General features: G+C 33.7%; 8 protein-coding genes, 4 non-coding genes and 1 pseudogene across 12 annotated transcripts; 4 read left to right on the forward strand and 9 right to left on the reverse strand.

Moving 5' to 3' along the window:
• The first annotated feature begins 4,689 nt into the window (after nt 1-4,689).
• On the forward strand, nt 4,690-5,528 carry LOC146903480 (uncharacterized). The gene is made up of 2 exons (XM_085735824.1): nt 4,690-4,891; nt 5,115-5,528. Exons 1-2 carry the CDS (start codon nt 4,723-4,725, stop codon nt 5,522-5,524), a joined length of 579 nt encoding a protein of 192 aa, XP_085591950.1. The 5' UTR covers nt 4,690-4,722; the 3' UTR covers nt 5,525-5,528.
• Nucleotides 5,529-11,890: 6,362 nt separating this feature from the next.
• On the reverse strand, nt 11,891-14,528 carry HT1 (Protein kinase superfamily protein). The gene is made up of 3 exons (XM_085739446.1): nt 13,535-14,528; nt 12,416-12,871; nt 11,891-12,229 (listed from the first exon to the last, which is right to left on the reverse strand). Exons 1-3 carry the CDS (start codon nt 13,979-13,981, stop codon nt 11,981-11,983), a joined length of 1,152 nt encoding a protein of 383 aa, XP_085595572.1. The 5' UTR covers nt 13,982-14,528; the 3' UTR covers nt 11,891-11,980.
• Nucleotides 14,529-16,814: 2,286 nt separating this feature from the next.
• On the reverse strand, nt 16,815-19,091 carry IBR1 (indole-3-butyric acid response 1). The gene is made up of 6 exons (XM_085739447.1): nt 18,898-19,091; nt 18,600-18,716; nt 18,085-18,219; nt 17,738-17,863; nt 17,532-17,633; nt 16,815-17,251 (listed from the first exon to the last, which is right to left on the reverse strand). The coding sequence occupies exons 1-6, from the start codon at nt 19,024-19,026 to the stop codon at nt 17,102-17,104; spliced, it is 759 nt and encodes a 252-aa protein (XP_085595573.1). The 5' UTR covers nt 19,027-19,091; the 3' UTR covers nt 16,815-17,101.
• Nucleotides 19,092-20,743: 1,652 nt separating this feature from the next.
• On the reverse strand, nt 20,744-25,550 carry LOC146903483 (EH domain-containing protein 1-like). Its single transcript, XM_085731651.1, has 16 exons — nt 25,407-25,550; nt 25,228-25,307; nt 25,012-25,080; nt 24,849-24,906; nt 24,022-24,077; nt 23,874-23,916; nt 23,733-23,785; nt 23,230-23,343; nt 22,985-23,087; nt 22,815-22,864; nt 22,525-22,653; nt 22,189-22,440; nt 22,006-22,085; nt 21,542-21,668; nt 21,248-21,391; nt 20,744-21,167 (listed from the first exon to the last, which is right to left on the reverse strand). Exons 1-16 carry the CDS (start codon nt 25,489-25,491, stop codon nt 20,982-20,984), a joined length of 1,629 nt encoding a protein of 542 aa, XP_085587777.1. The 5' UTR covers nt 25,492-25,550; the 3' UTR covers nt 20,744-20,981.
• A 1,293-nt stretch (nt 25,551-26,843) lies between these two features.
• On the forward strand, nt 26,844-29,908 carry PFA-DSP4 (Phosphotyrosine protein phosphatases superfamily protein). Its single transcript, XM_085731652.1, has 5 exons — nt 26,844-27,344; nt 27,421-27,514; nt 28,957-29,014; nt 29,109-29,152; nt 29,240-29,908. The coding sequence occupies exons 1-5, from the start codon at nt 27,133-27,135 to the stop codon at nt 29,423-29,425; spliced, it is 594 nt and encodes a 197-aa protein (XP_085587778.1). The 5' UTR covers nt 26,844-27,132; the 3' UTR covers nt 29,426-29,908.
• Nucleotides 29,909-38,125: 8,217 nt separating this feature from the next.
• Nucleotides 38,126-38,218, reverse strand: LOC146903485 (small nucleolar RNA SNORD96 family). The gene has a single exon (XR_015024272.1). It is a non-coding gene; the product is annotated as a small nucleolar RNA SNORD96 family (small nucleolar RNA).
• A 504-nt stretch (nt 38,219-38,722) lies between these two features.
• LOC146903486 (small nucleolar RNA SNORD96 family) lies at nt 38,723-38,815 on the reverse strand. The gene has a single exon (XR_015024477.1). It is a non-coding gene; the product is annotated as a small nucleolar RNA SNORD96 family (small nucleolar RNA).
• A 423-nt stretch (nt 38,816-39,238) lies between these two features.
• LOC146903487 (small nucleolar RNA SNORD96 family) lies at nt 39,239-39,329 on the reverse strand. Its single transcript, XR_015024270.1, has one exon. It is a non-coding gene; the product is annotated as a small nucleolar RNA SNORD96 family (small nucleolar RNA).
• A 157-nt stretch (nt 39,330-39,486) lies between these two features.
• LOC146903488 (small nucleolar RNA snoR111) lies at nt 39,487-39,610 on the reverse strand. Its single transcript, XR_015024274.1, has one exon. It is a non-coding gene; the product is annotated as a small nucleolar RNA snoR111 (small nucleolar RNA).
• Nucleotides 39,611-45,154: 5,544 nt separating this feature from the next.
• Nucleotides 45,155-48,127, forward strand: PHOX2 (Octicosapeptide/Phox/Bem1p (PB1) domain-containing protein / tetratricopeptide repeat (TPR)-containing protein). Its single transcript, XM_085731389.1, has one exon. The coding sequence runs from the start codon at nt 45,446-45,448 to the stop codon at nt 47,765-47,767; it is 2,322 nt and encodes a 773-aa protein (XP_085587515.1). The 5' UTR covers nt 45,155-45,445; the 3' UTR covers nt 47,768-48,127.
• A 5,143-nt stretch (nt 48,128-53,270) lies between these two features.
• LOC146903490 (1-aminocyclopropane-1-carboxylate oxidase-like) lies at nt 53,271-55,191 on the reverse strand. Its single transcript, XM_085739383.1, has 4 exons — nt 55,018-55,191; nt 54,437-54,663; nt 53,897-54,230; nt 53,271-53,725 (listed from the first exon to the last, which is right to left on the reverse strand). The coding sequence occupies exons 1-4, from the start codon at nt 55,120-55,122 to the stop codon at nt 53,444-53,446; spliced, it is 948 nt and encodes a 315-aa protein (XP_085595509.1). The 5' UTR covers nt 55,123-55,191; the 3' UTR covers nt 53,271-53,443.
• A 6,296-nt stretch (nt 55,192-61,487) lies between these two features.
• On the reverse strand, nt 61,488-64,738 carry LOC146903491 (importin subunit alpha-2-like). Its single transcript, XM_085739384.1, has 9 exons — nt 64,590-64,738; nt 64,266-64,451; nt 64,047-64,178; nt 63,762-63,947; nt 63,512-63,678; nt 63,339-63,417; nt 62,817-62,945; nt 62,271-62,398; nt 61,488-62,160 (listed from the first exon to the last, which is right to left on the reverse strand). Exons 1-9 carry the CDS (start codon nt 64,602-64,604, stop codon nt 61,704-61,706), a joined length of 1,479 nt encoding a protein of 492 aa, XP_085595510.1. The 5' UTR covers nt 64,605-64,738; the 3' UTR covers nt 61,488-61,703.
• Nucleotides 64,739-64,989: 251 nt separating this feature from the next.
• Nucleotides 64,990-65,108, forward strand: LOC146903492 (5S ribosomal RNA; annotated as a pseudogene).
• Nucleotides 65,109-70,024: the final 4,916 nt, after the last annotated feature.

A 70,024-nucleotide genomic window follows, 5' to 3' on the forward strand; every position in this document is an offset into this window, starting at 1 on the left:
ATTTATATATAATAGGTGAGTAAGCATCCATAACCTGATTTTCACTTCTCTCACACCCTTCCTTCTATAGAACTAAATTAAAAAAAATCCTACTTTTAAGTATTAAAAAAAATCCTACTTTTAAGTATATTATTGGTTTCACGTTATATTTTTTTTTTGGTAGTGGCCAGGGTTTGAACCCCGGACCTTGCATATTTTATGCATTCTCCCAACCAGCTGAGCTATGCTCACGAGGACAAGGTTTCACGTTATATTGATTGTATCTTAATTGACTTTGCCTGTTATAAACGTGATTTTACTGAAACTTCAATTTAATAGTGACAAAAATAAATATTTTTGCACTGTTGAAAAATTTACACTACCTTTTACATCGAACTTGTTTTTAAATCATGTAAACATAAAAATTAGTTACTTCCAAATCACATGTACCAAATATTTACTCAAACACAGACGTTGTTGTCCATAATGAGTTTTTGTTACTCCCTCTGTTCCTTTATATGTGTCGCTTTTGCACATTTTGCTACAACCAAGGCATAGCATAATTAGCTCTCTTTTTCCTTTTCTACCCTTATATCTTTAGTTGAACTTTTCCTTGGTACTCCAAATGCATGGCTCACGTTCACTACATACAGGAAATGCATGGCTCACTTTTTTGACAAGAGCATTGGAAGCCCAAAAGCCAAATCCCAAATGAGTAATCACGTACTCCAATTGTTTTTTTCCAATTTTTCTTCTTCTTTTGTTTTTGAATTTTTAAAAGGAGTAACAAATAAACCTTGCCTCCAACTTAATTTTTTGGTTTGAACTTATAAAATTTCATTATTTTTATGTAGCTATAGTACTTATAAAATTTCATTATTTTTAAGATTGTGTGTTACATTAATTTATATTTTTGTATCTCACCATTTTATTTTCAATGCAAGGAGCGATTCAAGAAAATATTGAAGTCACATACCATGATTTGGACAATGGTATAGATATGAATTTGGAAGACAATTTTGAAGTCAAAAACAATGATTTGGATAATGGTAAGTTATTTTTCTTTAGCTCATTCATTAAAAAAAAAAATCTTAAGATTGTGTGTTTCATTAATTTATATGCATTTAGCGTGTATGAGTACTGTGACAAATTCTTTAGCTAAAGATATGCATTTAGCTCATTCATTAAAAAAAATTCTTAAGATATGCATTTGGCTCATTCATTAAAAAAAAATCTTAAGATATGCATGTAGCTTTGTCACCTTTGTTACACTACTAAAGTTTTCTTATTCTTCATTTTTCTTTATCGTGCATACTGTGACAAATTCTTTAGTCATGACTTCTTCCAACTTATTTGTTCATTTATTGTCCTTCTTATTGTTAATTTTAGGATCAATTCAAGAAAATATTGAAGAAGCTGAACCAAATAGTGAAAGAAATAGACTAAGAGTTTTAAGCAATGAAGAGCGCAAATCTATTTATCATGAGCTACTGCAAAAAAGTGTTGAACAATGAAGAGTGGGTTTATTGCATTTATTAGCAGAAAGCTTTTTTGTGGCCTCGGTGAAAATGTTTATGATGGAGTAGAGGAATTGGATTAGGCTCAAATAATAATGCAATTAATGTGGCAAATTTAGTACTCCCTCCGGTCCTAAATATAAGCAAATTTAACTTTTTAGATTCATTCAATTAATGATGTATGTGGTCCATAATATGAACTACATACATCATTAATTGAATGAACTTAAAAAGTTAAATTTGCTTATATTTAGAACCAGAGGGAGTAATTGAGAGGTTAAGGGTATAATTGACATATTACACTCTTAAACTCTAAAAGTGACACTTATTTAGGAACAAATTTTTTTAGCAAATGTGACAGTTAAAAAGGAACGGAGGGAGTATCTTCTTTGACATGCCATCTTCTCTTTGGTTTCGAGCAACGCTAATTGAGTTTCATGGATTATAGCCACTGGCCAATTGTATGTTTTTTTTGTGGGGGGGACGGATGCATGTTGGAGCTATATGGGACTATAGCTCCACATGCTTTTCCCTATTTTTTTTATTTTTAATATATAAAACACATATAACACACACGCACGGTAGCAACTGCAAGTGTAAAACGTGTTTTTTTTTAGCTATGAAAGTTGTGAAGAGTAACCTATGTAATAAAATGTGTAATTAGAGATGTTCTATTAACAATGATGTAATTTTATCTCATTTTCAACAAATGGATAAGAGATGATTTTCGTTGTAATATATTGTATCAAACAATAAGGTAATAATATTTGTCGATTAAAAAAAAAGTTTGTATTACTCCCTCCGTCCCAGATTAACTGAGCCAAAAGCTCATTTCACATGTACTCCCTCCGGTCCTAAATATAAGCAAATTTAACTTTTTAGGTTCATTCAATTAATGATGTATGTGGTCCATATTATGAACCACATACATCATTATGGACCACATACATCATTAATTGAATGAACCTAAAAAGTCAAATTTGCTTATATTTAGGACCGGATGGAGTATTAAGAAAAATGTATAAATGAAGGAGAGAGAAAAATAGTTTTAAGTGCACTTGTTAAGTATTGGTGTATTTTCCACTATCATAAATGTAAAGTGGAATATATTGAATTAGAATGATGAAAGTAGTATTAATTAGAGTTATAAAGGGAAAAAAGTAATTAATATTGTATTGAAAAATGAAATGGCTCAGTTATATTGGGACACTTTTTTTTGCAAATGGTTCAGTTATTATGGGACGGAGGGAGTATTATTTATTTGAAATTTTAGCTCCACATGTACCTAAAGTCTGGATCCATCCCTGGGGGGCTCACTTTTGGGATATGAAGACAGATAAAGTACCTCACATGTACCAATTGACGCAATGATGTTACAACTTACAAGCATCCTATGACCATTTTGCTCCTAGGATTTACATTAAATTTGAGTAAACTCTTATTCTTACCACAACTTTGGCAAGATTTATTTTTTAGTGGAAAAATATGGTGGCGGGAATTTATGATTCTGGCTGAGAGGGCAATTTATAATGATCAACATCGTCCCCCTCTCCATGATAATGGTGACACATTTCAAATTCTTTTGACAGTGTTCGGGTATGCAGGATTATTAGGAGAAATCTTTTTAATTGGATTTTATGATCATTATCATGTGATTTTTTTTAATGATTATTACCCATTAGTAAGAGAAAGCTAATCTTACTTTATGTTTGAATAGTTGAGATAAGTCTGATGGAATCACGGTGTGTCATAATAATTTTAACAAAATCTAAATCTTATAGTTTCAATAAAATTTTAATGGCATCGTGATTTCATCAAATTCAATGATATTTCAAAAATTACTACTATTGAATATAATGAGAGTGATTTTCATAGTCACGTGAATTTGGATTTGGAAGTAAAAAAACTGTTGTAACTTTAAGATAAAAAATACTACCTCCGTCCCTAATTATAAGACCCTTTTGAGAATTTTTTTGTCCCTTTTTATAAGACCCCTTTGCTATTTCCAACTACATTAATTATTTCTTTACATACATGCCCCTATTTATTATACATCTTTTTCTTCAATGAGCAATAAATAACATGTTGAAAACATAAACCAACCCTCTCTCTTGAAGGATAAAATTGTAAAACCAATAGTAATTACAAACATATTTAATACAAATATCCACTATCTTAATTCCCGTTATTTTTTCAAAAGGGTCCTATAATTAGGGACAGAGGTAGTACCTACTTTTGATTAGCAAATTGGTAGAATCAAGTTGTAAGAGAGTTAATTAATCATAATCATAATGATTATAAAGCTACTAAATTAAATATAATAATTAAAAAAAATTACTACAATATAACCTGACCAAAAAAGAAAATTACTACAATATAATTTAATGGGAACTTCTACGATACACCTCACAAATTAAGGTGTACCGGTACTCTTGCTCTATAAATTTATAAATTAACGATCATTTTATGAAATAAAAAGCTATTTGTCAATATTTATATTTTAGAAAACATCATTTTATAAGAAAAAAAACATCATTTCATTGTTTATAAGAATCATATTAAATTTTTAACATTTTCTCATAAAAAATAATTGATATTCTTTATTATGAGTAATAAAAATTCAAAAAAAGTAAATTTTATTTCGTAGAAGTTTTTGGTAAATAAGATTTAATTATTATAATTATCAATGATAGAAAATAATTCTTTTTCTTCAAAAAACAACTCATTAAATTATTAATTTAACGATTTGGTGTACGTACACTCAAATTTTTTGGTGTACCATAGAATTTGCAAAATTTAATTTCATCCAACAAAACTCAACAATAAAACATGTATCAAAGTAGTTAACAATGTAATTAACCCTAATAACCAAAGTATTGATTGATGATGACAACCTTAGCGTGCATCCCACGTAAACAAAACCCTAATCGAACCGGGGTAGTCGCAGCCGTTATAGTAAGAGCGAGTGTGGTGCGGCGCGTTGATGTGAGTCCGCGTGAAACATGTGTTTGTAACCCCACAAAAACGACAGTGTGGGACCCACCCATCACTGCACAAATCACAAGTTGAGTATAGAGTTGCAGAAACTCACCAAGACCCGCACCGCAGACTAACATCCCCCAAAACCTAATAATCAACCCAACTCAACCTTCTCTTCTTATTTTCTCTCTTCTTCTTCTTCAAAACTCTGAACTGAAAAACCGAAACAAAGAAAAGAAAGAAAAAAATGAAAAAACTGTACCGAAAGGGAACGGTGCATCCATCGCCACCAACGGTATCAGACAAACTATCCTTTCTTTCAGCAACAATCCTCACTCTCACCGTTGCTCTCTCACTGGAGGACAAAGAAGTCCTAGCTTACCTCATTTCATGCTCCTCCTCCTCCTCCTCCTCCTCCTCCTCCTCCTCCTCCTCCTCCTCCTCCTCCTCCTCCTCCTCCTCCTCCTCCTCCTCCTCTTCTTCTTCTTCTTCTTCTTCTTCTTCTTCTTCTTCTTCTTCTTCTTCTTCTTCTTCTTCTTCTTCTTCTTCTTCTTCTTCTTCTTCTTCTTCTTCTTCTTCTTCTTCTTCTTCTTCTTCTTCTTCTTCTTCTTCTTCTTCTTCTTCTTCTTTCTTCTGTTAACGGAAACTCTCGCCGGAAAACTAAGAGTTTCATCGACGGTGAACATCTTCCTCTCTTCCATTGCAACTGTTTCCGTTGCTATATGAGTTACTGGGTTCGTTGGAACACTTCACCCAATCACCAACTCATTCACAGAATCATCGATGATTTTGAAGATTTTCTCTCTCAAAATGCTAATAAAAGGAAGGAGAAGAAAACTAAGAAAGGTTCTTCTAACAACAGCTACAGAGCTTCCGAGTCAAATGGCTCCGAGTTGGAATCGGTAACAGAGAGTGGTGGTGTTATCAATGTTAGTGAAGGAAGTGAATTCATTAATTCAATCGAAGTCGAAGAAGTTGAAAATGAAGAGAAATTAGGGTCAGTGAGAAAGATTTTGAGTTTCATTGGAGAAAGGATTTGGGGACGGTGAATCAATTTCCAAGTTCCAACACAAAAAAATTATTTTTGCTTTACCTTTTTCCATTTATGATTCCTTTATTATTTTTTGTTGCTTTTGTGCATTAATCACTTTCATGTGATGTACTAAAAGGAAATTGTAGTTTGGTTTCTGTGTCTTGTTATATCAAATCAGATATGCATCAGTAACTCGTTTGTTTTTATTACTATAGCTTGATGAATATCTTAGTTTTAGTGTTACAGACTGATAAGTCTGCGAATTTTATGGCTTCAACTCATTTCTTTTACTGACTGGGTTTTTATACGGTTGCTGAGGCTTTCATTTACTACGGTTATGGACTCTCTTATGAGTTTCAAGTTTCAAATAACAAGAAAGGAGTGTTAAGAAAAGTGTTAGAATTAGGTTGTTACTAACATTTCTTTTCACAGCAATGTCTTGAATTTTTTTTAGCTTAAAGAGTGAGTGTTCCCTTTCCACAAGTATTTTACACACTGTTGGACCAAGTCTAGAGGCATTCAATCTCTTAGATTTCATCAAGGCATTCAATCTCTTAGATTTCATCAACACCCCAACGACCAGCAAGTATCCTTCAGTCTCCTAACACCCCAATGACATGTAATAGACATGAGCTCGATATTAATGGTGCGTCATCTGTAACATCCTCTAATCAATTGTTCCACAACTTCATAGTCCACATCTATGCCTATAAAAGGCACCCTTCATCACAAGACAAAATACACAATTTGTTTCCTTTCAATATCTCTTACTCTGTTAGATCATGTCCAATGGCAAAAAATATTCAATAACCTTCAACACCCATTTTTTCAATTCCCAACACTCCACATCATTTTCTCTCTCTTAATTTAACACCCATTCAATTTTTACCACTCCAATAGTTTTCATTCAACACCCTACCCCACCACTTTTTATTTCTTATTCTTATTTAATTTTTGTTTTTATAATTGCATAAAATTATAATTATCGATTATAATTAAATTAAAATAATACAAATAATTTTTTTAAAAAAACAATATTTTTTTAAATAATTTATTTTTATTTTCTTAACTTAAAATGCAATACAACAAACTAAGCACGCGACACACGATTAGCTTAAAATGCAAGACAACAAACAAGCACACAACACACACGTAATTTATTTAGTACGATACAAATGATCTTCAAACTCGAAACATTCCAAACTTTGTCCATATGTGCTTCACTAGATCTGCCTGCAATGCGTGGTGAACATTTGGATCACGCAACTTGGATCTAGCACGCACATGATTTGCAAAAGTGGGTAACACCTCGGTCGAGTATGGTTGCGGTGTACTAGATCCACTTCCCTCAGATTGCTCAAAATCGCTCCAACGTTGAGCATATGATTTGAGGCATAACCAAAATTAGGAATATTTTGAGGATTTTGGTTGGGAAATTGATTTGGGTTTTGAGGATGTTGGTTGGGAAATTGATTTGGGTGTTGATAATTGTTGGGATTTTGGTAGCTAAATGGGTAATTAGAAGAATTTTGGGTGTTGAATTGATTGTTATTGTGATCCATTTTACTAATCAAAGACTAAAACTTCAAAAGAAATGCTAATAATAAGATTAAGAGAGTGAAAAACTTGATTTTTTTTTCTGTGTCCAAATCAAATGATCCAAGTCTCTATTTATAGAGAAAAAAAATCACGAATTTTGGTAAAAAAAAAATAAAAAAATTATTTGCAATGAAATAATTGAGTCCAAATTATTAAGAAGATAAAAATCCAGGCAGCCAACCAGATAACACAACGTGTCACAGCTTTATTCAAAAGCTTCTTCTCTCTCCGCGTTTGCAGCGTCCCACGCGCCCTGTCGGTGCGTGTGTTACACACGCTTGCCTGGACCAACAGAAACGTGCCGCGTGGCAATCCGGTGCAGGCTTCAACTTATTGAATGGCTTCATCACTTCCCTCCTCCATCTCATCTTCAATACCCTCTTCTCCAATCTTTCAACAACTCTAAATACCCTTTCAATACCCCCATTGGACTTGGTCTTAGGAGGTTTTTTATTGAGTTGTTTTGGTGGTACTCTTTTTCCTCCTTTGCGGGTTTTGCGCTTCTTGTGCTAGTCTAGCCTAATAAATTTTTGCTGATTCAAAAAAAAAAAATCTCTCACCCTCTTGCTCACTTGAGGGTCGAAGTAATTGCAGACAACTCACTTTGCATCTCGAATGATGATTTTTTTTTTCTGCCCCTATGACAAAAAAAAATGATATGTCTGCCCCTAGTTGAAAATTATTGTTGTAAATGCCCTTGTTCTTCTGCGAGCATCTCATTTTTTCAACCATCCTCTGCAAGCTTGCAGGCTTTCTCTGTACAACTCTGTGTGTTCCTAATTTAAGTTGGCGAGCATGAATTATTTAAGGTTTTTTCTTGTTCTTTCTTTGAAATGGCGAGCACATTAATTTTTTTTTCCATGTTCCATATCTAAAATGGCGAGCATGGGTGATACAACATTCTTTTAAGTTTTTTACCATGGTTGTTAATTCAATTGGCGAGCATGCTACATATATAAATAAAAAGCAGGATTATGTTTAATATATAAAATGGCGCCATTTTAGTTTAATTTTGTTTTTTCAAGGAAATTTAATTTTGTTTTTTTACCATGATGATGATGAGGACGAGGAGGAGGAGCCACAACTACAAATAGCGCCACCCGGTCGACCTCAACGAAAAATCAAACCTGTTGGATGTGGTACTCATGGGCACAAAATTAGGAGAAGATAAATGTAATAGATGTTTAGGTTTGTAACAATGTTTTATTTTAATGTATTTTTGTTTAATGTTTAATAAAAAAAATCATTTTAGGTTGTTTTTTAAAATTCAAGAAATATGGTATTTTTAATAAAAAATTGTAAAAAAAAATTAAAACCGCAAAAAAATATTACAAAGGCATGTTCGCCATTTCAAAGGACTAGCAAGAAAAAATACTTAAAAATATGTATGAGCCGCCACCTTTAAATAAGGAAAAAATATTTAAAAAAAAAAGAAGTAATGCTCGCCATTCCAAAATAAGAACATGAAAAAAAACTTAAAAAAAATAATGCTCGCCATCTTGTTTGAAGAATTGGCAGAATGTTCAAAGAAAAGCCTGCGCACTTGCAGAGATTGCCGGAAAAATAGCTATGCTCGCCAATTTAACTGAAGAACAAGGGCATTTTGATAATTGTTTTCAAGTAGGGGCAGACATATCATTTTTTTTTGTGATAGGGGCAGAAAAAAAAATTCCTCGAATGATTGCTGCTCTACAAAACCAACCTTTATGATTACCTCATATCAAACTCAAATATGTATTCTTACAATTTTTTAAATTTCTTTTATCAAAACTTAATTTATAGTTTATTTATACCCATGCATCAAATTGAATAACAAACCGTAAATATATATTATATGTACGTAAATCAGTAAATGTATGTATTTATACACGTGAGAAATAACTCTTATTACACGCTGCTTTGTTTCATAAAACATCTCTTATTATACGTTTCTTCATTCCTAGATTATATGTCATTTTAGAAATTTTACATAAATTATGAAATGTAGTTAATGTTATATATAAAAGAGTAATTATGAGTTGTTTTACATTTCTAAAAAAAAAAAATATAGCATCAAAAAAAAAATTAAAAGAATTGGGAAAATATAAAATAATATATAGTTAAGAGCATAATAGAAAATTAAGTATTAATAATTCTTTGATATTGTAAAATGATATATAGATTTGGACATAGAAATTTTGCTAAAATGTCGTATAATTTAAGACGGATGGACTAAAGATTAGGCCGGATGTGAGCAAAAGTGAAATGGAATGAAGAAATGTGTCAAAATGAAATGAATAAACACATTGGTGCAGAAAATTGTTAGAAGTCAAAATTTAGCGGCATTTGTATTGTCGTTTCGTGGAGATTCCCCCTTAAAAGAAGACAAAATCCAGTTCAATTTTCTTAATATTTTGCAAGTAACATTTGAGCTCACTTTCTTCGAATTTTTAATCTCTTATCCTACGTGCTCCCAAGGTATGCTTGTGAATATGATTATGACTCGATGTAAGTAAGCTTTCCCCAGCCGAATCGTTTTCCATATTTGACTTGGATTTTCATAGTCCCCCTTTCCATTCAACCTACTTTAACTTGTTATACTCTATCGACTTTCAAATACGAGTAACCCATTTGTATTGGTTGAATGACGTTGACTTTGAATCTTAAATATACTTCTTTTAGATATTCACTTTCGATTATCTCTGAAACTAAATTTGGTTGAATGACATTGAATTTGAATCTTAAATATACTTCTCTTAGATATTCACGTTTGATTATCTCCGAAACTAAATTTGATAGGTTAGTTTGTATTAGAAAGAGAAAAAAATCAAATACAAGTAAAAAATTACTTCATCAATGCTCCAACCAATAACTATTTTTTTTTTCAGTTGTTTTCATATCATTAATGAATAACGATTTTGTAAAAACTTTATAATTTCTCTTTTCAAGACAAAATTGATTAGATTTATCACTTCGTTTGAAATGGATAAATTGACTTATAAACAAATTCAATTATTTCAATTGTATTAATGATGTCATTTTTAAAATATTCTTTTTTCTTTACTAAAAACACAATATTCATTCAAATTGATAGTGGTCGGAAAAAATTAACACAAATTCAAAATTGTTAAAAAAAAAAAAAGAATATGGGAACAACATTAAAGTGGTCGAAAAATTCATGTCTTCATATCTGCAATGTTAACATCAAGGTCATTGATTGAATCTATTATTGATCAAAATTTATCTTTATGGAAAATCAAACAATGTTGGACCAAGATGATTTATAAAACAACGTCATAGTCAGACCATATCACACAAATAACACGGAAGAAAAACTTGATCTATATGAAAAATTTATCCATTATTTGATTATTTATGTGAAGAAAATCATTTTTGAGATCTGACTTTGCCACTTTAGAGGCTTGGTGAAGTCTGAAAGCCTATTTAAAATCTAATTTTACACTAAGATCTAACAACACATATATGCCTACTATTAAATAGGTCAAATTTTATGAATGTCTAAGCACACCAACAAATCTGCTACTAAATAACCAAATCTTATTCCTCAAAAAAAAAAATCTTATGAAGGTCTGTTCATACTAATAGGTCTTCTATTAAATAATCAAATCACACGAAGGTTTGAATTTATATAAAAAAAATCCAATAACAACAATAATGGAAGAAATGTTATATATAAATAGGTCGACATAAGATACCTAAAAGGCTTTTTGGTAAGTTTTAGTTTGGTCTACAACAACAACAACCAATTCTTATCACACTAAGTGGGGTTGACTACGTTGATCAAATTATGCCATAATGTTTATCATAAAAATGTTTGAATCCAACTTTTTAACCTCTAAATCTTTCATAATAGTTTATTTATAGCTTTTTCTAGGTCTTCTTCTACCTCTTTAATTTTATCCCGTTTTATCTTACCACTCGTCCAACACAACATCCTCATATCTGCTACACTTACTTGATTCTTGTGTAGTGTTGGTTCTTAACCGCCCAACACTTCATACCATACAACATTAAGAGAGAATTAGAGACAATAAAATTACGAAACAATAAAAATCATCCAAAATTAATATTGTTATGAAACCTCTTCACAGGAATAGAATTAGAGACCAAAGAGAGAGAAAGAGAAGCGTCGTTACATGAGAGTCTTATTTATAGGAAAATACCGATGAGTTTTATTTTTTAAAAAAATACATATGAGTTAATGATATGACTCAATAACTAATGGGTTCACTTACAATATTCATAACATTTTTTTTTAATGTTAATCGAGGATATGACTCATTAAAACTTTATTAGAGAAAAAAATCGTTGGAAAAAAAAATCCTAGTGAAAGAAATTATGATATGTCCTCAACTGATTTTAGTTTATCTTCATAAGCTCTCCAGGATAGTAGTTTATAAAAACCGTTTTATAGTTGATATAAAAACAATTTGACTTTATTTTATGGTTTGTTTAGAAATAGCTTATATACAAGCTCTTATGCTATAAGCGCCTAACTAAGCTGCTTATGTAAACAAGTTCATATTCAAAGTGAAAATTAAACTTCTAAGAAAAGGAGAATGTTGTTTTAAAATTAAGTCAGGGTGGATGGAATGTAACGGCTTATTCAGCACTTTGCACCGATCATGTTGTTTGGTGGATGAATGCTGTTGCAGGATTTGGTTACCTTCTGATGGTTGGTTTGCATCCACAACATGGTAATACAAAAAAGAGAAGGAAAAAAAAAAGGTTGACATTTTTATAGGTACAAATAGGTAATACAATTGAAAGAACATGAAGCATGTGTAAGTAAACTATGTTATATTCAAGTTATATGAAGTTTTAATGAAGACAACAATAATTAATACCTTATAGGACAGGGGAATGAATTCAATTATGCATTTACAGGTATGGAGGAATTCATGGAGACACATCCTTTTAAGCGTTCGATAATGAAGTTTTTGCTGACTAGTCCTGAATGATGAGTTAGAGGAAGACCTTCCTTCACACATTCATCATACCTCTCAAGAGTAGAGACTATATAACTGAAATCTGGCCTTTTTGAAGGATTTGCTGACCAACAACGCTTTATTAGGTGTGCAAGTGCTGGCTGACAACTTGCAGGCAGTGGAGGCCTTTCATTCTGTTCAAGCAGTGACATAAAGGTTTGTAAGTTTAGGAGAGATTCAAATTTCATGTCAATTATTCTAAGTTATATGTAGATTACAAGATGTTTTGATATCTCATTTTTATAAAACACTGACACAGACCGGAACCGACACGGGTAATTTGAGATGGCAGTGGCTTAAATTTTGATATAGGATCTAACCTTCTCAGAAACAGCAAAAGCAGCTTGCACTGGAGTCATTCCTTGGAAAGGAAGCAGAGCAGTTGTGAGTTCCCAAAGCACAATTCCAAAACTATAAACATCAACTTTACGAGTATACGGTTTTTCCTTAATCATCTCAGGTGCCATCCAACGATAAGTTCCCATATTTCCTTTGGTCTCTCGGCATCGTGTTTCAAGACACGATGTCCCGAAATCTGCTACCTTTACCCTCATCTCATCATTGAGAAGCAAGTTATTTGATTTGAGGTCTCTATGAATAACACCTTGAGAATGAAGGTATTCCATACCCCTTGATATGTCAAGTGCTAACCTTAGTACAGTTTCTATTGAAAGTGAGTAAGGCTCTTTTTTGTTCAGATACATCCTCAGAGTTCCTTGTGACATGTATTCTGTTATTATACAGTACACAGGTGGTTTTTTACATGCTGCAATAAACTGTAAATTAAAAATCACAATTAAGTCCCTTACACACAGTAAATTAAAGTAAATAATCTCAACTGTCAAACAGAGAAAATTAATCCTTGATATATAAAAAGTCATATGTTAACTCGCTCGTAATTTATTATGCATGTAGATGCAGTATCTTGTGTTGAAATTACCTACTCTACTCTAAAGCCTAAGGAAAATTAGATTCATGAATATGATCAAATATAGACATAAGTTAGTGATGTAACATAATACTGCCACACATGTTGCATCCGTAAAAACATGACACAAAAGTAAAGAAATTTGACATCAAGTTGGTATTAAATTTCCCCCCACTAAAGTGGTAAGTGGTTGTGAGTCTTTTAAAATAATAAAATAAGAGTTGGCAATATCTAAAATAATAAAGATGTAGTAGTATATGTTTATCTCTATCTCTTTCTTACTTTTTATCTCTTACAACTTACATGAATTTCAAAAATACACATAAAAAAAAAACCAAAAGATGTCGTATTTGGTGTCAAAATATCATTTCTTTAAAATAAGAAACCTCGTGATTTCCTTTGAAATCCAAACCAACACAAGAAAATAAAACAAAAAAGACTATTAGGACAAGTAGTGGACACAAGAATTAATTAATTAAATCTTTCTGAGATTAAATAGTTAATTAATTACCTGCACTATGTTAGGATGAAAGAGACGTGAGAGTAAAGCAACTTCAGATTTGAATTGCTGTTCTAGCAATGTTCTTCTCTCCTCATTCTGAGTAGGAATCCTCACCATTTTAACAGCAACAGCTCTCTGCTTGTAAATTCCACGGTAAATTCGACTGTGAGCACCGGACGCAAACTTGTTACCTATGAAAAGCTGAGAAAGATCAGCAGTCCATTCTTCCTGATCTTCCTTTGAAGCTTCCCACGTTTCGACATTTTCAGAGTCCAATATCATGGACCATGATTCTAAACTATCAAATCTTTTTCTTTCCATGTTGTCTGCATCAGGATTCAACCGTGTCTTAGAAGATGAAGGAGAAGGCTCTGGTAAAGGTTTATTACTCTTAGACTTTCGCAGGCGAAGTTTGGTGAAACATGAACCTGCCATTGAAACTCTAGCAAAATTCATGCCTTTGGAATATGGTTTATTGTGTTGTATGTTATGCTTATATGATCAAAAGTACAGACTGTCAAAAGGAATTTTTCTTCTGAATGTGTGAATTGACTTCAGGAAGTGCATAAACCGATTTCGAAACATAGGCTCCAACGATGAATATTGAAAAGCATGTATCAAAATGATTCATTTATGAATTCAAACAAGACCCTTTTGGTTATTATGGAACCATGTCATGCAATTTATGACACTTGGTTCATCATAGTTGTGAAAGATAAAAACTGTTACAGCTCATAACAACTAGAGAGACAGAAATGAACGTAAAAGGGTGATGAAATTTCATTGTATAAAGAAAATAGAAACAAAATGAAGGGAAGTTTCATGAAAATATGGGGAAGAGGAAGAAGAAAAAGAAGAAGAAAGAGTTTTCACGGTTTTTTGTAATAAGATGGATGAGAAGGATTAGGTTGTGTTAGCAGCATAAAGATGAATTGAAAGGAAAAAGTTTCAGGGGTGACTCGTGAGTGCTTTGGTTCAAAAGTAAACTTATCATATTAGCCATAGAGAGAAAAAGGTGTTTTTGGTGTATTTAATTGAGCTACCTTCCTTGCTTCTGTTCTGTTTAGGTTTCTTTTCTTGCATGCATCATAATCAATCAATGTTAAGTAGTGGCCACAGTGCAAAGCTTTGTAGATTTGAGCTTTGCATTCAGCTCCTCCAACAATTTGCACTTTTCTACATATTTGGGATATGTACCATATCCCATCTATTCACTGTAGCAAGAACCACATCGTTGGGACCAAAAAAGTCCTAGAATTCATGTGGTATGTAACGCAATTAAAAGATAAGAGTAAATAGTCATAAATCTATGAGGTCCTCGCACTATAGTTTCTAACTATATTCAAATTACAAACACATCTATAAGCGTCTTTTTTTATTAATTAATAAATAATTTTATGGACCAAACTAAACACACGTTTAAGTATTTATATACTTTTTTCAATTTTGATTCATTCAAAAACTATCGTGGCAGTGTCTCGCACATTTAAGGATTACTGTTTATTTGATAAAGAAATTACAAGATAAGTGTCATATCAATATGACAGTTTGATTCAAGTGCCAGTTATTGTCTTTCTTTCATTCTGCTGAAAAAATCTAGCTTCTCTTTGGTGAGGTACTGACAGGTACATAAGGTGAGGACAGATATAGTATTGGCAGACATTTTTTGTGAGGTTACTTTATTCGATCTATTGATGAAAAATTGAGCACTAACTAAGATAACATACAATTTGATCGAGGCAATTTAAGTTCTATAAGAACATAGAACTTTTTGTTTCGGCAAATGTTCTTTAAGCACTTCAGTTGCGGATCATATAATTATACTCCAATTTAAGCATTGAGTTGAAATTTTGCAAAGAAGAAATTCCAAGCTTGGAATCACACCTTTGAATAATAAAAATAAAAGGTTTGGAATCTGATTAATGGCTATTTTTTGATAAATGATTAGAAGAAGTGTGGAACACTATATGTCAACAACAAAAAAGTGTGGAACACTAAACGTATAAAGATATTTTTTTTTTGGTCAAAAACTAAACATATAAAGATAAAAAATGAAGGGAACATAGTACCCGTACCATACCCTATCTTTCAGCATCCAAATGATCCATTGCAATCAGATTGTTCCCATCACCTCTAGGGATGGGCCTGCTCAAGTTGAAGTTAAAAATTATTTAATAATTATATTTTCTTATCTATTTTATGTTATGTTATTTCTGTAAAATAAATATACATGGTGTACATACACATATACATGTCACAAAGTTCTAGCTCAAATGACAATACCGATATTGTTGGGTTGTACATCTTCACCTGAAATCTTGCAGTTGTGTTTGTGAGTTTCAGTTGGAAAAAAGTTATATATATGCACACACATATACATGGTAGACTGTTTCAATGCTTTTTTTTTTTTTTTTTTTTATCAATAATTTGTAATGCTAACACTTATTGTCCGATATGTTTACAATACACACACATATAGCATTGAAACCAAAAGTTGCATGTGTGATTCTAGTTTTCTGTTCACATAGTATGTAGTAATGAACTTGTCATCTTTTTGTAGTGGCCCTCGCCCACTTTGCATAAAAGAGAGTAAATATTCAATTTTATATATGAAATTGTATAACTGTATTAACTACTTTATGAATATCATAACATAGTTCCTTATATTGAAAAATGTTAATCAGATTCATCCTTCAGTTAGTATTGGCAGAAAGGATACATTTGAAACTAAGTGAATAATGTCATAAATACATTTGATAATGGATCCAGACAGAGGGACAACAAGCCTGATTAACATTTTGCAATTCTGTGAATCATTTTGAAATATTAATAATGTGAGGACTAGGTTGATACCATCCTACAATTTCAATGACCAAATTGAATATTTACTGGCATAAAACAAATGCCATCTTTCCAGAGTATCATAAATTCACAGACACAACAAAAGAAGATTGAATCTAAACCACGCAACACAACCATTTGTATTACTCTGGCTGGAGGTAGGGTGTAATGGATAAAACAGGAAAGAAAGGGATAAAATTTCAAGAATACTCTTAGATTTTGAGTATAACTTCAACAAGATAGAATTGCAAGGTGAAGATTACAATCTAAGTATCTAACTCAATTCCATAAAACATCTTATAAGATAATGACTGTGCAAACTTCATAAACTCTAACTAGGCTTTATCTCTAGTCAATGCAGGACATAGAATTTTCAACTATAGAAGTAGGAACTGTGGAAAAAGTATAATGGATAAATGCAACACAGAAAAACATGACCAACTGAAAATAAACAAAGTCATAACAGAATCAATATATTTTAACACGAAACTTGTGTATGTTTTTCAGATTATTCATTCATTATTTAAAGTAAATGAAAGTAAAACATTTGACAATTATTCTTTCCCCCCCTTAAAAAGCAAAATCCCCTATCATTTCATAACTACAGCGAAAGCCAGCTCAATGCTATTATTCTTACAGTATTAAAAGAAATGAAAAGCATGCTAAATATACCAATTTCGCCATTACATTTTGGACTAGACCCAACGGAAGCATACTAGAAGATGAAAATGGAAGCTACAGTCTCGATGGCATTCCGCCGGAAACTACTATAGTTTCTCCTGTTATATATGACGCATCATCAGATGCCAAAAAAGCTGTAGCAGCACCCATGTCTTCGGTTGTACCAAGTCTTCCAAGTAATGTCTTTGCTTCAAGCTCTTCTCTCTACAATAATATAGCCACAAAATCCATTCAGACACAAATGATATATGAAGCACTGATACTGGACACAATATTGACACCAACACGTAGACAAAGATAATGATTTGAAAAAATAAAAGTGAGTGTATGCAATCATATATGTGTCTGTCTCGAACATTGACATGTATCAGACACTCAAACACGCTTTCAATCTAAAGTGTCAGTGGTGTTATATAGCAAATGATACACAACACAGGAGATTCGAGGAAAGAGGAAAAACCTATTTGGTTAAAAAGATACTCACCATAGCAGAATTACTGGTGATGAATGAAGCAAAATTAGTTGGTACAAAACCAGGAGCAACACAGTTTACACGAGTTTTAGGGGCCATCTCAGCAGCCAGGGCCTACACATTATATTTACATAATAATTATCAGATATAACAAAAAAAAAAAAACAGTAACAATTCATATGGCATATTGAAGGAACAATTGGAAGGCAAGTACCGACTTTGGTAAGGCCAAGAAGGGCTGTTTTGGTTACTCCATACATAGCCATACTAGCTGGTGGGTGATAACCAGCGATCGATGAAATGATAACAACAGAAGAACCCTTCGGCAAGTATGGAGCTGCATCCTGTGTATAATTATCAGACACCATTTTACTACATCAACACACTACACAAAGATGGAAGAAAGGGAAAACACTGAAACATATATATATATATATATATATATATATATATATATATATATATATATATATATATATATATATATATATATATATATATATATATATATATTGGATTATTTCTTTTCTTTTATTTGTTAAAGCCATTTTCACAGCTTAATTACCTTCAGAAGAAGTATAGTGGCTTTGACATTTATCTCCCATAACTTGTCAAGGACCGAATCTTGGGTTTGCAGAATGGAATCAACAGAAGGATTTGCAGCAGCATTGGACACAACAACATCTATCTTTCCATACTTCTGTAACAAGCCAAAAAAATTCAAACACATATTAGAACTCCATTCAAATAGTGAGAAAGACAGACTATAATATGAAAGATTATTAAACTACACTGAAAAAACCAAAGCCAAAATCATAATGACAAAACATATCGTCCGCCAATTCTATTTAAACTTGTACAAAATATGAATGATGGGTGTTAAGATTCCAATAACATACATACTGTCCAGCTGGTAAGAACTGGACTTGGTAACCTGGATAAGACATCAAATCTCATATAGGATAGTTGTAAAATGGTCATTAGTGTTACTGCTAGGAACTGAATGCAAAGATAAAATCGACACAAGTCTTGTATTGAAATTGGACAAGATCACATTCACAAGAGAAGATGAATTCACACCTGGACAGTTTTGTCAATCAAATCCTTCCTTTGTAGAGCATTTGAGACATGGCAAACAACTGCAAATACATCAATTCCTTTGGCCCTCAGTTTTTCAGCAGCTACATCAACATTTTTCTGCAGCGATTCAACCAAATTAAAAAAATAATATGGATTAATCAATTATGATATTAATACATGATAAATCACTTGTTTGAACAATTAACTTTTCTCTAACCAATTCTCATACAATAATTTACATACTTTCTGAGAGAAATATGAATGAATGAATGAATCAAATAAGAAAAAGGAAGAAAACCTGTCTGCGAGAAGAGATAACAACAGAAGCACCTTCCAAACCAAGTCTCTCAGCAATGGTAAAACCAATTCCCTGTGTTGAAGCAGTCACGATCGCAACCTTTCCTTTGAATCTCTTTGGAATTTCCATTTTCTACCTTCGAATCCGACACAGCCACACGCTTAGGTTCGGTTGTCTCTGAAACTGAGAAAAACAAGGAACTAGATTAAACTTGTGCTTTTTATAAAGACACACACAATCAATCATCTTACACACTCATTAAATAATTATTTTTAGACATATCATTATGGAGTATTAATCATTACATCATGATGACACATGCCGTTGAAACATATGTTAAGGACCATAATACAAATATACTAGTAAATATTAAATATTAATTTAAAAAAAATAATTTTGATTTTTTGAGAAATAAATTCTATATAAAATTGATTTCTCTTAAGATTAAAGTATATGTTAGCATTTTCCTTGATCATTTTCTAAATAAAAAAATATACTCGTATAATTCTTGATCCAAAAAAGGTAATTAATCATATGTAATAATTTTTGTACTATTTATTCTTTTTTCTTTTTTTTTGGTACAAAAATTTACTGTTTTTCTATTTCAGATTGAAAGTTAATTATATAATAATAATTATTGTACTATTTACTGTTTTTTATCGAAAAAATTCATTCCTAAAAAAATTTGGGTCCACCGTCATTCTATTTCAGATAAATCTGTTAAGAAAAATTTCTTTAGCATAAAGACAAGGAGAAAATCTCCATGAGCTTGGTCAACCCAAATGAATTTTTTTTTTTTTTTTGAAGGACCAAATGAAAAATATTTGGAAGCACGTACAAAAGTAAAAATAAATAAATGATGAAAAATCATTTGATTAAATTTTCTCTCTCTTTTTTTTTTTTTTTTTGTATCTAAATATTTTTCATTTGTGGTTACTAGATGTGACCAAATACGATTTTTTTTTTTTTTTGGCTTTCGCACCGGTTTCCGATACATCAAAGGTGGACGACTAATCCGGCTCATGCATAGAGGCATGCGCACTGGCCAAGCGTTGTTCCCCCTGGGAATCGAACCCGGTATTCCCCGAATACGTCCTTGGAAGGAGCTCCATGCCACTGGAGCCCAAGCAACTTGGTTGACCAAATACGATTTTAGGCCATTAGGATCTACACCACACATAGGTCTCGGTTCTTATTTTTTAAATTTTTTTTTTTTTTGCCGGAAACTAGTAAAGAAAGGAACATGCAAATCACTCTTTCATTTTCACATTAATCTGTCTACCAGTCCCATATGTAAGTTACATGTTGATATAGGAAGTTACTTGCATTCCATTCTATTGATGCAAAAAGTCCTCCTAGTTCTAAATTTGTAATAGGACCCTATAAACAATGTCGTTCAAAACAGAGCTTGAAGACTTGATTGCACCAAAACTCAAAGACAGCAGAAAACTGAACTTGAAGACTTGATATAGACAATGCAGGGAACCAAAACGTGAATGAATGTCTTCACATCAGAACATCACAAAAGCTATGACTCAAACGCTTGTAATAAAACAAAAATGATGCAGCCAATAAACAAAATATGCTACATATAAATGTGTCTTGTCTAGATATACTGTAAAGTAAGTATACAACGGCACCTATATCGTCCCACTCCCGCACACGAGGGCTATAGAAATGGTAAATGGGGGATAGTGAGCACCTTCATATATAAGTAAGGCAAACAAAATAAATAGGGCGGTAATTGTCTAAACCAGACACTGTCTATAATATTATTTTTTGAACAAGGACATTGTCTATAATATTATGTCATGAACTGGACTGTAAAGGTTGTAGACATCAGACATTCAAGACACAAAATATTTTCATTATTTCGGAAAACTGAACATCAAAATCTCAGTCAGAAACACTCATGACAAAATCAACAACAAACTTGAGCGTTTCGAGCTTAATCATAAGAATTTCTAAATTTCTTTAACGGCTCGGGTATTTCATAACCAACCATGTCATCTACAGCTTGAATCATTTTAGGCTTCACATGGTGCACCTTCAATTTATCAACAACAGTCTCAAATGTTTTCATCCTAATCATAAGGATTTCTAAATTTCTTTAAGAGCTCTGGTATTTCATAACCAAGCATGTCATCTACAGCTTGAATCATTTTAGGCTTCAATTTATCAAACTTGTCGATGCTATAACTACTCAAAACCTCTCTGAAGTGATCAATATTAGGAAAATCACCAGCTGGCAGATGAAACTCCCTTTGAACCTGTTTTGCAAGATGATAGTAAATAATATGTAACGAAGAAACTAAGGCAAAATAAGGAAACAAAAATGGAAGTAGGATACCTTTTTAAATTCATCTTCAAGATTATCTATAAGCCTTTGTTGCACCTTAGCTTTGCCCATCATTGCAGGCATCTCCATCTTAAGACGACTAATTATATAAGCATGAATTTTAGCAGATCTAGCACGTTTAACAAATTCATTGATCTGCCTCATTCCAATGACATCATATTTTAGAACCGGAAAATGAAAATACAAACAAATAAAGGAGTATAAGCTTGCAGCAATCTACTATGTTCATATATTATTACTCATTCGTATGACCAGGTCTAAAAATAATATAAAAATAGACTGTACCCGACCGTCACACGCCTTTCTTGGAATATCTACCAAATCTGAAAGGAGATCATTTTGTTCCTTTTCAAAAAGTTCCTGTCCTAATGGGCCAACAAAGCCTTCATTTATAGGCCTATCGTTGAATGAGCTGAAAAGTCAAGGAAAGTAGTACAAACTATCAGCTGAAGAATGTCAAATTAACTGGAGAACGATTCCATTAACGTAATGCGAAAACAATGTGAAGCACAGGCAGACACTGCACATTTAAACGTGAATTCACCTGCAAAAATGCTAAGAAAGAGAAGATAACAAAGATGATAACTCTTTTCACCAAAACTACAACAACAACCAAGCCTTTTCACCAAAATTATGAAAGCATAAAGATCTTATGATGTTCAATTGCAACAGGACAGCATAAGCTTAAATAAGTAGTGAACAACAAAATTAATGAATCATTATATGTATTTCAAAGACAACTAACTTACCCAATATATACACGTACAACTTCTGGAGTATTCAGAACTTTTCCCAAAGACCACATCAGTGCTCCATAAACTCTCATGAGCTGCAGTATTACAGTACAGGGCACATAAGTAAGCCAAAATTAGAAAAACAAGTTGTCGGAAATATTTAGGTCGGTATAAATTAAGTTGTTGATACTGTCTTACTTGTTGAGTATCAATTTGGTCTGCCTTATTCAACACAACGCGTATTTTGTCATCATGACCGCGTAGAGAGTAAATCACTCGTTTAAATTCATCATTGATGTCGAGTTTGTGAGGATCAAATAGGAGAAGAATCAAATCACACTTTGCAGCAAACCACGATATAACACCAGTGAAATCATAACTTCGTTGAGTCCTTTGTTTTTCTCCAGAGAGGACACCAGGGGTGTCCACAAATGTTATTTCATCTAGCAGCTGAAAGAAAATATTGTTTCAAGTTCAAGAATGAAATTGCCAACAGAGCAGAAGTGGAATTGGAAAGATATAAAAAAAACTCACTGGATGTGGCATTTGAGAGCATTGAAACTTTGACAAAAACGAACTACCAAAAGTTGTCAGGCCACTAAAAGGCATGCTAGCATCGACAGCTACAGTATTTCCAGGAATGCTCCTCTCATCAGTTCCAGACTACAAATAAAAAAAGATATTGAGCTTTGAACCTTAGTGAACACTGTGGAACAAATTCACAATTACAGAATGATCTCTAATGCCCCAAAAGGAACAGTTTTGTTTAGATTTGATTAACATCTAACGGAAATACAAGGAAAAAGAAAAGAAGATTATAGTACCATGACAGCAACAAATCTGTCGGTCGTGGGCTCTGGTCCAATATGTGCCCCTGTGTCAAGAGTAAGGTAATACAAGATTAATAAAGGAATTGATACCCCTCTATCATCAAGATATACACATGAAGGAGATTATATAATGCAGTTGCTAAAACAACCACAACATAACTAACCTGGATATTCACATCTTAGCAAATGTTTTATAAATGTTGTTTTGCCTGTGGAATATTGACCAAGAAGCATGATCATTGGTTTAGCATCAAAATCACTGTCGGTCTGAAAGGGACAAATCAGAGGCAACCTAACTTGTTAGTCATAATGACAAATATGCCATGAATCATGATACTACCTTGTTCACATATGAAGTGTACAGAAATTAGCATATTTTATTTATATATTGAATGCAAACATCACTTACCAATAATGGAGATACAAAATCATTGAATCGATAAGTGACCTCCAATGGTTTTAACCGCTCCACATACAATTTCTTCAACCCATCTATTATTGATGTCACTGCACTGAGAGGTAACTAAGAAAAAGAAACTACAGTATTAGAATATACAATACAGAATATTGAAATAAAGTAAAGACATACATAGTAGTGCTTGAAAACTAACAACATAACAAATGCACATTCCAAAATGTTTATGCATAGTAATTACATTGCTTCAATATTGCCTTGCGTACATCATCTGATTCATGATGCAATGAATGTTAGCAAGAAAGCCAAGGCCTTTCATTCCAGCATCGGAAAATTAGATATCATTAGTCCATTAGAAATACAAACTGGTACGCATTTTTACAGATTGGTTGCTCGACTATAAAAGCAAGGCGGCATTTCTTTAATTTAAATTTTTTATTTGCTTTCATAGGAAAAACTTCATTTTGTCAAAATGGGCACAAATTTGGAGAGCTCACCTTCTTTACAGATTTTGAAGCAACTGGTGGAAAAGGCCGAGGCTGACCAGTACCTAAGTAATATCAATTAAATAACTTAATCAATATTAATTTAATCAATACCATGTCATTAATAAAGAAATAAAAAATTACATGTCTTACCAAATACATCAGGTTGGGCATTTATTGTTGAACTCCCTGTATTCTAATTAAACAAACAGAAAACAAACCAATAAGAAAAGGAATCAACAAAAATAGTATGTACAGTTTAATTGATAAAGTACAGTGATATATATAAAGCACCACTTACAGCTACTAATGCGTCGATTCCTTCCATGACTGGAAGTTTGATCTTTTCGTTGTCAACTGAAATTAATAGAAATGGGACAATCAAATACATTAAAACGAATAAATAGCACAAATACGAAGAGCAATAGAAAATTGAAGTTAAACTGAAGGGAAATTCAGTCTCTTTCAATCCAACAGATAATACATTATATACATATAGCATCATTGTGCAAATTGAGACCAATACTCTCCCTCTTTAGGTGGTTCATGAAGTTTACTAGGTTACCCATTTCAACAATTATTTAAGACCAGATGATTTTCTTAGGTCTGTTTGCTGTTTCAGTATTCCTTAGGTCTGTTGGCTGTTTCAATATTCCTTGAAATATAGATGTATAACTTTAATATCAAAGAAATTAAACATTTATGAACTTTCTCTTGTTGGTATCCATTAATTAAGCCTAATAGCTACACAATGAGTACTCAGTACCATCCCAAATTATTTACATTCAGCAGATAAAGAGGTCAGTCATAACATGAGACCTCCCTTCATCATCCTTATCATGACGTGTTTGGTGTTCTTAATCCAAAACAATGTTGTCAATCGTGGCTAGCGGAAAATAGTGGATTGTTAAAATTCTGCAATGCAGCATTGCTATAGCGCCACTATAGCCGCTACTTGACAACATTTTGTACTAGATAATTTTTCATGGAACAATAGTGGTTTGTTCAAATTCCACTATGTCAAAGCAGTATATAGCACTGCTAAAGCTGCTGCTGCTAAACGATAATTTATGCAAACAAATACCGCCACAAGAGCATACTATAAAACGCGCTAATCAGTGAACTTACTTTCTGTTTTAAGGATATTTGAGTTGAGATCATACCCCGCCTGTCCCACAGAAATGAGCTGTATGTTACAACAAACATTCAATTTTAAAGTCAGATTTTAATATCAAATCATCCATCCATGTTAAAACTCAGCATACATTCAGCATTTCAAAATGTATATGACCTGCATTGCAGTAACAAACTCTTCAAAACCTAAAAAACCTTGTCTCTTAGTATCCGCAATAGCCCAAACCTATGATGAAGAAATAGGAAATTAATAGTGAAACAATGCAATTAAGCCAGCTTAATTGCGATTTGCAAGTAAATTAACATTTGATAACTTAATTGTAACTGAAATGAGGAACAGAAATTGAAGAGAGAAAAAAAAAATTGTATAAACCTGCTTGAGCTGGGGGCGAGACAAGTTGGAGAGAGCAAAGAACTTGATAGCATCATTTCCACTGATACGGCCATCTCCATCTACCATCAATCAATGAAAACGAAAAAGAAAAAGTGATAATTGGTTTTACAATGTGTGTGAAAGAAAGTGAAGAAGTGAAGAAGTGAAGTAGAAAAAACCTGAATCGGCTAAGATGAACCATTGCTGGTACGTTTCAATGTGCTCATTCGAAGAAGAATGGATCCAATCCGAAACTGTTTTCATCTTTTTGGAATGAATCTCAGTGACGCAAGAAACTCACTGTTAAATCTTGAGTTGAGTGTGTTTGTTTATTTGAGTTTCGTTCCTTTTTACGCAACCATGTGGCTCGAGTTTCTCTTTTTTATATCATGCTTTGCATCGTTTACTTCAATTGAAAATTCAGGTTTTACTAGTACTTTGATTTGATTTGTTTTCAGTGGGACTTTTAATTTAATGCAACACAAAATTACTGGATTTTTTTCACCTGATATACCTATAATCTAGATTACGGATTACACTTTTTTTTTTTTTTTTGCCATTTTTAACTTTTTAGTTTTTAACAATATTTGAAAAGAAAAAATGAACTTTTTAGTTGTTCAAAACGGCAAAGCCCAAGAGAAAAGAGGAAAACTACAAGAATACAATATCATTTTTAGAAGGGAAATACTAACAAGTATTTTGAGGCACTTGTTTAGAAGTTTAAATTGGGAATTGTACATTCAATCTTTTGACATGTTATCAAAGAGAGAATTTTGGAGTTTCATTTTAAGTCACATGTGTGTTTCAAAATCATTGTGTCATTGTAAGTTAGCAAGATACTGCATTTGTTGGGCCAAAATAAAAATGTTTTCGTTAAGCTTATATCTCTCGGTAACCGTATAAATTACAAGTTTGGAATAACTTTCAACTGTAATATGGGTAAAACTTTCTTCTCTAGCAATTTGCAATTCCATGTACATTCATCACGTTTTTTGCAAAAAAGGATGTCACAAGTCCCATAACATTCGTCGCAAATTTAAACATGCATTAAAAAAATAAGATTCATTTTGGTTCTTCATAATTTTCTTGTGAACCAATTTAGTCTTTGACAAAAAATAGTATATAAACTAGTCAGTTGCATTTTCATACTATAAACAAATTAGTTTCTTTCGTACTATGAGTAAGGAATTAATTTGTATATGCATAAAAATGTCAACCAATTTGATATTATTTTTATCTTTGATTAAATTGAGCCACGAAAATATTGTAAGGCATTATAATAGGTCTTGGCTCTTAAAAAATGGTTGGATTTCCTACTAGAGGTGGAAATTGATCAGATCGATTTACAGGGGGCCTACGACGTCACCTAGTCTACGATAAGTTAGGACATACCATTTTTTTTTCTTAAATGGAGAATGCTTAAACTTTTTTAGATGTTTATTTAGCTAAAAAAAATTGGGTCAAGAGCCATAAAATATGATTTTTTTTAAATAAAAAAATATGAAATATATTTTCTAACAAACTAATAAATCATATTAGTCTTTCAAAATACTACCTACGTCTATCCAAGTCATCAAAATCCGATTATTAAAGAAGATTCAAAGTAAAAGTTGGAAAAAAGAATCAACTTTACACATGAGTGGGGTGGGTTTGATACTTTGATTGATAAAAAACAAAGAAAGGGGTTTGGTTTGGGTTTTTCCAATTTCAGCATATTCTTTCTCTACACGTCTCAATTTCTATACTCTTCAAAGCATCTTATCAAAGATCCTTCAAACCTTTTTCTCTCTCACTGTTTCTTCTTCTATAACTATTACAGATCCTTCAAACCGAAGATCACATGAATCACTCTTCACCCTAACGCTTTCATCTTTCACTCTTCTCATTTTTGGCGCCAAATTCATCATGAAACTCGACAACTCCAACTCCAACTCCAACGGCCAGATGTCCTTACACGCCGCCGCCGACGTTTCACCGCCGCGTAACTCCGACGACTCCGATGAAGCATTTGTGCCACCGCTGAACTTTGCTATGGTCGATAACGGTATTTTCAGGTCCGGTTTTCCTGATTCTGCCAACTTCGGATTCATGAAATCGCTTCGTCTTCGTTCCGTAATGTGAGAATTCAATTTCCCCTTTCTATATTGTATTTTGTTTGGTGGAAGATATGTGTTCATGTTCGTTTTTGCGCAGATGTTTGTGTCCTGAACCCTATCCAGAAGCAACTGCGGAGTTTTTGAATGCTAACGGAATTAGGCTTTATCAATTCGGTATCGATGGCTGCAAGGTTTGTATCACAACTTCATGTTGTCTACCAGTTAAATAGAGTATAAGTGATTATCATTTAAGTGATTGTGTATGTGCTATTTCTATATCAAAAGATAAAATAAATTCAAACTGTTTTCAACTTTTCATGTAAGTTATAAACTGTTTTCATAAGCTATACTGAAAAGTTTTTGGAAATAAGCTGAAAACAACTTGTAGACATGTAATAAGTTGTGTATTTAAGATCTCTGAAACAGTCTCACAAGTGTTTATGCCGGTAGATTAGTTCAAATAAATATCAATTCAAACATGTGATGATGTATGTAATGTCGGAAGGACGTAAAGTTATTATGTGATAGACACTAGCATTTATTTAGATTGACGTACTTCTTTGGTTATTCAATTCAATTGAAACTGTTTGTAAAAGTTGAACTTATCTTGCTTTTTAAATAGAATAACATTTGATATTTTAGGTATAACATAATTTGAAATGGTGCTCAATGCTCCTACAAAATTATTGCTTGTTGTTACAGTCTTACAGATTAGTAGGGCTGTTGTATCTTCAGTTTCAACGGTTCTATACTCAATTCCATTTTGAATGTGAACACTTTGATTTTAAAACATCACACTAGACTAATTAATAATGAACTGAAGAAAATATTTGTATTAGTAAAGTTTGTTTTGGTTATTTGGATTCATAGGGGAAGTTCATTTACACTTTTACAACAAAAAAAAAAAAACCTTTGGAAAAACCATCCGGCTTTACTATTGGTTATGCGATCTACTCTCCCGAGTTCTCTCTATTCTCTGCCGTAGAGCTATTTTATAATGAGTTACATATTGTTCACTGCCTTCGGCAAAGTTTTGCCCTATATAAGATGTTCAGTACAGACTAATAACCCTCTTTACCTACATACTAACAGTAACGTCCATATTATATGTATAATAGACCTTCTACAAAACCCAAACACGGGAGCTTTAAGGGACAATACAGGGCTAGCTGGACATATATATATATATATATATATATATATATATATATATATATATATATATATATATATATATATATATATAGCCTTAAGTTGCTATGGTGTAAATGAATTTAAAAGCTGTCTACTGGCTTATATCATTCCCACTACAAGCAATTGACAGCAGGTGAAAAACTGTCTTTTTTAAGTGCTAGTAGACCAATCTTTAGCAAATGTATAATGGGGTCTCCTATGCTGAATTTGCTCTTAACTTACTGCAATCATCAGTGATTTTTTTACAGGCTTATATTCTTTATGTCCTGTAAACTCCCTCAACATTGAACGATAGCAACCCCCGTCCCCAAAGATTGCCTTCTTCCACCTGGATTGCCAGGCAAGGGAGGAGAAGCAAAAGACATAATAATAATATGATATTTTAACTGATATCTGAAAAATCATAGTTCTGCACACTGACTACACATAATGTGGGCAGGAACCCTTTGTCAACATCCCAAATGATAAGATTCGTGAAGCTTTGAAAGTAGTGCTCGGTATTACAAAATCTTGAACTTCACTACCTTAATAGCACATTTTGTTCATGACATATTAACCAAATTGGTGTCTTTTTTCTTTTTCTTTCTCAAGATGTTAGGAACCACCCCGTGCTGATTCATTGTAAACGAGGAAAGGTGTGCACTTTGTTCTTTGAATCTTTGTTTTTATTAGTACTTTTGAATCATTAATCTCTAATAGTTTGTTGATTTTACTATGAACAGCACCGCACTGGTTGTCTTGTGGGATGCATAAGAAGATTGCAGAGATGGTGTCTATCATCTATTTTTGATGAGTACCAAAGGTTTGCGGGTGCCAAAGCCAGAGTGTCGGACCAGAGGTTCATCGAATTGTTTGATATTTCCAGTTTGAAGCACAACCCACTGATATTTTCATGCTCAAGGAAATAGGAATTGAAATAATGGGTGCAATTTAGAAAGCTGGTGCTTCCTCCCATTGGATAAAGAGAAGTATAATGACCTAGTATTTAATCTTTTTTCACTGAAAATTAGTGCAGGATGAGTAGGATTTTTAATGATATTCTGCTTCGTAACTTATTATTTTATTTTTTTTGTATTTCGTTTTCTGGTTCAATGTTGGATGCCCAATATACTAATTTACTCCGACTTGGATTGAATAACGGTGACTGCTTTGTCTTGTATCCAATGAAAGCTGATAAAAAGCTCAGCAGCGCTACTTCTGCAGTTATTTCCTGGACAGTTACTATGTGGCAGCGTCTAAGGTGAAGTTTGCAATTAGTGTGTTCTTTTAGAAAAGTTTTGAGGATAGTTCACCAAATCTCATCAAATCCTATTGTGTCGTTTGTACTACTTATCTCTTGTACCCCCTTACATTCCTTTATATCTCGTTTAAGTTGGTGCTACTTTCAATAATCTTTCCCCAGAGGGCAGGTCTGTGTGTTGTGAAATGGGGCTCTAGCCCCCACAAAGGAAAAAGAACCTTTAAAAATGTCGTATAATTTTACTTTTCTCACGTAAAAAAAAAGGGCATTGCCTCCTTAAATAAATATTTTTTTAAAATAAAAGTATAAAGTTATTAGAAAGAAATTTGTATCACTCATTTAACACTAAGCACACAAAATGATATAAAATGCATTGTATATTATATTTTGAAATGTAAATACCATCTTTATCTATTTTTACACTTGTTTATAAAATGCTTTGTCCCTTAAGGCTATAAAAAGTTAAAATGCTTCATTTATGAATATATTATAGATTATTTTGTTGCCCCCACTACAAGAAAAAACTGAATCTACCACGCTCAAACGTCAAGTGTTAGGAAACATGGCATCCATGGAAAAATGAGAGAAAAGCTTAACCAACCTCTTTGTATTGATGAAAATGAATGTTACAATATGAGAAAGTTATCCCACTTATGGGGAGGTTACACCTATATATACTAATAGGATTAATACAACTTGTAACTAAACTATGTATCTCTAATAGTCCCCCTCAAGTTGGAAGGTGCTCAAAACACTTCCAACTTGAAATGAGAAAATACAAGGAAATACATCAAGCAAATGAAAATACAAGGAAAGATACCGGAAACACATCGGCTAAAAAACCAAAGTCATCAAACAAGTGCTTATCCAACAAGAAGCAACCACAACTCAAGGTTGAACCAATTGAAGGAAGAAGCATCAAAGCAACGCTTAACCACCATCCGGTAGAAGCCAATATCAACAAAGCCAATTAAGGCACAACGCTTAACCATCAAGAGTGTTCAATCACTCAAGATAGAAGCACAAGACAAGAAATACAAGGATATCCAAAAATCAATGATGATATCCAAAAAGAAGTGCAAGGAAGGGCCATAGTCTACAATGGAAGGAGGTCATATACAAGACCAAGGTTCCAAAGATAAAAAAATGATGCCCTCCAATGCCGAGTCGAGACAAGAAAAAAACCAAATGCAAGGAAGAGCCATAGTCAACAATGGAAGGATGTCATATGTTGAACAAACTTCACACCAAAAGTACCATGAAGCAACAAGACCAACCTTCCAAAGATAAAAGTGATGCCCTCCTATGCCGAGCCGAGACAAGAAAAGAGCCAAATGCAACCATTAAAGGACTGCCCAAAATTTTGCAGCCAAAGATGCACTACAATAGGTGCTACCAAAGATATCAACAAATACTGCAAAAACACAAATCCAGGGGTACAATTCTGCAATCCCAAGCAAATCCAATGCAACATTTTCAAAACAGAACATCTCCAAAATAAATCCAAAGAGCTAATAAAATTGTCTTCATACAAAACTGTGTCACAACCTCTCTGCTCAACTTGAGAAATGCCACATCCAAATGATATATGCAGCTGCACTAATTCTTCAAAAAGTAGGCTGCAACTTCTTCAATCATTTGCCACATATCAATTAACATCCAACGATCCACAATGAGATGCTCTAAAATAGCCAAATCAGAAGCCAAAACCAATGCGTCCAATTCAACAAACAGTCCTCTAAGCAATAACATGTATTTGTCTTCAACCCCGAATACACCAAACAAACTAAGCGTGCCAACCATATTGAGTAGCCCAAGCAATCCAAGAACAACATGCTAGAGCTCAACAAAGAAACCAATTTGTTGGAAACCAACGGCTTCAATCAACCAACATATATGGCTTCAATAGAATCAGCAAAAACAAAGTGGTGCACATAAGGCACAAAACATCTTGTATAGGGGATTGGAAAGAAGCCACAAACAGATGCTTCAAACCCAATAGAAAGCATCAAACAATGAAGAGGTTGGATGCACAAACACTTGAAATGCACAGTACCAACAATATTAAAAGAAATAGAACATAGCAATCAAGCAAAACCTTCACAAAGCATGATGAGAATATACCCAAACCTACCAAAAAAAATTACACAACTCTCCACACATCACCAAACATCAGCAATCAATTCTTCATAAAAGACCATATGTTGAAAAAGGCCACAAAAAAATCACGATCATGTGTTGGAAGAGTCTTTCTATGTATGATTTCATAGGATGCATCATGCATCAAACACTAATACACCACTAACCAAGAATAGAGTAATCAATATCTCACACTTGTAGAACCAATTCTGATCAGTCTCTCAACAATTTGGAATTCAAAACAAATTGAACTGTTACCAGCAACACTGTCAAATTGAGCACAATCATCAATATGTTTTCAATGAAGCATTTCAACAAACACCTTAAAGGCATGGAAATGGGAGAAGAAAATTGTGATGAAAACAGAATTTTGACAGTAAAAGCATAAACAGGCTCGAATCAGATGTGAAATTGATTCATAAAATGGATTCTGATCAAGTGAAAACGAATTCGGAAAGTGAAACAGAATCGCATAATGGAATGAAATGCGATAGAAGTCAAAATGATGAACCCTAGACTTTAGGATTTGGGAAAAGAAATCTCAAAATAAAATTGATTGGAACGTAAAAAAAAATCGAACTGAATCAGAAAGTTGATTCGAATCAAGGAATCGAAGAAAAACAAACAAGAATAACGAAACAGAATTGCGAAATCAAATCACACAAGAGAACCGAAACTCGCACATGAAGAAGGGGCTTCGGATTGGGAAAAACGGTTACAACGAACATGAAAAATCAAGAACAATCGAAAGTGAAATCGATCGATCTAGAATAACAGGAAAACGGTGGAAAAGGAATCAGAAACAAAAAGGAAAGAAGAGAAAACGAAGGAAAGTGAAGGTGAAAAAATTATATTTTCTCGAGAAAATGCAACGGAAAATCCTTCAAGGTGGATACCAATCTTGCTCTGATACCATGTTAGGAAACATGGCATCCATGGAAGAATGAGAGAAAAGTTTAACCAACTCTTTGTATTGATGAAAATGAATGTTACAATATGAGAAAGTTATCCCACTTATGTGGAGGTTACACCTATATATACTAATAGGATTAATACAACTTGTAACTAAACTATGTATCTCTAATACCAAGGGTCTAAAGGTAAAAAGATAAAGATGGGTTTTTTATCAGGAGGTTATGAGTTGAGTCGAGAGAGATAAGTGTATATACTGACGTCTTTCGTCTTTTAAACGGAGGCACCATCCTCTTACTCTAAAAAAAAATTATAAAAAATTAATTAATCTTTCTCCTCTATAATGCTAGTTTTCATCCTCCACAAATCGACCAACAATAATCTCCCTGTTTTCTCCCCTCCACAAAAGGAACCTTCGCAATCTAATATGCATTCATTTTCTCTATTAGTTTCCTATTTGGCGAATCTTTTGTCTTTGTATATTCTTTTCCCAAATTAACATCCTCATCCAAAACCTATTGCACAAGTTTCTAATGCTTAGCAGACCCCAACATCAAATCAAGCGACAACAAAATTACATACTTCATAAAATACCTTCCAATTTTGGTTGCGAACACCTTTTTTTTCACCAATTATTACGAAATTTATTTTTGAAATTCTAAGTGGTAAATTGACAACAACTGAAAGTAAATAAGTTTCTTTTTTTAATTCTATAGTTATATTCTTTGGATTAACCAATGATTTTTTCCGCTATGATGTTATTTATCTGGACCACCTTGCATCTTCAAAGCACCTACAATGATGGTGGTGGCGGCGGCCAAAAACAAGATTTGGTGTGTATGGTCGGTCATAATAGAATCTGATGGGACTTGTTAGATAGCAATGATATGAGATGGAGATCCTCCCTGGAGTAATAGTTGGATGGTTTCAACAATCAGGAGAGCTTCCCAAAGAAAATAAAATACCATGATAGAGGGACAACAGTATTAAGGAGGTTTTTTAAACTCCTTACTCAAATGTCTCGACAAAGAGGAATGCAAATATGTCCTCAATAGAATTCACCAAAGATTGGCTAAACAATATATGGGAGAAAAAGGCCTTGGCCAAGAAGACCCTTAACGGAGATATTTATGAATGCAATGAGCATGTGAAAAAATGTGGTGTGCCAAAAAGTTGTCAATCTCACTTTACCATGTCCATTAATGACACATATTCATCAATAGAGGTCGGCCAAGCATGAACAAAGCGAAACTAAAACCTTTTCAACAGCTGCCTCAGGAAAGGCAAAAACTGAATCACTAGAATGCGATGGAATAAAACTACCACACGGATTATTAACCAAACAATGGCTAACTTAGGAAATTAATTCTTCGCAAGAAGGAAGAGGTTAGTGTTAGTATGGAACTAACCTAGCTTAGGCTCGGGCTCGACCTTTGTTCCATCTAGATGTTGTGTCTTGGGTATAACTCTTGCTAGATCCCTTCCTTACCCTAAGTGTCTCTTTACGAGGGGACTTAATTCACATTGTCGGATAGCTCATTATTATTTATTGTTTTTTCGAGTTGTAACCTAGCTTGAAAATAAAACTACGAGCTCGAGAGATTCTTACTTTTGGTTTTCAATGGAAAGGATTGTAACCTTCCTTGTCTTTTGGTATGGGTTGACTCTAGAACTAACTACTCCATCTGTTTCAAAATATAAGCAAAATTCACTTTTTAGATTCATTCATTTAATGATGTAATATGGACCACATACATCATTAAATGAATGAACCTAAAAAGTGAATTTTGCTTATATTTTGAAACGGAGGGAGTATATTGATAGGCTAGCTTGCCTAGTAAACTTACGAAAGTTATTCATGATAACTCGTCGGATCGCACGGCCCTTGTGTTGGCGACACATCATTCTAAAAAAAAAGAGAATTACCCCCACCTTACAAAATATCCATGGATCAACATATCCGCTTGAAAACTAGAAAAGACATTAGGAATAGAAGAAGAGGGAGAAGCAATATTGCACTTGCTTTATAGGGACACTATCCTAAGCCAGCTTTCACACTATAAGCTTCAAAGAAAGAAAACTGGATGGAGGCTGCAAGATTACTTCTTACAGAATAAAGGCCAACAATACCATTTGATCCTTTGAAAGGAAAACTTAAAAAGATTAGTTGGCCTTAGTCCACAATTTTGGCCTTTGTCCACACCATTTTAGTATTTTGTTCTCTACAACTACAATTCTAACATGATTAAATAATAGACAAGTCTTTCACGTGGAATATATAATCATCTCCTATACATACATTTTAACATGGTCTAAATAGCCAATCCACATGGCAATCTACAATTTTCTATCAAAGCCAATGCCACATGTCATCATTTTTTGCAAACCATTGAAACAAAAATATCATTGACTTATACATAATAAATTCACATTAAATCTCCTATACATACATTTTTAAATCCACAAATAACTCTAAGATGAGTTATTCCATTGAATAATCAAATTATAAATAACAAATTTCACATGAGACAAATATTTCTTTCCGGTAAATATTAAAAAAATACGAGAAAACCTTTTGTTACCTATAACATAAATAAAATATGAAACAAATATTTATAGTGAAAATTATATAAAAAAAACACAAGACAAATATTTATAATCGATATAAACAAAAAAAACACGAAACAAATATTTTCCACCAATAAATATCAAAAGCACGGGACACAAATTTATCTTTGATACAAAAAAATATCATTCATGAATAACAAAACATGGGTCTAACATTCATCACCGATAAATGTAAAGAAAAACATGGGACATATACTTATATATATATATATATATATATATATATATATATATATATATATATTAGTAATTGATACATAAAAACCACAAGACAAATATTTATCACTGATATATACAAAAACATGATATAAATATTTGTCACCAATAAATATAAAAAAACTGAACAAATAATTGTTGTTAATGCATAAAAAAACAAGAGATAAATATTTGTCTCCGATAAATATAAAAATAATACAAGATAAATATTTGTTACAGCTACTTTAAAAAATACACGACAAATACTTATCACTGATAAATATTAAAAAAAACAAAATAAATATTTTTCTCTTATGTATAAAAAAACACGAGACATATATTTGTCATCAATAAATAAAAAAACACATGTGTAATATTTGCCCCTAAAACACAAACAAAATGTGAATCTATATATATATATATATATATATATATATATATATATATACATCTTTGAAAAAAAACACGAGACTATTATTTTTATTAATGCATAAAAAATACGGAACAAATATTTCTCGGTGAAAAATATTAAAAATAAATATGACAGAACAATTAATCAGTGAATCTTAAAAAACACGGGAAACATATTAGTTATTGATAAATATTTTTTTTTTAAAATGATGCTAGATGCATAACCCAAATTCATTAAGAAAAAAACATAAATACTAAGAAAGAAAAGGAAAACTAGGTCAACGCATTTTCAAAAAGACATAAATCTAAAGTTATGCAAGCCTAACTTATTTCTTATGTAATCTAGGTTAATGCTATTAAGAAGAGAGGGGAACTAACAAAAAAATAAAGGGTTAAACCAATGTTAACTAACATATATGTGCATGAGTTTCTTTCTTTATGAATTAATTGATAGATATTAAGAAAACACTAGACAAATATTGAAAAACATGGGGAAATACAAGACTGAGGAAGAAGGACCTGACGTAGTAAGCCACATAAGCAAAACCTAACATCAACCCTCTACAACCACTACTACGGAAAATCCAGCGAACCCACGTATGGGCGCGGAACCGAGTTGCAAAAAAATGCAGAATGGGTATTCTAAGCATTTAAATAGGTGTATGGATCGTTTGCCAACACAGAAACAACCCAAGTTCCAACAGCTCCCTTCAAAGTATTAGTAGGCCATAAACTCCCTTTCGAGCCACAACAACCAATTATGAATTGAATCCACGGAGTTGCAGTGGTCTTGAAACTTCAGTCCCAGTCCAGATCGAGGGATGAACAAACGACATAAATCTATCATTGTCCACCAACGACGCAAGAAGCAACCACAACAGATAAAATCTTTTAGGTATGATTGACGACTACTATTGTCAACACGAGGCATCTACACACCTAACCCTTTCGAGCATCTTCGAGATAAAACCAGACATGTTGAATCGAGATATGCATCCAACAGAACAACGCCATAACTAAAGAACACATATCTTTAATCCAAAAAACCAAAATCAAGATTTTCAGACCAAATCAAAGAGTCGAAACAAAGCCACCACCCATCTTCATCTCCACTGAACAAAACGAAAATAAACGCAAATAAACATAAATGGAAAAAACATAGCAAAAACCAGATCGAGACTAACTCATAATCGCATCGACGCTAGAGCTCTACAAGACAACGGCGACGTTGAACGAAACCAGTGACCACAACAGATTCAACACACGCCAAAACTGTGAAAGGACAGTTATGGCGATGATTCATCGGCGACGATCCGAAGCCTATATATATAATTTTCATTTATACATTAAAACACGAGACATATATTTATCACTAATGAACATAAAAAACATGTGACACATATTTGTCATCATTGCGGAAAAAAAATACTAACATATTTAAAAATTTACGCAATAAATAATTTTCATCGATAAATAAAAAAATAAAACAATATAAGATTGAAAAATAATAGCCTAACACCCGTGCATTGCACGGGTTAACACACTAGTTTCAAACATTTCTTTAATTTTGAGTGTTTTTATCTTACACTTATTATATCTTGGTGAATCAGAATTCCTTACTTCGTTGGACAAGCCATACACAAATGGTTATGGTATCAGTCGGCGAGAGCCTTATGCCTTTGGAACTTGATTTCAATTTTACTTTTTTCTTTTCTTCATTATTATTATTTTTAACTGATTTGAGTTTGATCAACTGTGACGGGGGATTTTAATCCAAATTTAATCTAAATCCCCAACTTGATTGGGAAAAACTGATTTTGTGTTTGTATGAGTCCAATTAAACGTCACCTATAAATCTTCACTGATGTTGACAGTTTTATCTCCACCATTGGTCAGCCGGGTATCATATTTGGCAAATAACACTCCATAAAACAAATCATTTGTGTTATTTTAAAGAAAACGCAGATGATTAGAATTATGCATAACATGTAAACTTTTCAGAGAGCATGCAGAATGAATCAATTCTCCGACACGCCGTGAATAAGTAACTGCAAAACAAAACAAAAATAGAAAAACATAGATAAAGCCTCAGAATTGCAGAATAGTATCCACAAGGCATAAAAGCCATTCAGTCCCGAAAGATGGTAATTGGTGTATCATATATCATCACTGGCAATATCTTTGTTTATATGAAGACATTTATATCAAACAAAACATGTGGAAAAAGAAACTCTAACAATATAATTAAAAAATGTGTGGCTCATGGCCGTCCAAAGAAGTAAAGGCAGCAACGCTGCTCTACAAGGAGATGGAATATGAGACAAGCACCAACGGAGGAACTCTCTCCGAGGAAAGAAGACCGTCAACGTCGATAAACATCAATATGCAACGTTTACTTGGAGTTATACAAAAAATGAATCAGTTTGCCCCCATTCAAGTTAGAGATTTGGATTAAAATCTCCCGTCACAAAAACTCTTAAATAAAATTAAACTTCTGTACATTGATTATTTAAATTGTGCAGTTTTATTTAAATTAGAGATTTAAATAAGTTAGAGATTTGGACTAAACATTGATTATTTAAATTGTGCAGTTTTATTTGCACGACATGTAAACTTCTGAGAGACTCTGAAACCCTGTTAATAAGAAACTGCAAAACGAAATTAAAGAAAAACATAGATAAAGCCTCAGAATTGCAGAAGAGTATCCACAAGGCATAAAAGCCATTCAGTCCCGAAAGATGGTGATTGGTGTATCATATATCATCACTGGCAATATCTATGTTTTTTTTTATGAAAACAAACATTTATATCAAACAAAACATGTGAAAAAACAAACTTAAAAAAAGAGAAACAATAATGAAAAATGTGAGTCTCATGGCCGTCCAAAGAGGTAAAGGCAACAACGCAGCTCCACAAGGAGATGGAATATGAGACAAGCACCAACGGAGGAACTCTCTCCGAGGAAAGAAGACCGTCAACGTCGATAAACATCAATATGCAACGTTTACTTGGAGTTATACAAAAAATGAATCAGTTTGCCCCCATTCAAAGATTTGGATTAAAATCTCCCGTCACAAAAACTTTACTAAAATTGAACTTTAAACAATATATAATATACATTCTGAAGTGATAAAAATCGAAAACCAATTAGAATCCTTATCAAAAAATTGCACAATAAAAACTATAGAACACACAAAAGCCTCAGAATTGCAGAATAGTATCAACAAGGCAAAAAAGCCATTCAGTCCCGAAAGATGGTATTTGGTGTATGATATCATCATTGGCAACATACAATTAGATTAAGCAAACTCAAAATCAAATTACAAGAAGCAAGAGTGCATCAGTGAATGAAGAGTGTCCGCAAGGATATGTATGTATATCCATTCGGTTCAAAGTGAAGAAATATTTATTTACACATCATATGCGCTTGTGAGAGAAAAATAAATGTAGACGAGAAACAATCGTATCGCCAACGAAACAAATGACGATCGAAACGATGACTCGGCGTTGTTATACCTCAATGTTAAAACGACGGCAGAGACAAATTAATGGTCTCTTCATCATTCTGTTTAAAACAATTGAGGCGTTTTATTTGATCTATTATTCAAAACAAGATCTAATCTAATCTAAGTGAAAACAAAACTAAGTTTGAAAACCTAAATATACTAAGCTTTGATTTACATCGCCTCTATGGAGATGGAGGCTGAAGTTGCATCTGAGCGATACGAGCAATTTATAGACCAATGCTAAACCTAACTTGGCAAACGAACTCAAATGGGTCGAGGCCAATGGGCCTGACTATTATCCAACATTGAACCATAAAAAGACAATATTTGCTTTTCTCACCCTCCACTTTTATCGAATTATTGAATCCAAAAAGTCATTTAAAACACGTAACACAAAAAAAATATGGCATTAAATCAAATTAATCTTCAACAAATACAACAATAGTAATAATTACAACAAAGTAATTAAACACAACAACATAACAGTATCAAGGATAAGCCAAACTAAATTATATTGGGTCCTTCAATGTGCACTATGATTTCTTCGTATGTTATGGGTCAAATTAAACTTTTCAGAATAACATGAATTCATATCAACAAGAAAGCATCTAGCTTAACGGGTCTCTTCGAACTATACTCGCAAAATATAGAGAACATAGTTCTCACATTGTTGTCGGTATGGATTTTCATCCGGGTGATCCAAAAGTGTCCATATTAGTGATCAATATAAAATAATACTCAATATTGTCCAATTTTTTTATCTCCATGATAGATAAAACTATTAATTTGAGTAAATTGGTCGTTAAAGAAGATATACAAAAAAACTGAGGTGTAGCAACGATAATATTTTTTAGCTTTATATAAAATTTGGTAACCAAGTGAGTCTCGTCTAAGAAAAATTTAGTTGGAATAACTCGAGTTTAATTCTTAAATTGGACGGTTGTTAGCCATATTTTACTCATCTTTCAGACAAACTCCGAATTACTAAAGCTTGCTCCTTAAAAAAATATCAAGGTTAGCACAAAAAACAAACGAGTTGTTAGAAGTTCAATGCAAAAGCATCGTACAAGTTATTAGAAGTTGCCCATATTAAATTTTGGAAGATGCAAACAATTACCCCCGCAACACTAATTTATTGAATTATAAAATGAAATATTACCTTGTAAATTGTGTATTTTACTTTTTGAAATTTGAAAATTGTTATTTTCAATGTCAAATTTGTCTTTACTTCCTATTTTTAACTACTTGGCTAGTATCCATGACGCACTAGTTAACATGACCTCTTATTTTTATAATCAGATTTTTGTTCTAACTCTGTTTTAAAGAAAAATAAGTTCCTTTCTTTAAAAAGATATTGTGTTGTTGGATTTAAATGGGCTATTATATATTTTATTATTTGTGTAATGTCAGCTTAGTCATCTATTTCAAAGTTTTGTTCCTTGTTGATTTTAGGGGTTTAGTATGGGAAATGAAGGTTCTTTCCCATGATGGGAAAGTTTAACCACAACCATAAATATAATATTTTATTTAATCAACGGTTCAGATTGAAGACTGATTACCTCTTACAAACTTTTTGATTTTATACATAAACAAAAATAAAGACCCCACACTTAATTGTTTATATGTAAAGATGAACTCCTTTGTATTTGATGGTAATGAAGTAATTAGGCCAAACAACTTTCAAAGCCAATTTGAATTAATTTTTATTTTAATTTTTTTATTGTGTCCCATCTTACTTGAAATCCATTGATGGAGTTATGGAAACAACTTCCTTGAAGCTGTTTGGATTTTGAGGGTTTCTACGGGGGAGTCAAAACCAAGGCCTAATCATAAAGAGATATACCATAGTTAAATTTTATTTTTATAACAATAAATCAAGAAAAAAGAAACAAGTTCTTCAAATATCATCATCTCAAACCCAAAAATCTAACTTCTTAACCATCCTCTTATTTATCATCATCATCTTCTCCATTCATAAAATCAAACCAAAAACTAAATGTTACCATCAATACAAACCTAAAGCCCAAAATGACGAAGAATAAAATAACTTCAAATCAAGAACAAAAACAGTGAAGAAAAGGATGAAGAAGCTTGGTAAATAAAAGGAAGGAGCTGATTTCTGAAATCAAAAAAATTGAATCTAAATCCGAAAAGGGATTTCTAGCCAAGATGAAGATGCTCATTTTTCTCTAAGGTTACAAAGAGACGATGGTTTATGCATGCTTTTAAGATTAACAACCAAGAGAGATTTATCATCAACCATTTTTGGGTTCTAGAATTTACCATCAACATTAAAACATACATTTATTCTTCCAGAAAGCTCATTCAAAAATTGTTCAAACGAATTTATTATGATTGGATATTAAAACAAGGCTTTTATATGTGTTTAGTCCATGCAAATAGGGGTCATTTAAAAAATGGTCCATGTATTCGTTAATCCTGACAATTTGCCCTCCCAAAATTCAATCATTTAAAATTTCGTCCCTCTCCCCAGTTAATCACTGCCATGTCACTAATTTGATGATGTGGCAATCACTACCACACCTGAAATTCCAATTTTGCCCTTAATGAAACATGAGATGTGCGAAATGACAATATTACCCATGGGTTTCCAATTCTTTCTTCCATCTTCTTTCCTCTTCTTTTCGCGACATCTTCTCATCCTCTTCTTCTTCCTTCCTTCTTCCTCCATTACACCATTTCCTTCTTCTTCCTTCCACTACCACCAACACCATTGATGTATTCTACCACCACCAACACCATCAATCTCAATGATGAACCCAGCAACAACAACAACATCTAGATGAACAAAAAATCAGCAATTAAAATGGTCTACAGAATCGAAACCAACATGTTGTACAAGAAGTGAACTGTGATGCGAGGATTTAAGCAGATTTCTTCTATAAAAATTCTCCCGAAATTTCTTCCAGAATCTAATTAGGATCGAAACCATTTTTCCCTTTTTTCTTTGATTTTGCCGTAACATTTTTTTCATCGAAAATTGGAGAAGATGATTAAGATGTGGATTTCGATGTTGTGGATTTCGACTTTCCTTATATTTTCTTCTCGATGTTGTTGGATAAAGGTTTGGATGAATTTCGATTTAGATTTGGATGAATTTCGGTCTAGATTTTGACACGCCGTTCTCTAGAATTTCGATTTGACACAGATGAGTTTATGAAGGATTGAATGGAACGACGAAGAAGAAGAGGAACGAATAAGAGGATGTGTGAATCAATCAGGGGTATTTCGGTCCATTCACGTGCATATGAATCAATCAGCAGTGCCACCTTATTAGATTAGTGATGTGGCAGTGATTAACCTGGGAGAGGGACGAAATTTTAAATGATAAAATTTTAGGAGGGCAAATTGCAGGATTAACGAATACAGGGACCATTTTTTAAATGACCCCTGTTTGCAGGAACTAAACACATATAAAAGCCTTAAAACAATTTATTAGAAATCCATACAAAAAGACAGATTGATATGGTCACACATTTTGTTGGGATGTTGCAGATAGATCTGATACCACTTTGTATCTTGGTTCCTTGCTGCAACAAGGGGAGGAAGAAACAAAAGATTAAACTCGGAGAAGGAAGAATGCAGTAAAAATTGTTTTTTTTTTATTAATTTGACAACCAGTAAAACTGCCACGTGCAAGTTGTGCACCATGGTGGGAAAACCGGGACTTTCCCAGGCTAAACGCCACCATATACCATGATATTATTGGTAGTTCAAGTTGGCTATAATATGTTTTTGCATTTCTATCCTCATGTCTTCTCTAAACAAGTCATACTCCTAACAGTAATAGAATATGCCACCAAATAGGAGAAAATCTCTTAATTATTGGTTGGCAAGTGGAGTCCATTTGACCCACCATTATTCATAAAATCTCTTAATATTGTTTAGCTTTCTATAAATAAGAACATGTGTAACCAAGTGAGTCTCGTCTAAGAAAAATTTGGTTGGAATAACCCAAGTTTAATTCTTAAATTGGGGTTACTAGCCATATTTTACTCATCTTTCAGACGAACTCCGAATTACCAAAACTTGTTCCTTAACAAATATGAAGGCTAGCACAAAAAACAAACGAGAGCACACGTTTATACCGATAAAAAATAAAGACATCACGTTGGCATGCAAAAGAAAGACTAGAGTTCAATGCAAAAACATCGTACAAGTTGTTAGAAGTTGCTAATATTAACTTTTGTAACATGCTAACAATTGCCCCACAACACTAATTTATTGAATTATAAAAGGAAATATTACCTTGTAAATTGTGTATTTTACTTTTTGAAACTTGAAATGTGTTATTTTCGATGTCAAATTTGTCTTTACTTTCTATTTTTAACTACTTATTTCTTGAATGTTATGTTGAGAGCCAATTGACACGATGTATTTCAGGTTGATGTAATGGTGATTGCAATGGATAACAAGGAGATGAAACATTCATGCAACAAAGAATGGGTAAATATTGAAGGTCCATATTTATGTTATTGTTTTTGCGCGAAGACCCCTCACTTTGCAAGCGATCACTAAGTGAAGACCCCTTACAAGTGTGGAAACTCTCTCTTTACTTTCAAAAACCAGTAAAAGTAAATCATAAATCCAGATAGCTACAATTTTCATTGTGTCGTGTTACGTCACGTCATACAATACTCCTTTGTTATGCAACACACTCTAAAACTTTTGGGACATAATGATTAACCCGATGGTCACCCGTACTTGGTCATTTCTTCATCATGATCCATATCCTGTCCTATTTTATGTATGTGATATTTTTTAAGTTTGAGTCAAACTCGACCCAAAGCTTATGAACGAGTTAAAAGACTAGACCGAATTTTAAACACCTTTAGTCAAAGTACTTGTCCTTGGTTTGGTTGAGGTGGTCGAGGGGCGACAACGACACTAATTATACTTGAACACATCCCCCCAAACTTTGTTGAACTAAGAACCAAAATCCTAAATGAAATCATAATAATCAACCATTGCTTAGTGATGATTAAATGAGTCAACATGTTTGTAAAAAAAAATACGAGTCAACACGTAATTAGCCCAGTCAACACAAACTTGGTGTGCCATGTGGGCTAAAAAACACGTCACTTTAACAAAAAATTATGATTAGGAACCAAATTAAATGTTTTGAATCTGTAACGATAAAATAAAGAAAAACACTTTCAAGAATTCAAATCGAAATGATTTGATTTACTAGGATTTTTTTGCATAATTAAACAAAAATTGAAGGTGAAATCCACTTAAATCATCCTCAACACCTTTTTCCGTTATAATTGGAGGAGGAATGTTAACAACATATTTTTTAACATAAATTTTTAAACACACTCTCCGCAATTAATTAAAATGTATTATAATAATTAAATAATGTATGTATTTTTTTTTTTTTTTAGAGAATAATTAAATAATGTATTGTTAACATTTTATCTCAAATCCCTTAAGTACAACGTTCGTGTGCATAATGGCTGATTTGGAACGTCAACACCGAGTTTCAACGAATCTTCAAATCGGAGGGTTGAGAATTTGGGAATGTATAAGGGACCCACCACATCTAATAACCAGTATATGAAACTGATCCAAGTTTTTAGGGTTTCACTTCAAAAGATAGTTCCCAAAACCCAACAAGCACTTGTGTACTAAACTAAGGTGCACCATTTTTCATTTCATTTATTTACTCCTTCCTTCCATCCACTTTTCTGACCGGTAAGTACAAACAATTATCTTAAACCCAAATCCTCATCGTACCTCGTCTTCATCGATACATAGATCGATAATTTCAGTATACAATTAATTTTCTCTTTTGCTTTACTTTCACTATTAGTTTAGATTTAGATTTGGGATTAGAAAATTATTGTGTGTGAAAATTGAGTGCGGGAAAGAAAATTATGGGGAAATCAGGTGGTAGAAGAAAGAAGGGTGGTGCTGTTGTTGACAATTCTTCAGCTTCTGTCCAAACACCAAATGGTGGGGTTGAATTGGATTCATCTATTTTCTTGAAGAAGGCACATGAAATGAAAGAAGAAGGGAATAGAAGGTTTCAGAGTAAGGATTATACTGGTGCTCTTGAAAACTATGAGAATGCTCTGAAACTCACGCCCAAAACACATCCTGATAGGGCTGTTTTTCACAGCAATAGGGCTGCTTGTATGATGCAAATGAAACCTATTGATTATGAATCTGTGATTTCTGAGTGTACTTTGGCTCTTCAGGTTCAGCCGCAATTTGTCCGGGCTTTGCTTCGTAGGGCTCGGGCGTTTGAGGCTGTTGGTAAGTATGAATTGGCTGTTCAAGATGTGCAGTTGTTATTGGCTTCTGATCCCAATCATAAGGATGCTTTGGATATTGCTCAGAGATTGAGGGCTGCGTTTGGGCCTCGTCAGGAAGCACAGCAGGATCTCCACAGTCGGCCTTCGCCTGCTGCGTTAGGTGCTTCTGCTGTCCGTGGTGCTCCTATTGCTGGATTAGGTCCGTGTTTGCCAGCACGGCCTGCGTCGAAGAAGGGGGCAAATTCTGCCGTTGGGTCAGTTGTTTCTCCTAATAACAAGGTTGACAGGTCTCAAAATGTTTTGCTGCCAACTGAAAATGGTCCAGAGAACAAGACCCAGATGCCTAAAGTTGTCCTGAAGCCTTTTAATAATGGTCCTGCTGTGCAATCTAACTCGAAAAATGAGAGCCAGAAGGATAGGAATCTGTCGGAGGTTTCTATTCGGTGGAGACCATTGAAGCTTGTTTATGATCATGACATCAGGCTTGCTCAGATGCCGGTGAACTGCAGTTTCAGAGTACTTAGAGATGTGGTAAGCAAAAGATTTCCTTCGTCAAATTCAGTTCTGATCAAGTACAAGGATTGTGATGGTGATTTGGTTACTATAACATCTACTGATGAACTCAGATTGGCAGAGTCGTTTGTCGATAGCAATCTGCTGAAAGAACTTGAATCAGATAAAAGTGATTCTATTTCGGTGCTGAGACTACATATTGTAGAAGTTAGTCCGGAGCAGGAGCCACCTTTGTTGGAAGAAGAGGAAGAAAAACTCGTTGAGAATGAAGTGACCAAGGGAGATGAAAGTGGATCTCATTCTTCCCTCGGTGACTCTGTCCCTGAAGTTACTGAAGTTACAGAAGTCACTGAAGTTCCTGATACCGAGGTTGATAAGATAATAACAAAGAAGGATGTTTCAAAAGAAAAGCCTGGAGCAACAGGAGATAATGAATGCAAAGAAGTGGAGATGGATGATTGGCTCTTTGAATTTGCTCAGCTTTTCCGCTCACATGTTGGTATTGACCCTGATGCTCATATTGACTTGCATGAGCTTGGGATGGAGCTATGTTCAGAGGCACTTGAAGAAACAGTGACAAGTGAGGAAGCTCAGGATCTATTTGATAAGGCTGCTTCAAAGTTCCAGGAGGTGGCGGCATTGGCATTCTTCAACTGGGGTAATGTTCACATGTGCGCTGCTAGGAAGCGAATTCCCTTAGATGAGTCTGCTGGTAAAGATGTAGTGGCAGAACAACTTCAAGTGGCTTATGACTGGGTCAAGGAAAAGTATTCTTTGGCACGAGAGAAGTATGAGGAAGCACTCTTGATCAAACCTGATTTCTATGAGGGACTGTTGGCTCTGGGCCAACAACAATTTGAAATGGCCAAACTCCATTGGTCTTTTGCAATTGCTAAGAAGATAGACCTGTCAACATGGGATCCAACGGAAACTCTTCAACTGTTTAACAGTGCAGAGGAGAAGATGAAATCTGCTACTGATATGTGGGAGAAGTTGGAGGAACAGAGGGCAAAGGAGCTAAAGGACCCAACTGCAACAAAGAAAGAAGAATTGTTGAGAAGAAGAAAGAAACAGGGAAGTGCTACCGAAGGCGAGTCTTCTGTCGTTGGAGGTCAGGGTGAGATATCTGCTGAAGAAGCTGCTGAGCAAGCAGTGGTCATGAGATCACAAATTCATCTTTTTTGGGGCAACATGCTTTTCGAAAAATCCCAAGTGGAATGCAAATTAGGAATGGATGGTTGGAAGAAAAACCTGGATGCTGCAACAGAACGCTTTAAGCTTGCAGGAGCTTCTGAGGCAGATATTTTGATGGTTCTAAAGAATCACAGCTCAAACGGTGATACAAAAGGTGATGATAAAAAGGTCCAAAGTCCACTTCCCAACAAGACCGATGAGCTAGAGATCAACAAGGAGGCCAATCAAGGATGAGATAAATGATGTGTGGCTATGAAATCTCATTTGTTTCTGTTCAGTCGTGTTTTCAATGAAGACTATGGACAAGGAATATCCTTGGCATCAAGAGCTCAAAAGGAATGTTTGAATTTTTTGAAAATTGGAATTGAAAATTTAGGGTACTTTAACTAGATAGCTCTCTGCCTGCCCTTTTTTTCTTTTCTTTTTTCTCTGAAGTTCTTGGTGATCTGATGAAAGGAGATTGTTTTTTAACATTATTTACACAGTTATGAATTTCTGATGCTCAATTTCAGTTGCTCAGTCATTTTTGTCTTCTACTTGTTCTTTGTAGTTTGTACTGTTGCAATTTATTGAGGATTACTTTTTCAACTCTTACATTTGCTCTGTTGGGTTTTACTAATATAGTTATACCTTGTTGAATGTGTTTCAGTCAGACCATGGTTAGTGTTTGAAGTGACAATTATATACTGAAAATCGTTTGGCTTGTGGTGTAAAACAAAACGCTCAAAGAAGATTCTCACAGCCCTGAAAAGTAAACTAGAAAGTAGATTGGTAGGATAGGATAGTTTCTGTCTTTGAGTTGACAGTCATCTTGTTAATGACCAAGATTGGTTGTCATAAAGTGCACGGGACAAAAAATTTGGCTGTGTGATTGAACGTTATTGTGTGAGGAAATGGATTTAGATAAGTTCCACGTCTCAGCCTATATCCATTAGATTACTTGCCATGTTAGTGTTTCCAAGTGAGAAAACAATGTGGCTGTCATGGATTATTGCTTCCTCAAATTAGTTCTTTTACTTATATGAGCAAAATCATTGGATTTTCTATATGTATGTTACATTTTGATGACAGATTTCTTAATTTTACACAATCTCTTTACATATCATTTATTTGGTTTAAAGGACATCATTGGATTTTAATCCCACACATATATATGTTTCTTGTTGGGTGGCACCTTCTTGTTGTTGACAGAATTCTTACTTCTCTTTACATATCATTTGTTTGGTTTAAAGGACATCAGGGAAAGACGTGCCTTTCAAAATTGTGTTTCTTCTTTTCTTTACATTAGTATTTTTCATATTGAGTAGTGCTAGCAACACTCTCTCTAATACTCACTCCCTTATTGGTTTAAATCCTTGTGAATCTATATATTGGAAATAAAACCCACACAAAGTGGTAGGACATACATTGATTCCATCAAATAAAAGAGTGAGTGCTAGAGAGAGTGTTGCTAGCATTCCTTTTTCATATTTGTTTAGTTTAAACGCTTTGTTAAATCAATCTGAACAGAAAAGCATGGGGAAGGGATGCATTCTTTACGCTTTCTTCTTATTAGATGTTAAATCAATCTGAACAGAAAAGCATGGGGAAGGGATGCATTCTTTTTCTTTCTGAATCTGTTAAAATTCTTAGCTGTTCCTTTCCTTGTACGTTCATCGATATTAGATACTCATCAATGTGCTTCCAACATAAACAAAATGCTAAAGGTACTTGGTGAATGTTTGAATTGATTGTGAGTTTGACAGCGTCATACAGTGTAGTTTTTGCCAAAATTATACTAGTTTACCATGATTGCCAAAATTATCACTTATTAATTTTCAATGCCTGATACTTTTTTTTCCCATTTAAGTATCTGTGCATGATTGTGAGTCTAGTGAGGAATCAAATAAAACGCAAGTTAGAGGAATAAACTAATTCATGAGTTGTGTGCTCTTCTGTTTTGAGTCAACGTATCCAACTGAATTTCTGATTAATTTTTGCAGCTGTGACATGGCACAAAGCAAATTTTAGTGATGAAATTGTCCTTTGTGATCCCAGTTGATCATTAAGGCTAGTTGAAATTGCTCATGCAACTATCATAAATCATGCAGCACATTGTTAGTTCTCTCGCAACTAAAACGACCTACTTTTTTCTAACTCTTATCCTGTTATTAATTTATTATTGGTTATCAATTCAGTGTTGTTTCTCAAAGCCAACGATGATGCTTTCTCCCTAAATTTATATTCTTAATATTATCAACAATTCTTGTTTGGTTGCAGTCCAATGTCATGGCCACACAAGATTGTACTATTTTTTCTTATTTTTTATATGCCTTTCGGTTGAGCAAAATCAAGGTGGCTCCAAACTTGCAACAATACCAAACAAGCACTGAATGAACATGGTTGCTCCAAACTCGCATCGAGTAATGTATTCGGTACTCATCACTGTGCTTACAATGAAAATTCAATGCCTTGTAAGTTTGTTTATCCTGTGTATGATAGTGAGTCTAGTGAGGGATCAACTAAAACACAAGTCAAAGAAGACGAACGTGCCACAAGACTTGACTTGTGTACTCTTCTTCTGTTCTGTGTCAACGTATCCAACTGGATTTCGCTTTGACCTGAAACTGAGTATCTTTAATTGATGAAATTGTCCTTGTGGTCCTTGATTATTATGACTAGTTGATATTACTCATCATAAATCGAGCAAAGAGTGAAACAATAGTTCATTATTAGTTCTATCATCCACTACAATCACCTACTTTTTTCTACTCAAAGCCAACATCATGCTTTCTTACCAAATTGGGATTCTTTATATTATCAACAATTCTTAGTTTGGTTGCTGTCAATGTCATGGCCACACAATGTACTATTTTTGATTATTTTATACGAGGGAGCTTGAAAGTTATAATAACACGAATTAGCAATGAGATAAACCTTAATAGATCACCGACAAACAGCTAAGGTAATAGAACTTGAAATGAGCCAAGAAGTTAAATAGTCAAATGTTTTATCCATAGCATATTATTGACCTGCATAAGATACAATAAAACAAGCATGTCTCAAAAATAAACCCCTGTAAATTGGACTGCAAAGACATGTTACTAAATGATTGAAAAAGTAATGAATGGTTGTTAATTTCAACTTTTCTAAACAATGGCACTACTACTCAAGAAACTGACTTATTTTGTTTAGCCAATAGAATTTAGCCAATAGAATAGTTGTTGATTTCATATCAGATTTTGGACCATTGTAAGTCTAAATTTTTCCTTATTACAAATCAGTTCTTAAAGAAAACATTAGTTACTTTTGATTAACTTATTTTATTTATTAATTATGTATAAACTCTATAATCAATTTTAAATGGGTTAAATATGTTTTTGGTCCCTATAAATATACCAACTTTTCGTTTTAGTCCCTCTAAAATTTTCCTTCAACTTTTAGTCCTCCAAAAATTTTTCATCTTCACTTTTGGTCCCTCTTTTAAAATAAACTCATATGTAGAATTCATATTTTTGTATAAAATTTTGCATAAAAATTAATAATATTATAAGAATCTGTCCCAAAAAAATTTAGAATTTTATAACAAAACATGAATTTAATATGAATTTTTATATATTTTATGGTTAAAAATTCATATTAAATTTATGTTTTGTTAAAAAATTCTAATTTTTTTGGAAAATATTTTTACAATATTCTACACATTTCTGCACAATTTCATTAAAAAAAATACTAAAATTAACTTAAAAATAGGGACCAAAAGTAGTGATTGAAAATTTTATATGGACTAAAAATTGAAGGAAAATTTTAGAGAGACTAAAACGAAAAGTTGGTATATTTATAGGGACCAAAAACATATTTAACCCATTTTAAATTACAATTTCACTTTCCTCTTTTCTCGTCTCCATCTTCTTCATCGTCTCCATTACTGCAGAAGGAGAGGTCGTTTTCCTTATGTCCTTCATACAAACATGAATTCACACAAAAGTGAAAATTCAGTTTCCTTCGTGTTCGCTTTCGTTCATGTTCTTCATATCTTCCAATTCATATGCAGAACGAAAAATCACCTACCCATATTCATCTTCGTCGTCTCTTTTAATCCATTCCAATTTATTCAACTGTGTTCTTGGTATCCATCTTCCGATCTCAATTGTTCGTCTTCCACCGTCATAGATCTAAAATTGAATTTAATTGTGTTCTTGGAGCAGATAAAGTTTGGAGAGAAAGGGATGAACAAAATCGAACTATGAAGTTGATAAGAATTTGGAGTGAAAGGAACTGATGAAGATGAACAAATTAAGACTTATGTAAATGAAAGGGATTCGAAAGGAACGAAGGTGAATAAATTCAGATTCAGACTTCTACATATGAAAGAGATTTGAAAGGAACAAATTCTGTTTCAAATGCATAAGCTTCATGATTTACAAAATAATAATAATAATAATAATAATAATAATAATAATAATAATAATAATAATAATAATAATAATAATAATAATGTTTAATTTTAATTTAATCAGGGACTTAATTGCAATAAGTAAAAATATAATGGACAAATATACAATACACCATATAATCTGACACAACATGAATTAAATACATAATACTCAATGATAACCAAATCTACCTTAAAATTATTTATTTTTTCTTCGAGTAAAAAACAATCAACGAGTGGTTTTTACTTTGAGTAATGATATTTTGACATCCATTTGATGACAACTTTGTTGACAACCTTGTTTTTCTCACTTCTTATTGGTCAAAAACAATGGAGAGAGAAAAAGAAAGAGAGGGAATAACAACATCATGTGAGTATGAGAGAGAAAGTTGTCCAAAAGTTGTCAAAAAGTGGTTGTCAAAATATCATTTCTCTTTTACTTTTTACTACTTTTGTTGGGCAAAGTTGTGTAGTTGTTGTTTTTAGATTCTCTTAAACAAATCTTTGGATTAACAACTTAAGTGTGTCACGATAACTATTGTTAGAATAACTCCCTTAAAAAATAAAACTATTGTTAGACTAATTAGTACTAGTAATTAGCTCGACTTTTTGGTGACAATCCAAAATCTGTCTACTGTGTAGGCAGGGCCGTTCTTGCGAATATGGAGGCTCGGTTCTAAAAGTGAAACGAGGCCCGTAATAAAATAAAGATGTATTTTTTTTTTTTTAAAAGAACAATGTTCTATTTAAATTTTTTAAAAGATAAATACAAGGAGTCGTATATATGCGGTACACCCAAAGGTGAAAATCACTACCGTATACATGAGGAACATCAATTCTAATATCCTATCTGATTTTTAGTGAGGGGTACTGGGCTATAAATTTTTTTTTGAGGCCCATACCCTTGGGAGGCCCGGTTCTATAGAACTTCTTGCACCCCCTGAGGGTCCGGCCCTGTGTGTAGGGTGGTAACATTATCTCAAGCAGAGGCAGAGTCGAGTCTTTTTTATCTTATTCTTCTTCTCTTTTTTTATCTTTTTAACTGAACATAAATATATGGATTTCATATGGAGAAAATCTTTTTTTTTTTTTTTAACTGGTGAAAATCTTCCATTTGGATCAATTTCTTGCACGGATGTATGATGTATCCATACTCTTTATGAGCAACTTTAGTCGGCAGGTAATTATTTTTTCTCTTTTATTGCATGACATGATTATTCCAAAGCATAATAATTTGAATGAATCATGACATTGTTCTGTATAATATAACATTGCTAAGATCCGGCTCTACTTTATAAAACAGTGATGCAACGTGACACTAACTTAACCAGATCAAATCAAGCTAATATTTTATTTTTTGAACTATATATTACATATTTATTTATGCTACACATGCACATAGGTGCTGCTGATACCAATCAAAGAGACCAAAAGCATTCAGAAACCTTAGCAAATAAACAAAATTAATTTATACATATAATTTTCTCATCACATGCTTAGGCAGTTGGTATGGGAATGTTGGATTCCATGGCCTTCATAGCTTCAAATCTTGGCTCTTTGGCTTGGAATTTGAGGCCAGCATAGAGTTTCATGTAATCATCAAAAACAAATTTTGGGTAAACTTGGTTTGTCACATCTAATTCCTTCACCAAGGCTGCTGCAGGAGAGATTACTGCATCATTGCCTGGATTATAAAATGAGGCTATGGACATTCTGTTCCCATCTGTTTGAGCAATTACACGGTGCAACACACTCTTGTATTTGCCATTGGTAATCACCTGTTTTTATCATAAACAACAAAGTATTATATTAATGAAGAAAATTAATGATGCATAAACTAGCAGACAGTTTTATATTGCAGCCGTAATATTACGAATTTTGAGGTCTCTACAACAACATCGCAAACACGATTTCAAACCTATAGTTATACCCTTTGATTAGTACTATACCTCAATTTGGTCACCAAGGTTGATAACAATGGAATGACGCATTGGTGGGACATCAATCCATTGGCCATCTTTAAGGAGCTGAAGTCCACCAACCTTGTCATCTTGGAAGAGTAAAATTATGCCACCAGCGTCTGTGTGGGCTCTGAGTCCTTTGATAAGATCTGGCTTAGGACAAGGAGGGTAGTTGCTAACTTTGGTTCCAAAATTTGGTCCCTTGGATCCATGAAAGACTTTCTTCAAATACCCTTTCTCTAGCCCAAGATTCTCACACAGCAAGTCAAGAAGTAGCTCAGCCAGTTTCTCAAGTTCCACTGCAAATTCCTTCATTGCCTTCCTAAAATTAATAACACAAAAAATTATGTGACCAAACACAAAAAAATATATACACATAGATCATGGTTTAAAATTGCATTATGCAACCACAATAGATATCATATCGTAATTTCGACCGTATCAACTACATTTTCCCACAATATAAAGGTTCAAATCACATTTTAAAATAAGAGGTGTGCATGATTTATATTGAGAATAAATATTAACCTGTAGTCATGATCAAGATCAAGGATCTCTGATATGTTAGAGTTAGGAAGGTGGCGCAAAAAGAAAGTGCTTTCCCAATCCAAGTCATTGATTTCTGACTGAGCAAACTCTAAACCTTTGCTTGCTACCATTTCTTTGAACCTTTGCTCCATACGCTTCTTGTAGTTTTCTTTTGTCAGCTTCTCAACTTTGTCCATCAACTCTATGGATATCCCATGGTTCACCAACTTCATCAAACAACATAAGGAAAATCCACAAATAAGAAACAAATAAACAAAGCCTTCAAACACAAGTACACAACATGAATATGCAGGGGAAATCAGTCTTTTGAAGGAGAGTTGTCAGTTAAGTACTACTAATTAGTATGTCCGGCGTAGGTAGTTCGATCAGTGAGCTAAGCGATATTGAATGAGTTTTAAGTAGAAGGTTGCAGGTTCGATCCCAAAAACTAGCATGACAACTAATTACTAGCATTTGCCTATAATAATAAAAACATTACTAATTGGTATGCATATATCCGTGGACCGTGGCCAACTTAGCATCATAGAGTACCTCAAATAAATCTCATAAAAAAAATGTACCTCAAAGAAACCCCAATTTTCACAAGCATCTTTTATGATCTCCATGGTTGATGCCTTCTCTTCAGTGTTAAGATTCTTCATGTCAACTACTGGAAACTTCTCCATTTGTTTCTTTCTGTTTTTCTTTCTCTCACTTTAATAGGCTGTGACTATAGGACTATTTGCTGTGAGTGTGAAGAGTGGTGTTGTTTGGGTGCAATTTATAGGCCTTTGGCTTCAAGGAGAGTGCCTAGGAAAGAAGTATATATTATTTAATTTAAAAAATAATTAAGAGAAAAAATTGCCTTCTCGTGTGCTTTTCGTTCATGATATCTAGCTCCCACATTGACATGAAATTCATAAAAATCTAACACATTAAGTGAGTTTTTTTTTTAAGGGAACACATCAAGTGAGTTAAAAATTATTTAAAAGGACTAACTCGTAGGTTGTAATAGAAAATTGAAAGTTAACCGGTAAAATATCTTATTTGGAGGTTTTACAACCTGGACTGGCATGGATGAACCATTCCATGTGACCTGTAATACTTTATTTGACCAACTAGAAAGATATCACTCAACACTGGTTTGATTGTTCAAGTCAGACCAACTCAACTCATCCTCTCTCAACACTGGTTTGACTGTTCAAGTCAGGTCAGCCAGCTCAGCTCAGCTATGAATGCTTTATATTCATCTAATACTGGTCTGGTTAAGTTATGAATGCTCTGATGCCATGTGTCTTGTACGGATGATCAATGTCTCTGGAAGCGCGTCTCAACTCAAGCGCCCTGTATGAACGAGTTGGACTCTAGTCCACGTGCAACCGTAATCAAACTAGACAACCAACAGGAGGCTCTGTTTCACAACTTAATGGGTTTTAAATGACTAAAGAAAGGCCCATTAACTCAACACATTGAGGGATATAAAAGGAGGATGCTAGAGAGTTAATAGGGGCTAGATCTTGTATAGTGTATTTTTTATCTAAGTCTTATTCAAAGTGCTTTTGAAATTCCACCTAACACAACTCATCTGCTGTAACCAAGTTATGTTTAGATATGCGAACACAAATGAATAATTTTTTTAATACCTAATAGTTGAAATAATCATGATTTTTTTTTTTACAAAAAAATAATCATGATTTATTGTAGTATCATATCATATCATGCATTAATTTTTTTTAAGTACAAATAAACATACCTACAAGTTAGCCCTTTTAAATAACTATTAACTGTATCATTTGTAAGATGAATATCGATTGATTCATTCTCTCACAAATAACATATGGAGGTGGTTTGAGGAATTTATGCATAACAATAATTTGACAAAATAACAGTGTGGTTTAGTTGAAAAGAACCTGAGTTCTAATGGACGAGTAACAAATCAAGGTAGGTGTGTAATAAGGTTAAAAAGTTTAATGTGAATTTTGATGGGGGATCATTGATAAGTATCTTAGAATTAATTAATCATAGATTAGGATGCTTGGCCACATATATGTAGAGCCACTTGAAAGAATATAAAGATAAACTAAATTGGGTGGTAAAGTTTTAATCTCAGCAAAAAAATGATAAAATAGTAGGAATTCGGAAATTAGATAGTTCAATTAGTTTGAACTAAGAATCAAAAAGTTGAAAGTGTTAAAGAATAAATTTGGTAAAAAATAAATACTAAAAACTAATATATTAATATTTGTAGATTAAAAAAAAGCTAAAATCTGATCTCAAAATTTAAAGAGACAGAAGGCAATTGTGCAGTTTCTGTGTGTGTTCACATTGTGACTGATGGAGCACTACCTACCATTTTTTTTGAGTGAGAATGTGACTATGACTATGATGATATCTCTAAAGGTTTGAGTCATATTCGTTTTTGGTAGGAAATGGGACCTTGATGATATCTCACAATATCAATCTTCACAGTTGTAAAATTGATCAATGATCTCATTCTAAAATAATTCATATATATTGTAAAGTATGAAGAGTTTGATTTTTATGCACCAAATCTTAACATTCTTTGCACATACATTAAATCAAATTTACACTATGATACTAGACTAGTTATGTCAATTCCTAAAATATTTGTATAATTACGCATGATGAAATGTAATCAAATTATACCAAAAATTTTATTTGCATACAATGACAATGCAATACTTTTTTTTACACATGATTCTAATTAAATTAAATCATGATGCCCCTTTTTAGGATAATTCGTAAAATATCTCTAAAATTTTTACTTAGTGTGATTTGATAGGATAAACATGTAATGATCTCTAAAAAAATTACTTAGTGTGATTTGGTAGAATATGCACAAAATGTTTCCGTGAGTTTAACTCAGTTGGCAGGGACATTGCAAATTATATACAGAGGTTGGGGTTCGAACCCCAGACACTCCACTTCTTCACATTTAAAATGTGTGAACTCCAGCCACTAGGCTACTTGACAAAACAAAAAAAAAAAGAATATGCACAAAATTGTATACGGTCCAGATTTTAAAATCTAAAAAATGTTAAATACGCTTAAAATAGCCAAAATGGAAGGGATACGGTCCAGATTTTTATAGGCTCTGTTTGGTAAAATTAAGCTATAAGCTAGCTGATAGCTGAAAAGTTAGCTTATAGCTGATGACTGATAGCTGAAAGCTTATAGCTGAAAAACTAGCTGTTTGAAATTAAAGTGTTTGGCAAAATTAGCTTTTGAAATGAGTTATTTGTATAAAATGACATAAAAGTACATGTATGTTTATTTTTTTTTTATAAATTACATTTATAAATATTTTTTAACTGATATATTTATCTTAAATAATTAATTTACTTCAAAGTATTTTTTATCTTTAAAATGATAACTGTGATTTATGAATTTAATTGATATATTTCTTTAACAAATCTTATCTGACTTCATTTTTATATCTTTTTTATGAATTTTTTCTTCTTTTTATTTGAATCGGTAAATAAATTAAAAGAAAAAAATTATAATATCAACGTATCTAAAAATGAGAATCTTATGATTTAACGTATTGATAATCAATATATTCTTTATTTTGTGGTTTGCCTTTGTTTTTTCAAATGATGGTTTGCCTAAATTATATTCTCCTATATAAGTACGTATATTATAGTGGGTGAAGCAATAAAATAGTATGAGAGACGAGGAAAACAAAACGTGAGTGAGTGGTGAGTGGGACGGTTGCTTTGTTTATATAAGGGTAAAAAAAGTAATAAAAATAAAATAATAAGGTTATTATTGGAAGAAAATGTAAAAAGCTATCAGCTAAAAAGCTACTTGAAATAGCTTCTCAAAAAAAGCTATAAGCTCGTGAGAAAAGTTTGTTACCAAACACATCACGTTTTCATTCAACAAGCTTATAAGCTAGTCCAACAAGCTATAAGCTAGCTTTTTTGTGTTACCAAACACAGCCATAATCTAAAAAACATCAAATACGCTTAAAATAGCCAAAACGGAGGGCACGCGACAAAGGCAGCGGGTGGAAAAAGAATTTCTCTAATAACTTCTCCTTTGCATTTGGTCCTTGGCCCATTCATTCTGCTAACAACCACTACTGGATCCCAATTTAAAAGAGGAAGTTATACCCCACACCCCTACATTTATACCTTCACCCCAACATTTAACACAAACTACCAAATTTACCCTTTATATAAAACAAAACACAATACTCTTTCACTTTTCCCCCCACACTTTTCTGGAAAAAACACTTCGCGTGTTCACCCTTTTTCTGAAAAAGAAAAAAAACCATTGTTCTGTGTCTACTTTCAACAAAGAGTAAGCCTTCTTTCCTTGTTCTCTTAATCGTTTCCGTGTTCGTTCTTACTATATGAGCCTTCTTTCCTTGTTACCGGAATCCTTGATTAAGGTTTGCTAGGTTTTTTGGGTTAGTGGTTACCGGAATTGTCAATTGACAACGACGATGTGAGGACGATTCTGGAAATGACGATGTATGAAATGGCGTCGTGAATCGTTAACCGGAATCATGTTCACCAAAGCTTTCCGATTGTTTTCCAGAAAAAACGTCAGAAGCCTTCCGATAAATGCTTCCCGGAATAGTTTGGGGAAGTATTCCGGTTCATGCATCCTTATGTCTGCAGCTTTCATTTATCTGTTTATATATATTCATTATAATTCCTGAACTCGTATGCATCTTTTATGTCAGCAGCATTCACTTATCTGTTTTTATACCACTAATATACTTGTTTTAGAATTCAATTATATTATGCTAATGTCTTGGATACAAAATGCTGATTTTTCTTCATTTAGAAATCAACATATTTTTCGCAGCACATGAACAATTATATTATGCTAGTTTTGACCAAGTGATATAATCGTAATTTGTGACCATAATTAGGAAATTATAACAAGGAAGTAGCCAAGTGATGAAATTATATGCTAATTTGTGACCAAGTGATGGAATTGTATAACTAGCATGAATCGGAAAGGTATTTCTGTGTTCTCCGGTATATATATTCGGAACGCCAAGCATTCTAGTATTCCGAATTATTTTCAGAAATGTTTATATGAGTGTTCTGAATTTTTTTCGGAAACGTTTTAGGGAAGAACGAAAAACGGAAATACGTACTTAGAAGTGGGGTGAACTCACACTGAATTAGGAGATGTTGAAAATGAGGGTGAAAAATTTATGTTTAAAAGGTTAAATAATAAAAGGGTTAAAATTGGAATTTTCAAAAATTTGTCGGGGTGAAATTACATGTGTTGGGGTATAGGGTAAAATTTCCTCTGGTTCGTTGATCCTGAACTGATGAAACCAAATCTATGGAGAAGAAAGATTTTTTTTGTTTTCTTTTAATGAAACGGAGGGAGTATATATTAGTAGAAAAATATGGTCAAAGCATGTTATGTGAACAATACACATTTTTAAACTAGGTCATTTAAAATAGGGTAGAGGGAGTATTTTTTCTAACCCGCCTATTAAGGTAGGTCGTAATGATATCAAGGTTTCTTGCAAAAATCTTCTAATATACAAATCCATGTAATATACTCTCTCCGATCTCAAATGTTTCAAATCACACTCAAAGTTTGTGTTATGAATTTTGGACGTGATTTGATTTTTTTTACCTAATTATGTTATTTTACATGCATGTACTAGATCGTGACCCGTACGACATGCGAGTATCGTTATATTTTTTTATATATTTGTATTTATAATTTCGCCATATAAGAAAGTCTAAAACATTAAAATTTAATCATAATCATAAGGGAAAATTACACTTACCTCCCTCGAGGTCTCTTTAAATGGAGCAAACACCCCCTCTAGTTTTAAAATATACACTAATCTCCCCTAAGTTCTTATCAAATAGAGAAAGAGCTCCCTTCTTCACTAACAACGTCGTTAAAAAAAAAAGAGTTTTTGAAAAAGGACATACATAACTTCAATTTGGAATACGCAGCTATAAACCAAAACCATATCATTCATAATTTTGCACATGATCCTCTATTTGCCACCCAAAATACGTCTCCAGATTCACATACGATGGCATCAATTTATTCATGACAATAACGACGATTGTAGAAGCAAACACTCGTTTTCAAACATGATATTTTAGCATATTTTAACTAGTGTAATTGTTTTGTTAAAAGTCGAGTGTTGATGATTGTGCCTTTATTCCTCACTATCTGTATATCATGCCCTTCATTCACTCTTCACAACTAAACAAAATTGTCCACTGCATCTCTAACTAGTAATTAAGCTAAGATTTCAAAACACAAGAGTTTAAGTCGAATTAAGTCGATATTCTTCGGCCTTAAGCTGCAATTGTTATTGTCATAATAAAACTACATGTGAATAAGAAGCTTGTCAATCAGATGATAACACAATTGAGTGGTTAATTTGGCTTTCTCTATGACAATCACAATATTTTCCATGATTTATTAATAGTTGCAAGCTTTCTAGCAATACATGCATGCTAATAATTGGAGCTACGTGAGAATTAAGGGGATGAGATAGGGCTGGGCTAGAGTAATTTTCCTGTACAGTCTAGAGACATAAGTCCCGCTTCATATACTCAAATTCGCAACAATGACCGACGTAGAAAGCAAATATGACGCAAACTAAAAGAACAGCCACAGAATAGGAACAATGATGGTGCAAAATCTGTCGAGAACGACAACATGCGTGCGTTCACGGGAACATTGATGAGCGACAAAGGCCACAAGGGATGAGTGATTATGTATGACCAGGAAGAGAAATAAATTCTCGCAACAAAAGGCTTGAGTTTTGAGAGTTTTATGAAAGTGAGAACAGACAAGTTTCTCTCTCTACTAACGTCAACATGGACGGAATGAAACGGAGGGGAGGTTTTTGATGTTTCGGAAAATAGAGGGGATGTTAGGTGCATTTAGATAGAACTCAAGGGAGGTTGTAATATTTTCCCCTGATCATAATTGACACAAGTCTCGCTGTACTAAATACAGCGAAGAAGAGAATTTCGTTCTCTTGAATCCAAAATAGAGCAAAATGCAAAACAAAGCAAGGTGAGAAAGAGAGTTTGTATGCATAGTCACAGACAATAGTGATGTCCTCTTGTATCTGAAACAAAGCAGAACACTACGTGAGTGAGGGAGTTCTTACACATAGAAAATTGGACGGTTATCCACAAATAAATAGAATTAGTGGTTATAACAACCATCACAGAAAATGAGGTGTTTAAAACGCAAAAACATATTTGAGAAACCCAATAATGGAATCAGCTTATTCACATTTCACACGATTCCACCGCTGCTTCCACGATTTTTCGCGGCTATTCTGACCGCGGCCAACAAATTTTGATTTCGACCATACACGAGCACCCCAAGGGGTGCATAGACCGTAGAAGCGTAGGATTTTACGTTTCAGATCCTGATCTTGTCTACCATGGCCTCGAGGTAGGGTCTCACCTTCCAACCAATATGTCTCGACAATTTCAATAGCCTTCTCATAAATTTCATTGTTGTCATGACTCTGCAAGTTTTCAATCTTTTCTAATCCCTCAACATCATATATCATCTGAGCATATAAATTGACATCTCCCGTGTTACAAAAGTTTTTCTCCGCTTCTCCAACCTTCAGAAAATTTTCAAGACCTTCTAAGCAGACAGCAACAATTGTTGGATCAGGGCAAACAAGCAAATCACACAGAGGTTTAATGCAACCCTGGGTCACCAAGTACCTTGTAATGACAATGACAACAAAATTTGGTAAGTTAATACGTAAACTCTCAATGTTGCCAGCATGAAGTAGGGCCAGAAATAACAATTAAAATTATATAACTTCACATACTTGATTTGCTCATGGGTACCGCCAGATGTAGCATTAAAAAATACCCATGCAGCTTCTTTTTGAACTTCAAACTCGGCATTTTGAAGAAGATTTACTAGGGGAGCAATCAGACCAGCTTCAATAACAGCCTGCAACATAAATAAAAGCTAGAGTTCAGAGCACTTTTTCGATAAATAAGCCAACTACAAATCACATACTTGGCAGTAAAATGCATACAGAACTCAGAAAACATATGCCAATAGTCAAGCATCACAATACATGGAAATAAGAGTTTCCAGTGACCTAACAGTCCACCTATTACTTTGATTGGTGTAACCAGAGAACTAAATATATCACCAACAAGGCTACAATGTAACTATTGCACCACATCTCCATGATAAACAACATGTAGCTTTGATTTATGTGCATGTGATACCCAAACATCAAACTTGAAGAAAAGCATGAGCATTAAAGAAATCAACATTGCACTTTATTAAACATGATATTTAACATCATTTGAGTATATATAAAAAAAAAAGAAAAAAAAGATGAGATTTAATAACTTACTTGTATCTGCTCTCTGTTACCAGCTGTAATGTTGGATATAGTCAAGCAAGCTTCTTTCTTAATACTTTTATCGTGATAATGTGTCAACAGACTCAAAAGGCATGGGAGTGAACCATGATTGATAATAGCCTGACAAAAAGAGTTCCACCAAAATACAAGGGTTGAGAAGAGACTATATTCATAATAATAAAAGGTAGTGAATCATCAACAGTGACTAGCAAGTAAAGTATAACATTTCGTTCTGCGCCAGACAAAAGTCCCATTACCCCTCAAATAAAACAAATTGATTCCTAGGCTAATATTTCTAGAACTATCAATCCAGCTTCAACAACCACATCCTATAGCACTTTGATGTTTTCACATAATCAAATTAGACTTACAAAACATTCCTATCAATAAATTCAGGTTATAATATTTCAAATTTTAATTTGATTCCCAAAACACAACACTAATTTAGTACTTTAATTAGAAATATTTGGGTAGCAACTAATTATAACAAACCACAATCCATTTTGACATTACCTGAGTCTGCATATTGTCTCCAGCAACAATATTTCCCAATGTGTGAAGTACAGGAATCAACACTGAAGGAGATGGGTGCCTTCAAAACATGCATGCACATACATTTAGAGCCAAAATAATCAATAATTGAAACAAAATATTGGTTCACCAGGGATAGAAAAATTGGTACTTACTGAAGAAGCTCCACCAGTCTGCCACATACACCTGCCTCAATCAAAGCTTGAATTTTGTCATTTGTTCCATCAGAAAGATATGAGAATGCCCAACATGCATCTGTCAGGACTTCTTCATCATCATTGGACAAAATCAAACGCTCAAGAGAGGGCAGCGCTGGCCTCACCTGTCCATAAAAAACCTAGTAGTATTAATACACAGATAAATGTCTTGCAGCTTCAATTTTAATTTAACAAAAACAATAACTACCTGCTCAATCGGAGGTGGTGGATTGCCTTTGCAAAAGGTTGACAGGGTCCATGTGGCAACTCTCAGCATAGAAAGCTTTGCTTGCTCATTCAACTGCGTTAACAGCGGGATCAGCGCACCATGACTAAAAACAAGATCACGGCACCTAGGGGAATCACCGGCAATGTTTCCCAATGCCCACACAGCCTGCAATTTTAGGGTTTTAGTTTTCAACATAGTTCAACGTAAAAAAAAAAAAAGGGACAATCCGAACTCATCTGTCATTACACTTTAGTATAAATATACCTGGTACCGAAGATCATAACTAGGTGAACTAAGTAGCTCGACAAGTATTGGTACTGCCCCGTGATCAACTAACACCTTGATGTTCTCTGATGTTCCAGATGATATGTTCGTAACTATCCAGGCAGCTTCAAACTAAGCAAACAAAGTCATACAAACAACAAAATTTCAACTACACCATACAACATAAATTTCAAAAAGATAGACAAGTTTGAAACAAACCCGAAGTTGAGGATAATCATCCCTATGTAGAAATTCTAGAAAACGAGACACAACAAAGGATTGTATGATTTTCTCGATTGGAGGGTTGTGTGTCAAAAGAAGCTTCCGAAATTTCGTAGTTCCTTCTAGTTGTTTTCTTTTATCATCCGACCAGACCATAGCAACCATTGCAGGAAGACTCTCTAACTGTAACAACAACCACAACAAACAACAAACATGATTAAATAACCATCAAAACCGTTTTTATAACTAACTGTCACAGAACCTCTAACATCAAACGCGATTCAGAGATTGAATCCTAAAGTGATGGTGATCAATGGTTACCATTTTCTCGTCCATGGAGGAAGAATGAAGAGTTGAGGTTGAAGATTAGGGCTAAGGTAGCAACAATCAAGGTGTAATGGAAATGTGATTTGTGAAACGTGAGAGAAGTTAGCAACAATCAAGGTGTAATGGAAATGTGATTTGTGAAACGTAATATTCTGATTGAGAGAAGTAAGGGTCTGAATGAGAGAGATACTATGTTTATATAAGCTTTGTGTTGCACTGATTGCGTGTGACTGTAGCATCGGGATTCTAATTTATTTTTTATTTTAAAAAATATTTCTGAATTTTGCTATAATAATTAAACTTTTTTTTCTGAAGGAGTTGCGATCATAATTTTTTATTTTAAAAAATATTTCTGAATTTTGCTATAATAATTAAACTTTTTTTTTTTGGAAAGAGTTGCGATCATACCGTCACCAATGCACTGGATCCCATCATAACTTTGCAGGTAAGCGTGCTTGGACAAGAGTAGTACTAGGATGGATGACCTCATGGGAAGTCCTTGTGTTGCACCTCTTCCGCTATTTTGTCCTCTTAGCTTAGCTCAGTGGGCATGGACAATGCATAATAATATATGCAAGGTCTGGGGTTCAAGTATCGGCCACCACAAAAAAAAACTTTTTTGAAGGATAATAATTAAACTTATATTTCACCATGGATAAGTAAGTGTAAATATTACGAGAGGGGTCCTTGTGAGCTTACATCAGTCAGTAGGAACAATGCATAATATATGTAAGGGGGAGTTAGATTCAAACCCCGACCACCACAAAAAAATATTACGAGAGGGGGAGTTAGAATTTTTTTTTTTGTGGTTGTCGCGGTTCGAACCCCGGCCCTTGCATATATTATGCATTGTCCTTACCAACTGAGCTAAGCTCACAGGGACGGACAATAACATTCTTTTTTTTTTGGTTACATAAAGTTTAGGTGAGTTCGGCTCCGGTCACCACCACGGTCAGGGCACGCCTCCGGGACCAAAGGGCACTTATAGAGGTACTTACAGATCACCCACCAACACTGCCCTCACATCGGCAGAGGGAATCGAACACACAACCTTCTACAAGGAAGTGGCTCGTTCCTTACCAACTGAGCCAACGTGTGTTGGTACGGACAATAGCATTCTATGGATAAGTAAGTGTACATATAAGTAAGAGAAATATTTTCCCTACAAAAATAAAATTAAGAAATATTTTACTATGTAAATATTGCTAAGTGTAAACATGAGGGGGCAATAGTATTCTATGTTTTACTTAGATTATTAAGTAGACTATTACTTTTTCTACCCAATGTGTTACTCGAACGTCCTGTACAATTCTTAAAATACCCTTTAAATTTTGTAATTTGAATTTTATACCTAGAAAGGGGGATTGCAGCAAAATTAAATTTGCTTCAGAAGAAGATGGAGGTGATGGTTTGTGACCTCTGTTGTCGTTTTTTGGGTTCACGTTGATTTTGAAGATGTGGTCTTAATGTCTGATGACATGCTGTCATTACGTAATTTTTAGGACTTATTGTGACATTTTGATAGAGTTCTCATGCAATTTATACTGTTCTGGAGTGCAAAAAAGCTTAAATATTGAAGTCTGTTCGAAGGAAATCGCGCCACGCCAATTTCAAGCCGTGCTGCGATTTTTGAAGCAAAATTACATCCTCCCTGTTTGAGGGAAATCGCGGCACGCCTATATACATGGCGCGGCGCGATTTTGACGGGTCAAGCCCATGACTTCTATAAATACTGCACTCAATCTGAAGAACAGGGGTTACGATTTTGGAGAGCAAAGTGCGATTTTGAGACATCGGAGACGGCTAGAAGGGCGATTTCTTCAACCTTTTACCAATTCATGTATGTTTTAATTATTTCATTGATTATGCTATTTGTAAACTCGATTATGAGTAGCTAAATCTCTTAGAGATTAGATCCGAGATGAATCTTTGTAACCCTAATTGACACATGTTGCTGTGAAACTCTATTTCGTTTATGAATTCAATTCTAGTTTATTCAATTCAATTGTTCTTAATGCTTTTTATATCTTGATCACATATAACTTGATTTTGTGAGAACGAATGACCACTGACCATGGCTTTCGACTTAGACCTAATTGAATTGTTCTAATAAACAGGGTTAGTCTAGGAATAGATAATCGTTTGTTAGTGATAATAGGTTAACGTTCGGTAAAACCTTCAAGAATTATTAGACCACCTAAGGAATGAGGGGATGTAGTTTAAGAAGAGGGTCCTAACTCAAGGGATTGATTAGGGCTAATTTGTTAATCATCGTAAACTAGAAGAGGGTTCATAACAAATAGGTGCAGTAGACCAGTTAGGGGAACTTAGAGGATTCGACGGATCTGATCTCATTTTTCTCTCATATTTTCTTAATCAAATCTAATTTCTTTTATTTGATTTCATAAAATCAAACCAAATCTTTTGCCTAGTGGCAAACTAAAAATAAACTTTACACATCCTAATTATATAACGAAATTGAATTATTGAAGTTAAAAACAGTCCTCGTGGGATCGATATTTTTACTACTTCGATAGTATTTGGTGCACTTGCCAATTCTCTATCAAGTTTTTGGCGCCGTTGCCGGGGACTGTTGAATTATTTCAACAAGGCAATTACGTTATAATTTAGGGTTTTTGCAATTTAATTTTCTGTTTTTAATTTTTATTTTTCTGTTTTCATATTCACTTGATTACTTTGCGTTGTGCAGTGCTACTAAGGTATTTTGCTGTTTATGCGAGGTAAACAGAGCTCAGACGACTTAGAGTACGATCCGGAAATTGAAAGAACTGCTAGAGCACTTCGGAAAGCTGTCCGGTCGCAAAGGTTAGCTCAGTCCGTTCCACCGGGTGTTCGAGAACAAATACCGGAGCCACTCTCAACTGAATCTGAAACGATCTCTTCTCCTAAATCTGCAACTATGGAAGGAGAAGGAGTTGTACCACCGAGACCTAAGCTAGGAGACTACGGGTTAGCGACTCATCGCGGTCAACTGACCCATACTTTTCAACCAGCTAACCCCGTAGCTTTCGACATCAAGACAACTGTCCTCAACGGTTTGAGGGACAAGCAATTCGATGGGACTAAAGCTATGAGTCCTCATGAACACTTGAGCCGCTTTGCTGAAACTTGCGAGTTTTGTGTGCAACCAGCCACCGTGACTGAAGCACAAAAGAAACTAAGGCTATTTCCTTTCACCTTGACGGGAAGAGCAAAATATTGGTTGCTAAAAATACCAAACGGGACTGTCCAAACATGGGAAGAGTTAGAGCTGAAGTTCTTGGAGAAATATTTCCCTATGTCTAAGTATTGGGAAAAGAAGATGGAGATCTCTAACTTCAAGCAAGGAGAAGGTGAGTCATTATATGATGCTTGGGAGCGATTCAATTTGCTTCTTAAGAGATGCCCTAATCATGAGTTCATCGAGAAACAATACCTCCAAATCTTCACTGAGGGGGTAACACCAAACACTAGAATGTTCTTAGATGCTTCCGCGGGAGGTAGTCTCAAGAGCAAAACTGATCATGAAGTTCAAGCTTTAATCGAGAACATGGCTGGAAATGAGTATCGTGCTGAAGCTAAGAAGAAGGAAAGAGAAGTGTTTGGGGTGAGTGAACAAACTGCTATCCTTGCTAATCAAGCAGCTATGAACAAACAAATCGAGGCTCTAACCAAGTAGTTTCAAGGCTTCACTTTGGCTCATAAGCAACAACAAGTGGCTGCAATCAAGTGTGATCTATGTGGTGAAGAACATCCAAATGGTGAATGTGTACCAGAAGGGTCAAGTGAGGAAGCTAACTTCATGGGAGGCTATCAAAGGCCAAACCAATACTACAATTCAGGAATCAACAAGCATCCCAATCTAAGCTACTCAAATAACAACGCTTTGAATTCTCAGATGCTTACTCCTCCTCAACAACAACAGAGAAAGCCATCAGCTCTTGAGGAAACTATGATGAACTTCATGAAGATGACTCAAGGCAACTTTGAAGAGATGAAGAAGAGTCAAGAAGCTGAAAGAAAGAACAATGAAGCTTCTAGGAAGATGCTTGAAACTCAACTGGGGTAATTAGCTAAGCAATTGGCTGAACAAAGTAAAGGCGGATTCTCAGGTAACACTAAAGACAACCCTAAGAATGAGTCTTGTAATGCTATTGAATTGAGGAGCAAAAAGGTTTTGACACCTTTAGTTCCAAAAGCTCAAAAGAAGGTTGATGATGTAGTTGAGGTGGAGGAAAATGGTGAAGTTGAAAAAAAATGATGAGGGTGTAGTTGAAAAAGAAGATGATCATGGAGTAGTTGAAAACGAAAGGAAGAAAAAAATAGAGGGAGAAAAAAGTGAGAAGTTAATTGATGAAGATTCAATCTTGAGGAAGTCGAAGAGTCAAATATTGAAGGATGGAGATAAACCATAAGTTATTCCATCATATGTGAAGCTTCCATACCCTCACCTTTCAAAGAAGAAAGAAAAGGATGAAGGTCAATTCAAGAAGTTCATGCAACTTTTCTCACAACTTCAGGTGAATATTCCTTTCGGTGAAGCTCTCGATCAAATGTCGTTGTATGCTAAATTCATGAAAGACTTGTTGACTAAAAGAAGGAAGCCTAAGGATGATGAGAACATAGCACTTTCTGAAAATTGTAGTGCTATTCTTCAAAAGAAGCTGCCACCTAAGCTGAAGGATCCTGGTGCATTTACTATCCCTTGTTCAATTGGACCGGTAGACATTGGTAGAGCTTTATGTGACTTGGGAGCAAGTATCAACCTGATGCCTCTTTCAATGATGAAGAAGCTTAAGTGTGGGGAACCAAAACCAACAAGAATGACCATTACTTTAGCTGATCGGTCAATCTCTTATCCTTTCGGTGTGCTCGAAGATGTGCTAGTCAAGGTTAATGACTTGGTGTTCCCAGCAGATTTTGTGGTCTTAGATATGGCTGAAGATGAAGACATGCCACTCATTCTAGGAAGACCTTTCCTTGCAACTGGTCGTGCTTTGATTGATGTTGAACGTGGAGAGTTAATGTTGAGGTTCCAGAAGGAGCATGTAGTTTTCAATATCTTTGAGGCAATGAAGAACCAAGATGAGAACCACAAGTGTTACCGGATTGACGTTATTGAAGAAACAGTCGAAGAGAGCTCCCTTGAATCTCAACCTATTCAACCTATGGAAGGAGAAATTGTTAAGCCTATTGAAAGTAAGGACGTGGTTGAAGATGTTGGGGTGAAAGAGCATGTTAAGCAACTTGAAGTAAGCACAGATCAAATGCAACAACAATCATCAGGAGACATCCTTGACAATAAGAATGGGGAATTGGAAACTTGGAACAACATGCCTAAGACTACTTTCACTAATCCTTGTGGTGTGTTTACTTATAAGAAGATCCCTTTTGGAATGCATAATGGGCCGGCTACTTTTCAATGGTGT

The sequence above is a fragment of the Medicago sativa genome, chromosome 8, assembly GCF_051527215.1.
Source record: "Medicago sativa cultivar Bolivia chromosome 8, Bolivia_mono, whole genome shotgun sequence".
NCBI lineage: Eukaryota > Viridiplantae > Streptophyta > Magnoliopsida > Fabales > Fabaceae > Medicago > Medicago sativa.

What these genes read in the sequence shown, in the direction of transcription:
- LOC146903480 (XM_085735824.1), top strand. Translation starts at nt 4,723, where the DNA reads ATGAAAAAACTGTACCGAAAGGGAACGGTGCATCCATCGCCACCAACG. An exon ending in CTCCTCCTCCTCCTCCTCCT is followed by an intron (nt 4,892 to 5,114) that starts CCTCCTCCTCCT and finishes TTTCTTCTGTTA; the next exon opens with ACGGAAACTCTCGCCGGAAA.
- HT1 (XM_085739446.1), bottom strand. Translation starts at nt 13,981, where the DNA reads ATGAATTTTGCTAGAGTTTCAATGGCAGGTTCATGTTTCACCAAACTT. An exon ending in TTCATCCTAACATAGTGCAG is followed by an intron (nt 12,872 to 13,534) that starts GTAATTAATTAA and finishes TTTAATTTACAG; the next exon opens with TTTATTGCAGCATGTAAAAA. An exon ending in CTTTTGCTGTTTCTGAGAAG is followed by an intron (nt 12,230 to 12,415) that starts GTTAGATCCTAT and finishes CTGCTTGAACAG; the next exon opens with AATGAAAGGCCTCCACTGCC.
- IBR1 (XM_085739447.1), bottom strand. Translation starts at nt 19,026, where the DNA reads ATGGAAATTCCAAAGAGATTCAAAGGAAAGGTTGCGATCGTGACTGCT. An exon ending in CCACTATACTTCTTCTGAAG is followed by an intron (nt 17,864 to 18,084) that starts GTAATTAAGCTG and finishes AATTATACACAG; the next exon opens with GATGCAGCTCCATACTTGCC. An exon ending in TCACCAGTAATTCTGCTATG is followed by an intron (nt 17,252 to 17,531) that starts GTGAGTATCTTT and finishes ATATTATTGTAG; the next exon opens with AGAGAAGAGCTTGAAGCAAA.
- LOC146903483 (XM_085731651.1), bottom strand. Translation starts at nt 25,491, where the DNA reads ATGAAAACAGTTTCGGATTGGATCCATTCTTCTTCGAATGAGCACATT. An exon ending in GTTCATCTTAGCCGATTCAG is followed by an intron (nt 25,308 to 25,406) that starts GTTTTTTCTACT and finishes GATTGATGGTAG; the next exon opens with ATGGAGATGGCCGTATCAGT. An exon ending in GCTCTCAAATGCCACATCCA is followed by an intron (nt 22,441 to 22,524) that starts GTGAGTTTTTTT and finishes ATTTTCTTTCAG; the next exon opens with CTGCTAGATGAAATAACATT.
- PFA-DSP4 (XM_085731652.1), top strand. Translation starts at nt 27,133, where the DNA reads ATGAAACTCGACAACTCCAACTCCAACTCCAACGGCCAGATGTCCTTA. An exon ending in CTTCGTCTTCGTTCCGTAAT is followed by an intron (nt 27,345 to 27,420) that starts GTGAGAATTCAA and finishes GTTTTTGCGCAG; the next exon opens with ATGTTTGTGTCCTGAACCCT. An exon ending in TTCATTGTAAACGAGGAAAG is followed by an intron (nt 29,153 to 29,239) that starts GTGTGCACTTTG and finishes TACTATGAACAG; the next exon opens with CACCGCACTGGTTGTCTTGT.
- PHOX2 (XM_085731389.1), top strand. Translation starts at nt 45,446, where the DNA reads ATGGGGAAATCAGGTGGTAGAAGAAAGAAGGGTGGTGCTGTTGTTGAC.
- LOC146903490 (XM_085739383.1), bottom strand. Translation starts at nt 55,122, where the DNA reads ATGGAGAAGTTTCCAGTAGTTGACATGAAGAATCTTAACACTGAAGAG. An exon ending in GATCTTGATCATGACTACAG is followed by an intron (nt 54,231 to 54,436) that starts GTTAATATTTAT and finishes TATTAATTTTAG; the next exon opens with GAAGGCAATGAAGGAATTTG. An exon ending in ACCTTGGTGACCAAATTGAG is followed by an intron (nt 53,726 to 53,896) that starts GTATAGTACTAA and finishes TGATAAAAACAG; the next exon opens with GTGATTACCAATGGCAAATA.
- LOC146903491 (XM_085739384.1), bottom strand. An exon ending in GTTATGATCTTCGGTACCAG is followed by an intron (nt 63,948 to 64,046) that starts GTATATTTATAC and finishes CTAAAATTGCAG; the next exon opens with GCTGTGTGGGCATTGGGAAA. An exon ending in GGTACCCATGAGCAAATCAA is followed by an intron (nt 62,161 to 62,270) that starts GTATGTGAAGTT and finishes TGTCATTACAAG; the next exon opens with GTACTTGGTGACCCAGGGTT.